The 72,089-nt window shown below is 45.1% G+C and overlaps 2 pseudogenes; one reads left to right on the forward strand and one right to left on the reverse strand.

The window, feature by feature from the left end:
- Positions 1-16,593: 16,593 nt before the first annotated feature.
- LOC136654542 (5S ribosomal RNA) lies at positions 16,594-16,710 on the reverse strand (annotated as a pseudogene).
- A 28,046-nt stretch (positions 16,711-44,756) lies between these two features.
- LOC136654555 (5S ribosomal RNA) lies at positions 44,757-44,873 on the forward strand (annotated as a pseudogene).
- Positions 44,874-72,089: the final 27,216 nt, after the last annotated feature.

Below are 72,089 nucleotides of genomic sequence, written 5' to 3' on the forward strand. Positions count from 1 at the left end.
CATGGGGTGATTTTTAAAGCCCCAATTTACCAAAAAGAAAAAAAAAAGTCTCAGCCCATTTCCATATTATAGCCCCAAATCTCTTTGTTAAATATTATATTAATTAAGTCCAATACATTTTCAAGGTTCTCACACCAAGCTACCACAGTAAACCTCACTGTAAGCTTGGTGTATGCTCTACTTTTCCATGCTCAAGGGTATTTTATTCTTGCTTTCTGGGCATAAGTAGCAAACATTTGCAAAGGTGCCTATTATTATTAAAATATCTATGCATTGCTTTTCAACAAGTACATGCATTCTTTTTTTCCACTTCCTGGTTCTCCAGTTACTTTTCTTTGCTGGATCTGTTCTGGTTTAACCTGCGCTATGCAGTCTGGTCCAGATACCCAAAATTTAGTTCCATGTGTCACTGCTCCTTCTCTCCTCTTCCTTGTTGTTTCAACCCATTTTGCACCCTGTATTGGAATTACAGAAGACCTGGTGAGGAGGTAGATGTGGTGTCAGCAGTGGCCCCTTTAAGGGTAAGGCCTGGGCATCCAGCAGAGTGTGCTGCACAGCTGCAGCCACTTGGAGGCAATAGGGCCCTCAGGGATATAACTAGCACCTGAGGCAGGAAGGGTTGGTGGGTTTTGAAGGAGTGCAGGTTGGAGAGGAGACTGACTTGGTTTATGGAATTTGGAATCTGACTGTGGATTATGACTGGACTTTGGCCTTGGCCTTGGACACCCTGATGGATTTGACTGACCTACCTGGAACCTGACCTTGGACTGTAACTTGGCTTATTGGCTCTGGACTCTGATTTGGCAACTCTAATTGATTGGACTGGTTTACTTGGCATCTGTGGACTGGAACTGGACCTGTGGACTGGAACCTTTGCTTGCTGCACTGGTGAGTTGCACAAGGGGGACTGATCAGCCTTAAGTGAGCACGAGGCCCAGTGGATTGGGATTTGGCAGAACACACCCCCAACCCCACACAATTTTGAAAAGCAAAGGAAAAACATATGCATTCATGGTAATGTGTAGCTTGATCCTCCCACAGAACATAAACCCAGGTTATCCAGCAGTCAATCTATCCACTGGCTGCGCAATCTTAAGTACTGGGTCAGTTGGTGTAGTGACCTCTGTGTCAGCTCAGGGTATCGCAAATGTGCCATAAAGCACTGGCAGGAAGGCCTGTGCAACTCTGCAGATACTGAATCCAGTGGCATCACCGGTGGAGGTGAGTGATGCACTAGTTGGCAGAAGGACAGCAGAAGGAAGGTAGAAAAGAGGCGGGGAGGGAGCATTTCTGGGCTGGAAAGGGCCCAGATGGGACAGAGCAGGCCCCAGGAGAGAGAGGGATTGACAGAGCAGGCCTCTGCTGTACCCTATCATCCCTCCTGGGACTGAACACCACACATAGGGCTTACTTAACTGGTGCAGACCCTGCACATGCCCGATCTTGTCTGATCTCGGAAGCTAAGCAGGGTCAGGCCTGGTTAGTACTTGGATGGGAGACCACCTGGGAATACCGGGTGCTGTAGGCTTATACCATAGTCTTTCGAGACTGAAGGTTGCCAACCATTCATTCAGACCCAAGTACGGTAGGCTGGAGCATTACTAATGGTAAGGGGGAAAGTATCCCCTTACTTCAAGGAGACCTCCAGCCTACTCCCAATGAGCACTGGATGCAGCAAAGGTTGTGCAGCCCCACTGCGCCTGCTCTAGTTAGAATTGGGCTGTGGGTCACTCAGGTCCTAATTCAAGGGGTACTTTTGTGAGAAGAAAGGAAGTAAAGACTTCCGCATTCTGACTATACTGCAACAATTTGGCATGAAAATATCTTACAAAGTGATCCATGCCAACGCCAACAGGGAAACCCAATTACTTTGGTGTGTATCTACCAAACTACAAGTTGCGCCACTGGGAGCATTTGCGCACTTCCTCAGAAGCTAATTAGAACTATAGTGCAGTTGCATTTGTTGTACATGCAGCAAAGCGGAAGCCAAATTTTAATATATCAGTGACATATTATACCAACAAGGCCTTATAGGACAGGCCTTGCTAGGGATTACAGATTGTTTTGGCAAGTCATATGCTTTTGGCTCACTCACAGCCCTATTCCTCGCCAGACAGATCTGAAATCCTCATTAATGGCTCTTCTCTGGACTCTATCTGCTTCTGGGATTCACTGGGAAGCATTACTTGTCTCATCCACAAGGCAGTTAAACTAAAGTACTTGGATACAAACCAGTTCTGATGCTTTGAAATCAATGGTGTTGGATGATCTTAATCCAAGCACTTTGGTTGAACTGTGGTGTAACCTGGAGTGCCCCAAAGGTGAGGTGACGAGTTGTCAGATAAAAATAGAAATAACCTAGATCACTGTTTCTCAACCAGTGGTATGGGTACCACCAGTGGTGAGATGGTGTCTGGTGGTACTCTCAGGACCCACGGACACCTGCCACCAGGCAGCAAGACCAGGAACACAACACAGCAAACAGTGGTAGGAGGCTCCAAAACATGCTTTTCCGCGCTCGAAAAGGTCCTCCTGTCCATCCTGAGCCTCTTACTAGTGTTTGTCACATCGCATCTGGTCTCCCAACAATGATGTCATTGCCATTTACTTCCAAAGGTACTTCAAATAGGTGGACCATGTGAAGTGGTACAACAGAGGACATACCTTGAGAAGCATTGGCCTAGATATTTTTAAAGGACTAAGGGCCCAATCCTATCCAACTTTCCAACACCAGTGCTGCCGTAATGCAACCCCAACAAATTTTCCCTTACCTTGCGGAGGATTCTGTGACTGTCCCTCTACCACTGGATACAGTGCATGCCCCATTGGCACGGCTGCACCGACACTGGAAAACTAGTTAGGATTGGGCTCCAAATCCTTTGTTAAGGTGTCATTTTAAGGCTCCTTTTCAGTGTTCTGTCAACCTCCACACTTAATTGTGGTGCTGTTCCAGTTTCCATGACTGAAATTCTGTAGTCTCTTTAAAATAGCCATTTCCTATCTTCTTGAAAAATTGCTTTGAGGATGTATTTGATGAGGCAAAAAACCTAATTTTTGTGTGCAAATTTCCAAAATAACGCAGAAGAGAAAACGGATCCTTGCCCCGAGGAGCAAACAATCTAGAAATAGACACAAGGAAGATGAGATGGGAAAGAATATGCTGTTGTGTCATATCTCCATATTCGGGGCTTAGCAGGGTAAAGGAAAGGGCCTGCAGGAATGCCAACAGCTTCATAGAAAATGTGGTTTTAAGGAGGGATTTGAAGGTGGTAAGAGAAGAGAAGAAGCAGGGCTGGCTTTAGCACAATTTGGGCAATTTCCCCAACTGGGCCCTTCACCTGGGGGGCCCCTTACAATGGTAGAGAGTGGGTCGCTTGCATCTGTAGCTAGCACCTCACATGGAGGTAAGCCCAGTTGCATGCCTACCATAGACTTCCCTGGGGCAAATGCCCCAGGTGCTAGCCACTAGGACCCCGTGGGAGCCTCTCTGAAGTTCCTGACGGGGGCAGAAACTGTGCTTCTGGTTTGCCAGAAGCACAGTTTATAGCGCCGGGGAACCTCACAGAGGTTTCTCCGGTGTGGGCTGCAGTCGTGCGAGGCTCCATGAACCTCTGGTGAGTCTGCTTCCAGTCTGCTTCCAGTCCGGAAGCAGTAAACAGTGGCGTGCAGACATCAGCATGTCAACACAGACCTATTTCTGAGTCACATGGGACACCCGGTGCTGCACCTGGACCATACAGAATTGGGCCCAGCTAACACTGGCCCTGAGAAGAGGCATTCCTCAGGTGACCTGGGATAAATTTTCAGGCACAAAGGGCAACAAGAAAGATAGAGCAGAACCCTTTGGATGACTGAGGGTGGCAGAGTTAGAGGATTGAAGGTCACAGGCAGATGTGTAGTGGAATATGAGCACAGGGAGGTACAGATGGGCAAGGCCAGGTAAGGACCAGAAGTTTTTGCTGGATTTATCCTTGCAGTGCAAGGATTTAAGGAGTGACCTGTTATTTTCCAAGTAATGAGAGACATGAATGATTTTGGCAGCAAAATCTGGATGGAGGTGGGGGGGAGGCTAAGTTGAGACAACAGAAGACAGAGAGACATTGGCAGCAGTCAAGGTGAGAAATGACCAGGTGAAGTCAAAAACTGGGAGATGATGAGAGCTATTTTATGGTTCAGTTGAATGTAGCCCAGTGGTTCTCAAACTGGAGTGTCGTGATGCACCAGCCAAAGAATCCTGGCCTCTGCCCCCTTAAGGGGTGGGGGAAGGCAGCGACATGATTGCCAGGACCGCATCACTTTGGAGGGGCACAGGAGCTTGTCTGGACTTAGCATAGCCTGCAGCAGCCTCCCAGGGGTACGGAGAGTCCTGCACCAGCCTCCGGAGGGTTCCCCAACATGCAGAGAATGTACAAATAATGATCACAATGCACTTCCAGTATGCAAACGCAAAAACAGATGTGGGTGACAATGTCGTTATTATGCCTATCTCCGCATGTTGGGGAGCCTTGCGGAGGCAGGTTCAGGGTGCCCCACACCCCTGGGAGGCTGCTGCAGGCTGTGCTAACCCCATACAAGCCCCTGTGACCCTCCAAAGTGACACGTTCCTGGCGATCGCGTCACTGCCTGCCCTCCCCCTCAAGAATATTACAGTGGGACTCAGACTCCCTGCAATCAGATGATCTGCACAAACTGTCCAACATAAGGGTATATATGTCAAATAATTGTGGCAACTCTTTTATTTTATTGCAAAGGGAGAAGCTGTGCAGAAATGCTGACACTTTCTAGAAAGCAGTTTTTCGTTTCTTTTTCCCCCCTGTTTGTGCCATTTTTTTCCCTTGCCCTTTTTAAAAGAGCAGTTTTCTCTAAAGCCTCATCCCAGGGTTTAGTGAATTGCATCCTTCGTAATTTGCTGAGGTGATCATATTTGGTGGGTGACATTTTATAATGTGTTGATGAAACCAGGCATGATATGTTATATTGATAGTGCATGAAACTCAAGAACTCTGAGATGAAATGGCTTACTAGAAATAAGTCCATGCACAGGTTTAAAAAAAAAAGTAATATTGCTTTTTCTTTGCTATGGATCATTCACGCATGTTTATAACTGGGTAAGTACAGACAATCCCATGAACTATGATCTAAGTGGTATTTCTTCTCACTCATGCCCCGCCGTTTTAAACATACAGAGTTCAATGTATCTATTCAAGCTGTTTTCTTTAATGGGCAGCCCAATCCTAATCTGGGCTGGAACAGGCAGGTCAAGTGGCCTGTTCTGTATCCAGTGCAGGTTAGGAGGTGGCTGGAGGGCAACTTGGGGTAGGGGGATATTTTTCCCATTAGGAAATTAGAGTCCCCTCTGTTGATTCTTGGCCTCCCTTTTTACCCTGGGCCCAGATACAATGTACCCCTGCACCCACAGACTCCCATGGCCTTTGCATGTTCCATTATTTCTTTCTCTAGAATAAAGATTGTAGAACAGCCTGAGAATATGGCTACTGCATCAAGATGACTCAGCAGCTGAGGAAACTCAGAATCTTGATGGGTGGGGGTTAGTATCAGTAATAGGCCAAAGTACAGGGTAAATCAGGGATTTTCTCTACATACTTGGTTTAGGTTTGCCTGTGAAAACTACCTTTGTCATAACTCTGTGAAATTGACTTGATAAATCTCTTCAATACTGGTGCAGGTTGTTTCTCCATCTTCTTGAAATCAACCTCTTTTTATTAGTAGCTATGCTTGAGGATATAAAAGAAGCCAGTGGATTAATTCCCCCTCTTCTTTCATGTGTTTGTCCACATTGTTCTCCTTGGAAAAGCCATAGTCATATTTATCTTAATTTTTAATAACTCTTCTGGATTCTGCTAGTGATTCAGATACATGAGTGTGTAATACTATTTCTGATGATGCTCAGCTGGCCTCACTTCCTTATTTGACAGCAGTTTAGCAGGGGACCTCCGAGCTCACTCTCATCTCTTTTTTACGGTCCTATTCCATCCAACTTTCCAGCGCCGATGCAGCCACAGTGCAGCCCCGAAGTATGGGGAAAAATGTTCCCTTGCCTTGAGGAGGCTTATGTGAGTGCCCACCACAGGATTGGCACAGCTGCATCAACACTGGGAAGCTGGATAGGATTGGGCCCTAGTTTCACTGAAGGCTTTCGCCCAACAAACAGAGGTTAGACATTTCCTTGGCCCAAAAGAATTTTTACAACAGGATATTCCCTTTGTGCAGCTCTGGTACCCTGATCTGACTCCAAGTACACTCTATAGGTCAACTAAAGAGATTATCAAGAGGCTACACTAGGTCAGCTGATTATCTCAGCAACGTAGTAGGTCAGCAGACCACAACAGATGTTATGCTAATATATGGGTCTAATTTCTTAGCTAATGACAGAATGATCATCCTCATGCCCTACCGTCCAAGAACACTACTAGGTGAGGGAAGAGTAGGAACACTCTCCAGGCATGCTCTTGCCCCCTTGTCTGCCCCACAGTGGCTCACATGGCTGAAATTCCCACCCACCCCCAGCCATTGCAGTGTCTTGTCATTTTGAATGAAGCCCTAATCAGTGCATTTCTGTATGTCAAACATGACCAACAGAGAGCACCGCAGAATATGGGGGTCCAATACTCCCATGTGAGCTTACCTAATAGTTTGAAATCATCATTGGAATGGGGATAAGTGATAAATCATCACTAGAATAAGGACCTTTTTATGAATGCACTTAAGTTGTGAAACTCCCTCCCAGGAGAAATTCATTTGGTGGCTTTTTTTATTCTCCTTTGGGAACCAGGATAAAATCTGTGCTGCTCTTTTAGTAGTTAATTCAGGTGTTTTAATTTAATTCGTTGTAAAGTTCAATTGGTTTCACTATGCTTGCCTTCCTTGGGTGTGCTGTCAGTGGTTTCCCAGCAGCTGAATTAGTTAATTGCTGCTTTTCCCTATTAGCTTTATACTACGGCAATGCCTTTTTTATTTGGTTTTGCTGTTGCTGGGATTTTGTTACGCTGTCTTGCATGCAGTGTGACAGAAAGGTGGCATACAAATCTAATACATAAGAAAACTGCAATTACATCTGGGCCAATTAGTCAAGACAACCACTTTTCATCAAGCTCCAAAAGCACAAAGCCATTTCTTTATTTGACCTGATCAAACTGTCCTCTCCAACCACAGATGCACATGACTTACAATCTACTTGCCATATTTTTCCCCAGTCAAAATGAAGTGTGAATGACAGCCACAGCTTTGATGGCTAAGTTAAACCAAATATTCCTCTAAAGCAGCAGTGAGCAAGCTTTCAACTTCAGGGATCCTGGACCTTTAACAATTGTATAGAAGAGGGAATTTCAGCAGGTGCAGCTTGTCATCTCACAGATGATAAGCTGTACCTGCTGAAATTCTCTCTCCTACACCATTAAAGGTCCAGGATCTCTAAAGTTTGCCCATTCCTGCTCTAAAGCACTGGAGAGCACTAACAGATTGTTGTCTTTGTTGTAGGCACAGGGCAATGCTGGAACGATGCAGGAACTTAAATTCCAGCACAAGGGATGGCAACCAACTGTGATTGAATGTCATTCCAGATGATTATCATGTCTGGCATTGGTGAAGCTTTGGAAACAGTGAGCTTGTAATCAAGGCAAAGATAGATATTGGAAGAGCTAGAATGATCTGGACATAATGTCCATGTAGTGTATCCATTTTCAGAAAGTAGAGCACTGCTATATTGCCATAACTCTGCTAGTGTCTCCTTTTCATCTTTGCTATTTAGGTTAGTGAAGTAGTTCCCCCCCTATACTTTCTAGGTGAAACCAACCTATTAAATTCTTTCCAGAAGCTGCCTGAGTACTCATCCACAAATTTAATTAAAATACAAATGTCCTTTAAAAAAAAAAGGCAGGCAGGAATCAAGACGCCAGGTAAGCTTGGTGAAGGTTTTGTTCAATTAACCCTGTGTGTCTGGGATAAAAAGGATATTTGAGGTTAATTGTCACATTTATATCTAACAATAAAGGGTTTCTCTCCCTGCCTCCCTCTTTCCTCTGTATCGGTTTGCCAAATCAATATTTAGAAAGCAACATTTTGAGCATGATGGGATCAGCAGTGCCATGTCAGTTTACTTTGTGCAAATTCTAGCTCCGATCTGCATCCATTAATTAATGAATGTTTAACCAAGGCTGAGTTATAGTGGCACCCTCAACACAAGTCAACATGACAGTTGCATTGCTACCAAATGAATTCATTATGGGCACAGAATGAATAGCTAATGAGTTTGCATTGCCTTTGAGAAGCACTGACATGAAGATGTAACCTGGAGGGAAATACCCAGGTACAAACCTTCCTGTGGTTTGATTCAGAACACTAATCAGATGTTTAAAAGGCTGTACTGGAGATACGCAATACGTACCGGGGATAGGCAACCCCCTCATAGAATGTTAGAGTTGGAAGGGGTCTTGGAGGTCATCTAGTCCAACCCCTTGGAGCCAATACAACACCCCTGACCAATGGCCGTCCAGGTTCTGCTTGTAAACATCAACCAAGGGAGATCGCACTAGTGCACTAGGTATAGCAAAAGTCACAGCACAATCCTGTGCACGTCTACTCAAAGGTAAGTCTCATGTTGTTCAATAGGACTCTCTCCTACAAGAGTGTGCATAGGATTGCAACTAGATGACTGTGTTCAGTTACAAATTTCTTCCTAATATCTAGTCTAAATCTATTTCCTTGCAATTGCAACTCATGCTTCTGGTCTTGCCCTCAGGAAACTCAGAGTAAATCCACCCCTTCTGTGTGACAGCCCTTCAGTTACTTGAAGACTACTCTCATATCTCCCATTAGTCTTCTCTTCTCTAGGCTAAACATACCAATCTCTTTTCAGCATTTCTCATGGGGACTCTGAGCATTTCCAACTTGTCAATGTCCTTCTTCAAATGTCATGCCCAGAGCTGGAGATTCATCCAACCAAATCCATGGCCCAGACGAGCACTGTAAGAGATAAAGGTTAACATCCAGAAACTCACTTTCATCTCCAAAGACTTGTGCATGCTTCTTCCATACACAAGTCTCTATGACTAGATAGAAATGAAAAGCCACTATGGTAAAAGATGACATGATCTCTTGTGGTGTGAGCAACTCAGAATTTTATTGGTAATTACCTAATTTGTTAGGTACATGCATGGTACTGAGAAGCTGGTCAGCATAATGGCATAATGGCTCAGCATAGCGTTTGTATTTTATTATGCATTACTTTTCTAGAGGTTAACTTTTCATCCACACAATTCTAGGAGTGCTGAGTGAATAACAGTCCAATCCTGATGGGCAGCCCAATTCTGAGCTGCCCAGAGTATGGGGCTGCTGTGGCTCCAGAAACAGCTGCTATGGTATTTTGCGTGCCCCAAGCAGTTGCCGTCATCTCCTCAGGGAAGGGGAATTTCATTCCCTTCCCCCCAAGTAAGGGAAGTAGCCCTGCCATGGGGCTACTAGATTCTGCAGCAGCTCTGGAACGGGTGCAGAATAGAAGAGCCCCATGTTGGGCTGCATGGCTTAGGATCAAACACGGGACACAGGGCTCAGGATCAAATGGAGCAATCACAAAGCACTTCCAGGAGGTGCTTGGTGATCACTCCATTTGAAGATTCCAAGCCTCCGGGAGCCCAGCAGTGGGCTGCGCAGGGCTCCCTGAACCTCCTGGAGACTGCTGCAGCCCTAACTCCATAGAAAGTAAGTGAAAGCATCCCCCCTGCCCCCCTTAGAGGCATGATTCTGGGGATCACATTGCTGCCCTTGCTCCTCCCCTGCAAAGACTTACTTTGGGACTAAATCTCCCCAAAAGTTTGAGGATCACTTTTGGCGATGGGGTAAAAGACAGGCAATGTCTGGTCTGGATGCCTTTAAAAGGGGATTGGACCAATTTCTGGAGGAAAAGTCCATCACAGCTTACAAGCCACGATAGGTATGTGCAACCTCTGATTTTAGAAGTTGGTTACCTCAGATTAAAGGGACAGCACCAGGATGCAGGTCTCTTGTTGTCTTGTATGCTCTCTGAGGCATCTGGTGGACCAGATACAGGAAGCTGGACTAGATGGGCCTTTGGCCTGTTCCAGTAGGGCTCTTCTTATGTTCTTATTACATCTTCTCTGTTCCCTGCCCATTCTCCTGACCATTTCCCTTTATAGCCTCACCTGCAGGTTGCTGAAGGTTTGCCTCACCTCAGCTGGAACCAGGCCCGCCGTGCTCCACCAGTTGCTGCTCAGTCCGGGTACCTATGGGAGCTGGTGGGCCGGTCAGCACAGCGGTACACGTGTACGCTGCTCAGAACCCTTTTAAGGATGAATGGGATACAGATGTGATAAACCACGTCTGAAAGTAGGAAATAATATTGGATGTCCAAAATATGAAAGACAGTAATAGAAAAGTGATACCATTCACTGATAAAATGATGTAGGTCAAAGCAGGAGCCTACTATCTGATGTAAGGGAAATTGCTTAATGATGATGCATTTCCTCAAGCAATTTGCCACCTTTGTATACATGGCAATTTTCCTAGACAGCGATTAATCTGTGTGTCCAGTGCTCTGCTATTAGTGCCACCATATTTGTTTGTAACAGGGTCATCTTAACAGCTGCATACCCCATGTGTATGCAGTGGTATATTTAACTTCAGTGTATTTCTGCTTACTCCATACCTGAGAGCTTTCATTCTTGCACTGAAACTGCATCATTTGAGGAAGAATCCTCATGTCCTTTTGCTTTTCATCTCAGTTTCTGTTGCTCAGGCTGGAGCTTGTGCTACATCCATCTTGTGGCATTAGCGTTGGTTGCACGAAGATCTTTTTTGACATCACAAACAGCAATTATGTGATTGCAAATCAGATAAAACTGTGTAATAATTGCATTCTAATTATGTGATTAAATGTATTTACAACAAACAGGCAATTTGGGGAAATTATACTGATGATCTAAAGGTGTGAGAATTAACTAAAACCCTTTTGTATAATGACAAATGAGCTGTATTTTTGGGGGCAGTTAAAATGGAAAATCTCACTGCACCAAGGCTGGGGCCATTCAGGAAGGGCTACATTTGGCCTTGCACTGTGTCCATAAAATGAACTCTGCCTGGAATCCCCATGCATTGCCAGGCTTTACTATAATATATACTATTGTTGTTAAAGTATAATACAAAAATGTATGAAAGAACATTTCAGGAATGCAGTGGATTGTGTCTTACAGAGCATTGGCTGTCACTAATCCAACAGGGCAACTGATGTTCACACAAAGTTCTTTAATACACTGGGGCTGCAATCCTAACCACGCTTTCCTGAGAGTAAGCCCCATTGAGCAAAATAGGACTTACTTCTGAGTAGACTGGGTTAGGATTGTGCCCTGGAGGCCACATCTGCAGGACTAAAACACGTGTAACTCATAACAGAATCCTAGGCATGTCTACTCAGAAGTAAGTCTCATTGGCCGTCATGGGTCTTGGGTCAGCACCCAAGATTAGGAACACCCTGCAACCCCCTTTCCTTTCCAGCCTTCTCTGTGTCTTTCTCCTCCAGTGTTACTGTAGCTGCCGGCTTGGGCTGGTCAGCTTACCTTGTGAGTTGCTTCTCTGTCTATGCACCTTTCCTTCCAAGTAAGCTGCTTGGCTCCCTTGCCCTGCCCCCTTCAAGGCTGTTGTCTTCAAGGCTACTGTCTACTTCTGCATGCAAGTCTTTCCTAGCCCTCTTTCTTCCTATGAGATCCCTGCTTTAACCAGGAAGGCTTGTGTAGCCAGCTCCTTTGTCACTGTACCCCTGAAACCATTCCTTATTCAAGCCTCATGTTTACTATGTTTACTATGGTCAGTGGTGCAGCCTTGCCAAAGACCCCTGTTTGTCTTTGTCTTGTGCGAGTCACATTGACTGCATGCTTGATGTTTATTACCTTTTCTTCTCTGTTCCTGATATTGTGGTTCTGTGTGTATATGTGCATGTGAAGCTGTTTTCTGTTTTTGTACATTTTTTTTTTTTTTGCTGGAGGCCCAAGAGGACCTTGAGCCTCCATCCCAAATAAATGTCTGTAACTGATTCTTTATCCACTGGGTAACATCTATAAACAAAGCCTTCCCCTCTGGAGACTTGGGCTATCAGGCGCATGTACTTGTTTGGTGGGAGAGACTACCACCCCACTGCAAGTGGGTAAACTGTTTTCATAGCTTGTTTTAGGGTGCAGTCCTAACCCTTTCCAGCACTGACATAAGGGCAATGCAGCTCTGAAGTAAGGGAACAAACATTCCCTTACTTTGAGGAGGCCTCCATGAGAGACACCCAACTGCAGGATGCAGCACCTGTCCCATTGGCACCGCTGTGCCAGTGCTGGAAAGCACTGACATAAGGGGTTAGGACTGCGCCTTTAGCCTCTCCTAGGTTCTGGGAAGCCCATCTAATCGTCATGTCCCTTCTCCCCCTGTTTCCTTCCTCTGCTCCTTCTCTTTCTAAGGAGTTCCTCTCTCCTCCCCTCTCTTTGTTTCTTCTCTCTGTCTGTTTTCCCCAAGTCTCCATAATATGTATTACAGCCCAATCCAAATGAGAATTGGGTTGTTGTATGGAGACTCTTGCAAAAGTGGAAACGACACCTCCACCAGATGGAGAAAGTAAGGCAGTGGTGGGGTGGTAGGCAGGATCACTGATGGAGGAGGTAAGGCAGCAGGGGGGGGCAGGCAGGCATCACCACTGATGGAGAAGGTAAGGCAGGGGGTGAGCAGGGAGGGGGGGAGGAATAGGGCAGGGAGGCTGTGGGAGGGGATGGATCCAACAGTGATGGTGCACACCAGATCCTATTCCATTTTGCAAGCCTACCTGCCCCCTTTGTCTCTGCGGACGTGCACCATCTGCAGAGCTGGCGCAGGTTGGAGGAGACCCATTGCGGAGCAGGAAGCTTACAGGGGTAAAGGAGTTAGACCCCTAGATCCACCCCTCTCCACTGGATACAAAGCACTAGTTTTTGGTGCAGCTGCATCATCAAAGGAAAGATAGGATTGGACTCAGCAACAGAGTTCAACCTGTTTGGAATAAGCAGGGGTAAGAGAGTTAGGCCATAGTTTTGATCTCCCCTTTGGGTTTGGTTTTGAGCGCTAAAATAAAGAGCACCTTTCAGCTTTGTCCCCATTTTCCTTTCCCTGCTGAATTATACAGTTTTGACACTGGCCATACACAGGATCTCTCTCAGGATATCTGTTTTCTTCCATTGTAGCATGTTACATGCATTTAAAAAAAACAACTGCCCGTAACATTTGCACTTTTTGCAAATTGCTATTGTGTCTTTCAGCTAAACACATCAAAACTTGGTCAACTTTAGCTAGTCTTTCAGCAGCAACTTATAAGCTATCTGCCGAATCGGAGAAAAGAGATGTCAAAGTAGCTTGGATCAATGTTATAGTATGATAGTATGGACTTCATTGCATTTCTAAAACAACTCCAAAGAAAGCAAGATTAAATGGACTCAATTTAAATACAGATCTCTGTTTTGAAGATGGTGAAAAAAGTTTTCTTTGTCTTTTTTTTCTGTCTCTCCCTCTTGGATCATATTTGTTATTGTATTACTGGATGCATTCTTTCAATTTGTCAAAGTGAGATGTGTTGTATGACTTCTGTTGTACAAATTTTGTTGTACGTGACATTTACAAAATTACAACCCTAAAGCTAAGGAGCCATTGCAAAATTGCAACCATAAAACTAAGTAGCAATAAAACATTATACCCATGTAAAATGACAAACTTCTAACCAAAACACAGAATTAGACATAAAATTCTAGGCAAAGGTAGATTTCTTAAATATGATAACAAATACATTTTTTTAAAATTCAGGCTATCAAAGGATGTTATGATCTGTGCATCTTTCCTTTTTGTATTTGCAGTGGTAACTTGGAGAGGAAAATCACAAATTTTGTCTGTCAAGCTCTGGAAACAAAGTTGTGTGATGAGTGTTGTGTACCCAGCTGAATGCCAAACTGCTTTTGAAATTGAAGGGAATTTTTAAAAAGCAGCTTCTAATTCATAGAAGTCCTGGGGGGGGAGGGAGTTTGTTTTAAAAAATCACAATTTAGATTCACCTTGAAGGTGCGTTGCACCATAATCCTATACATGCTTACTCAGGAGTAAGTCCCATTTTGTTCCATGGAGCTTACTCCAAGGTAAGAGTGTTTAGGATTGCAGTCTCCTGACCCTTTGAATCCTGATCTTTGCCTTCACTTTCACCAAGAAGATGAATTATTGTACATTTTAGTGTGGTATTTGTAAGCCATTTTGGGCATTTGCTTCAGCATGGGAAAGGTGGGATATAAATCTTATAAATAAATAAAATAATTTTAAAAATTCATATTATTCACTCAGCAAACTATTGTGTAGTCACAAGAACAATTGTAACAGGGCAGTCTTGTGCATGTTTACTCAGAAGTAAGCCCCATTGAGTTTAATGGAACTTACTTCTAGGTATGTGTGTATAAGATTGCAAGTGTAGTACAGGTATGAACCACTTAATGACCTTCCACTTAACAACGGACCGCATATATGACAGTGGTCAAAGCATAACAAAGAGGCTCTTAATGAGGCAGTCAGGTCTCCCATATTTGCAGCAGAGTGTGTGTTAACACACCAAAGAGGCTCTTAACCCATTTCTGCCCTGCCCATAGGCGCACGCATTTGATCCCTGTTGTGTATATGCAACAGCGGGCAGAAATGGCTTTAAATGCAAAGAAGAGATAATCTATCTCCAGTAACCTGTGCAGCCATCTAGTGTTGGGCAGGGAGTGTCTGTTTACACAACAAAAGCACTATATTGGGCTGAATGTTTGCTTAACAACATAATCACATAACAGCACGGATCAAAGAACATATCTCCATCATGCACTCCTGTATTTGTATATGATTAGCATTCACGTACATTATTTCATTGGTTTGGACTTGGAAATCTCTTTTAAGCAACCAAAAGAGTATTCTGGAATAGTGTTTTGCTGAGATTTTTTCCCCCCTACATATTTGACCCCATAATCTAGAAAAGACAATGAATGATAACAAGACACTTAATGCCAAGACAATGGCTATCTAAGCACAAGTAGGTGTGATTGTTTTCAAGGCCAACCACCCTCTTACTTTAAGTCTGAAAATGTTCTCGTTGAAAGATTTTATTTTTGGAATAAGATTCAACAAGATTAGGAAAAGGAATATTTGATGGAAAAATCAGTAGTGCATGCAAGAGGAACAATTGCGGAGTCCTCTGTGTTGCTACCCACACCATTTCTCTGCGGAGCTAGTGATGCTGAAAGAAATTGACAAGTCTGAAACTGAGACCTAAATGAAACAGACTAGACAGACAACCATTATTCATCCCAGAGTCACCTTTATTTATTTATATCAAAGTCGGAGTAGACTTGGGGTGGTGACACCAGCTGACAAGAAAAGTATACAATTAAACATTAAAGTTCATAGTCCTTTGCTTTTTACCCTGCTGTACTGAGCACTGAGCGTTTGGTGTCTGAAATGGGAAACTTTTAAATGAAGCATTCAGTAAATCAAAGTGTGCATGGCAAACATGACATTTCCGGCCCAGTTCCTGAGGCCTGGTTTGGGTGATTAAGGGCACAATCCTAACCAGGTCTACTCAGAAGGAAGTCCTATTGTGTTCAATGGGACTTACTCCCAGGAAAGTGAGGTTAGGATTGCAGCCTGAGGGCCCAGTCCTATCCTTTCACCCTTGTCACTGGTGAAGCCACACCAATATCCATATTGTGTGCCATATACAGTGAGAGTGGGGGTGGATTGGGCAGCTTCAGAGGTGTAAATGGATTTAAATGCATCCCATGCATCCCATGAAGAGAGCCAGGGTGGTGTAGTGGTTTGGCAGGTGGACTTAGGCCTGGAAGATCCAGGTTCAAATCCTGCTTCAGCCATGAAGATTCTTGGGTGACCTTGGGCCAGTCACTTTCTCTCAGCCTCACCTACCTCACGGGGTTGTTGTGAGGACAAAAGGAGGGGGAGAACTGTGTACACTGCCCTGAGCCCTTTGAAGGAAGGGCGGTATAAAAATGTGAAAAATAAATAAATAAATCTTCCCTATCCTGTCACACCCCTCCTCTGCCACACACTGTCAGCAGCCATTTTGTGGCAGCAGAAGTACCTTCAGCTGTCGTAAAGGCCTTCTCCCATTGGCCCAATCCTCAATAGGATTGAGCTGTGAGAATATTTTTCCTCATCTAGTGTGTTTCTTGTTCCTGAACTAATGCTCTGGCACCGTGGAGGAGTCTTTCATTTGACAATGAAATTTGCTTGGGGCATCTGACTGTCTTCTTCTGTTTCATGAGATTAGGTAAATATAAAGAAGAACAGAAACACCACTTTATGTAGAACTGAACCAATGCAGCAAGATGAAACAGTCAAGGAGGGGCTGCCTCTACTGACAGCAAGCTCAGCCAGTACGTCACAAGAGCTGTACCCTGATGCCATCTTTTCTGCTGGGGTCCGTGTCCCAGAATGACCATCACAGAATCCCAAGCAGTGGTGCTCTTTGCATTATTTTCTGCCTCCAATGGTTGGCAACCTTCAGTCTCGAAAGACTATAGTATAAGCCTACAGCACCCGGTATTCCTAGGCGGTCTCCCATCCAAGTACTAACCAGCCCTGACCCTGCTTAGCTTCCGAGATCAGACAAGATCGGGCATGTGCAGGGTAACAGTTGCTGGCTCTGCCTCCAAGCTCCATCTACTCTATGGAGCAGGGCGGTGGGAGGGAAGGTGGTGGGTAGGCTGTGGGCAGACTAGGCCCAGAAGGGGTTGGGTGGGACCAGCCTCCAGCTCTTAGGCTGAATCCTAACCCCACTCCTGAGCAGACCAGTGTTACACTAGGCTGCTTGAATTTGTGCCAGCGGTTTCGCTGGTGCAGATCCAAGTAGTCCAATTGAGGTGGCTGGGGCATTACTCAAGATAAAGGTAAGGGAACATAAGTCCCTTTACTCTAAGTTTTGCTCCCTCCACCTTCAAACCTGTGCTAGATTCAGCATCGGCCATCTGGCCAGCCGGCTTGTTCCAGTGCAGGTTAGGATTGGGCTGTAAGCCTGAAATTCTATCCCCACTAATTTAGGAGGGGGCCCTACTGTTTACAATGGACCTGACTTCTTAGTAGGCATGCGTAGGATTGGGCTACAAGACGATCTGCCTGTATTGAGATAAACATTTTCTAACCTACATCAAGGCAAAGTGATAGTGAATGTTTGCAGAAAGGGGTGTGGGGGCATTTATTTGAAAACCTTAGGAGCCTTTCCTCTGCAATACAAGAGAAGGAGTTGCCCAGCATTTCACCAGTTCCTGAATAAATGGAACTTTGCATACCAGGATTTGTATATGTAACCGAAAGCTGTGACGAGAAAGTGATAGATGTGATGATTTGTAGAGGACTACATTTACATGAAACGTGATAGCCACAAATCGGGATGCATGCGGGATGCTGCATTCCATGTGACACTGGCTAAAGAAATGAGGTTACAAGCGCTAGTGACAACATAGGCCAAGACTGCTAGTTGTGGTCAAATGATTCACTCATCATCATTAGATTCCATATGCAGAGCTTTTGGCCATTGTGCTCCCAGCTGGCAGCTCCCAGCAACATCTGGGTGATTACCATTAGAATTGGCAATCTAGAGAATTGTTGTTTCTTACATCACTTTCAGCTAATCCTGGACTGAAATTAGAGCTCTTTGGAGTCCACCTGCAATAAACCCTAACCGCTTCAAACATTTTTAAATGGAGCAGGCTGGATAAGGTTGCATGAATAGGAAAGAAAAAGCGAGGCGGCTTTTGAGCATTCGGGAAGCATCCGGAGCTGGTATTCTCCCGACAGGCACCTTATAATGCATTACTACATTCTGAGACAGTGAATGTGAAGACACTCTGTAAAGAAACCCAGCAAAAGCGAGCGCACGATCGCATTATCAAATGCCAAAGTGGTAGCTGTTGAAAGGCGCAGGGTTTTCTTTGCTTAGAGGATCTCTTCGTCTAGGAGTCAAGAAATGGGTGACGATGCTTTGTGTCACAGAGTTTCATGTACACTCATGTAAGATGCATTAAAAAAATGGATCTTTCTGGGGATTCAGGAGTGTAAGTTCTGGTAGGTTCAGAACTAGGGAGCTGGCACTCTGCTTTCTAATCTCTTTCAAAGGAAGAAGCAGTGTGATTTCCAATCCCAGTAGGAGTTCTCTTCCCATTTCTCTTCATCAACAGATGGGGGCTGAGTTCCTACCTTAGGAGAAAGTAATAAGTGCTCAGTAGTATAGTTGGGGGGGACGGTAAGTACTGCAGGAACCGCACTGCACCACGTAAGCAGCTCTTCCTACTCACAGTTGGAGCAGTGGTGTCACTAGGCTTTGTGTTACCCCATGCAGGAGGCTGGCATGTCACCCCCATGATGGACCTCCTTCCATCCAGTGAGCAACGGTCCAGACAGTGGGTGTGCTGATGCGCCATTACCCCACCCTGGCTGGGTTTTTGGCTATAACTTTTGGTAGAATAGAGATATGTTGATGCAGTTTGTTGCATGGCATTCTGCATGAAAGTACACATTGAATGATATATAACATGATGGTATTCTTTGAAAATACCAAGATTTTAAAAATTTTGGCCAGTAGTGGTGTCACTCCCCTCCGTCCGCTTCACCCAGCGTGGCTGGCAACTGCATAGTGACACCACTGCATTGGAGCCATTATGGGCAGTAACAGCAATGCCAAGGTGTTCACCAAACCAAATGGCATCTCCTGTACGTTGCTGAAACAAAGCGAGCAAAAATCAGTTTCCTGCCTTCGTGTGCAAAACCACATCATTTCCAAAGCCTCACAGGGCTAAAAACAGCTCTAAAGACCCAGGTCTCCCAGCATTGGTAGATACTGCTTTCAGCCACTAGAGGTGCTGAAAGTAATGCAATGTAGCGGAATGAAATTATTCAATTATATTGTATTACATTCAGCATTTTTAGTGGTTGAATGCGGTATATACCAATGCTGGGATACCCGGAAGTGAGTCTTGAGCAATTTTTAGCCCCAAGAGGCTTGGAAATGGCACAATACTAGAACAAAGAACCCATGCTTCTGCGCACCACAGCCCTGGGCAAATAGCCAGCAGAGCAGTGCTATAGATGGGAGCATCACCCTAGGAATAGGAACATATGGAGCTGCTTTCTAATGGATAAGATCATCAGTCCACATGTCTCAGTACTGTCTATACTTAATGGCTGTGGCTCAAGGTTTCAGACAGGGAACTTTTCCAGTCCTACCTTAAGATGCCAGGCATGACATTCTTACATTTACCAGTAACGACAGATGCAAGAGCAGCGATTTTCAACCAGTGTGCCGTGGCACATTGGTGTGCTGCAAATGATCAGCAGGTGTGGCGTGGGAGTTTGGGGGAGAGTCATTTATTAGTGGAGCCATTGGGAGAAGTGAGCCCTCCACCAGCAATGTGGTGTGCCTTGTCAATTGTAAAAAAAAAAAAAAAAAAAAGTGATGGTGTGCTTTCACAATTTTAGCACCTTGTCAGCATGCCATGAAATGAAAAAGGTTGAAAATCGTGGTGCTAGAATCTTTAATGTAGCAAGATTTATTTGCAATCATTAAATGAGTGTCAGTCTTGTGACTATTTTGAGCTTATATGTGCGCTCTCTCTCTCTCTCTCTCTCTCTCTCTCTCTCTCTCTCTCTCTCTCTCTCTCTCTCTCCCCTTTTCTTGCTGTTTCTTATAATGGGGGTTTTCTTTCCAAATCTAGCAATGCTTTGCAAACAGATATCAACCCACCAGGGATTGAAATTGGGAAAGACAGTAGTAAAAGGTTTCCAATTGCAAGAATGATCCACCTACCCAAGCTAACCATTGGCTGTTTAAGGAAGAGGCTATAAAGCAGTGGTGGCCAAACTGTAGCTCAAGAGCCACATGCAGCACTTTGACATATAACATGTGACTTTCAAAAGCATGTTGGCTGAGCTCCTTTTTGTGCCACAATTAATGTCAAAGGTAAATAAGAAATTTCAAGTTTTATAATTATTTACCAGATATAAACTGCGAGTCCACGGGATTAAAATGTAAGTTTAATGTTCACGGTGAGTAAATACATTTAAGAATGTAAATGCTTCTTAAATAGTGCAGCTCTCAAACATCTCTCCTGCAGCTCACGAAAACATGAGAGGTCTATCTTATCTAACACCTGCAGTTTATCTTATGTTAAGCAAGTTTGACCATTTCTGTTATAAAGTCTTCCAGTCGAGACTGAGACTTCTCTGCTTCTGGTTTCTTCTGACTCTTGAATTGGTCCTGGTTCTGACTTTTAACTTCCCCCAACCTCAGGACTGACCCTCCCCTGAATTTTTCTTGGTTTCCACCTTCTAGCTCCCACTGAGTGATTGCTCACAGCTCAGCCCTGACAAAGTCAAGAGAAAGAGGGTTAGGTCCATAACAGGTCAGGATAGGACTCATTTTCCTCCCACCCACCCACCCTTCTCTTGGAAGAAGACAAATTTTCTCTAAAGCACTCTGGGTCTATATTTGTGCGGGTGTGTACATTTTTTTTAAGCCTTTGCTGTGACAGAAATACCTGCTTTCATCTCTGACAGCCTGGTGCTGAGCAATTTGAATTTAGATCCTTAGATTTCATAACAGGAAAAAAAGAATTTCTTTGCAAAGGAAAGAACATGGCAATCAATGATCATTAAACGCATGTGGGTTTGTTTTGATTGCCAAGATAAAACTGTTATGATTATATTATTCCCATGCAGAGTGGAGACATTCAGTTGCACTGGCAGCTCAAAACAAAACAAAACAGCTCTGCAAACCATCTTCTGTATTTGAAGTTGTGACTCTGGCTCTCTGGAAGCTGCCAAATGATGGCATATAAGCACATTTTGTTGCAGCAACAAATACTGTTCACAGGAAAGATTATCTCCTTGTCACTACAGACAAATGCTGTTCACAGAGAAAGTAAGGGGGAGCCTAGCGTTGCATGCATGTCATTGATTGGAGCAGGACCTCACGTTCATGTCCTCCTGTGGCATGGGGCTTGCCAAGGAAGTCAACTTGCCCTCTCTCACACCTACCTCTCCATGCATACAGGAATACCTGGAAGAATAATATATGAGGAGGATTTACATTACTAAGAAAAGAAGATAGCAGCAACCTCCAGTATGTGGCACAATGGCATTCAAAAGATACTATCAACTTGATAGTTTGGAAAGTCTGATTCAATTAATCCATTTGTCAAGCAAAGTGTTCAGCAGGATTAAATGGCTTGATTAATGGCCCAATCCTATCCGGAACTCTCATTCCACTGATTGAAAGCCACAACTTATGGGCTGGGGCCGACAGCATGAATGGCTGGCAACCCCAGGTGTGCACCTACAGATCACCCAGCTTCTACCGGAGCCAGTATGTCAGTACTGAGGGTGTTCCAGGGAAGGATCAGCAGGGCTGGCCAAGGGTTGTGCCGAGGGCAGGCTGGGGGCAGATATAGGTGGCAGTAGCTCTGCTGATCTCCTATCCCTCCTTACCAGCCTCAACATGCACACATATACACACTCTGTGTGTGTGTGAGTGAGCCCAATCCTATGCATGTCTACTCAGAAGTAAATCCCATTATAGTCAGTGGAGCTTACTCCCAGGTAGGTGTGGCTAGGATCGCAGCCTGTGTGTGTTAAGACACTTATTGTAGCCCTGCTCCCCATTGCATTTAGAAACTGAGCCCTTGTATGTCATATGCAAAAATTCCTAATGCTTTCTATAATCTCAGAAAGCACTAGTTGGTTGTTCTGTTAGTAATCCATGATGCTGTATAGGTATTTAACAAGAGTTACATAGGCCCTTAGAGGGGAAAAAAATAACCTTTTTTTTTTTTTCTTTTTCTGCCATGGGCCTTCTTCACTTGAATAATCTAATTGATATTCTGTAGTGACAAGTATCATCTGTTCATCTGTTTGAAAAGAGTGAAACAAAAGCAAGTTTCTGTTAATTAGTGTTTTCTAATTTTTTTTCTTGTTTGCTTGAGAGAAGAAAAATGATTTATGCAGTTGAAAGGTGAAATTATATTCTCCTTGGGAGCAGTGATGGAATGAAAAAGTAACAAGGTAAGATGTTTTCTATATTCCTTTTTCTCTCCAGAAGTGACAAGCAAAACCAAGTTTGAAGTCAGGAAGGGCACTGGAAAGCCCTCTGGCTAATATCAACTTATTTCCCATTTGTTAATAGCCATACTTGAGCTGAAGCCTGCTAGCTTATCTAGGGTACAATCCTATGCATGCCTACTCAGAAGTCCTATTGTGTTTAATGGGGCTTACTCCCAGGAAACTTTGGATAGGAGTGCAACCCTAGTCCCTTAACCACCCTTGAGGAAAAGAGAATCATACTGATTCCATGATTAGAATGGAAGTGATTGTGAGGAGCTCCAGAAGGATCTCCAAACTGGCAGAATGGGCAGCAAAATGGCAGATGCGTTTCAATGTAAGCAAGTGTAAAGTCATGCACAATGGGGCAAAAAATCAAAACTTTACATATAGGTTAATGGGTTCTGAGCTGTCTGTGACAAATCAGGAGAGAGATCTTGGGGTGGTGGTGGACAGGTTGATGAAAGTGTCAACCCAATGTGTGGCGGCAGTGAAGAAGGCCAATTCTATGCTTGGGATCATTAGAAAAGGTATTGAGAACAAAACGGCTAATATTATAACGCCATTGTACAAATCGATGGTAAGGCCACACCTGGAGTATTGTGTCCATTTCTGGTCACCACATCTCAAAAAGGACATAGTAGTAGTTGGCAACCTTCAGTCTCGAAAGACTATGGTATCGCACTCTGAATGGTGGTTCTGGAACAGCGTCTAGTGTGGCTGAAAAGGCCGATTCGGGAGTGACAATCCCTTCCACACTGGGAGCAAGTGCAGTCTGTCCCTGGTCTCTCTCTCTTCAATAACCTTTATTGGCATATCAGGAATTTACAAGGAATAAATATAACATGATAAAATAAATAAAACTTACAGAGAAGTATTAACTTCTGACTTTATCCTTAAAAACTGCCACTAAAAATTCCGCCACCAAGTTGGTAATGGGAGGGGAATAATCACTGAGGAGAATTGGGAAAGGATCAACAAGGGAAACAGGAAGGGAACTGTCCCTGGTCTGTCTCCCTGACTATGGGCCTTCCTTCTTTGCCTCTTTGCCTCAGTCTGTTGGCCAAGTTTCTCTTCAAACTGGGAGAAGCCATGCTGCACAGCCTGCCTTCAAGCGGGCTGCTCAGAGGCCAGGGTTTTCCACATGTTGAGGTCCACTCCTAAGGCCTTCAGATCCCTCTTGCAGATATCCTTGTATCTCAGCTGTGGTCTACCTGTAGGGTGCTTTCCTTGCACAAGTTCTCCATAGAGGAGATCCTTTGGGATCCAGCCATCATCCATTCTCACAACATGACCGAGCCAACGAAGGTGTCTCTGTTTCAACAGTGCATACATGCTAGGGATTCCAGCTCGTTCCAGGACTGTGTTGTTTGGAACTTTGTCCTGCCAGGTGTTGCCGAGGATGCGTCGGAGGCAGCACATGTGGAAAGCGTTCAGTTTCCTCTCCTGTTGTGAGCAAAGAGTCCATGACTTGCTGCAGTACAGAAGTGTACTCAGGATGCAAGCTCTGTAGACCTGGATCTTCGTATGTTCCATCAGCTGCTTGTTGGACCAGACTCTCTTTGTGAGTCTGGAAAACGTGGTAGCTGCTTTACCGATGCATTTCTTTAGTTTGGTATCGAGAGAAAGAGTGTCGGAGATCGTTGAGCCAAGGTACACAAAGTCATGGACAAGGACATAGTGGAGATGGAAAAGGTGCAAAAGAGAGCGACTAAGATGATTTATGGGCTGGGGCACCTTCCGTATGAGGAAAGGGTATGGCGTTTGGGCCTCTTCAACCTAGAAAAGAGATGCCTGAGGGGGGACATGATTGAGACATACAAAATTATGCATGGGAACGATAAAGTGGATAGAGAGATGCTCTTTACACTCTCACATAACACCAGAACCAGGGGACATCCACTAAAATTGAGGGTTGGGAGGGTTAGGGCAGACAAAAGAAAATATTTCTTAACTCAACGTGTGGTCAGTCTGTGGAACTCCTTGCCGCAGGATGTGGTGACGGCATCTGACCTGGATGCCTTTAAAAGGGGATTGGACAAGTTTCTGGAGGAAAAATCCATTACGGGTTGCAAGCCATGATGTGTATGTGAAACCTCCTGATTTTAGAAATGAGCTATGTCAGATGCAAGGGAGGGCACCAGGATGCAGGTCTCTTGTTATCTTGTGAGCTCCCTGGGGCATTTGGTGGGCCGCTGTGGAAGCTGGACTAGATGGGCCCATGGCCTGATCCAGTGGGGCTGTTCTTATGTTCTTATGAAAACGCAAGGACAACTCAGTGTAAACAACACATCTCAACTTCACACTGTATCTGGTGGTTGGGCAAGTTTCCAGAACAGGTTGAGGCTACTGGGTGTGAGGTTGGCTACTGATGTTAAAATGTCAACAAATATACTGGTTAGGAAACTAAGTGACAGTGGTGTGAACAGCTTTTCTTTCGCTATTTCTTGTCTTCTTGCTTTAAAAGAGATTTCCCCCTCCCACAAGAAGCTGCCGGCATCCAGCAAGGTTGCTCATTAGCAACTCATTGACGGTGTTATTTCAGAAACGGCCAGCATAAATTAGACTTCTGGTATTCATTTGCAAATGGTGTTATTTCAAAAACATGTGCATAAAGACGGCGTTAATTGAGAGGTGCCTGTTCTGACATATGTCTGTCAAAGGATGCTAATGAAAGAGGAACATCAATTCCATTATAATATTAGGTGGATGCTACCATACTGGGCAATTGCTTTTCCTGATAGTATAGCCAGGACTTAGTCCCCATAACTGCTTCTTCTTCATGAGCACAAACAGAGCCTTTTAGAATAGTAACTGAAAAAGATGGTTAAAATGGTACTTCAGGGACCCGTTGGTCATAATGGGAGGAGGAGTCCCTCTCATTACATTGATTTACATGGGCTAATATAACCATCATTAATTTCTAGAGGCAAAGTACAATGTTGATATACGTCCCCATGGAGAGGTATATAATTGATGAATTATTGATTTTCATTCCCATTATATTTCCAACCTACTTCCTGTCCGTCTTCTGTTAGCAGCCTACAGATCTTTAAATATGTGCCTGAGGGAAGGGCTTCTCCATATGTCAGTTTGTAATTAACAGCAGAAAGGAGCTTAAGTAGCAATGGAAAGACACCGTTGACCTAAATTCCCAAAATCCTGTGATATGAAAACCTGGAGTGTGTGAGATATAAATGTTGTATGCAACGTAGGCAAATTGTGCTTGATTTCTTGTTGACTCCTCAGGTGGATGGTATACCAAAGACTATTCTGAAAAAGGACTGTAAGGAAATAGCCATTGTGTGGTAAGACATGGGAGCTTTTAGTACCATGCTCTGCAATGATACCTGAGACATCACTTTAACCCCTGCATTTTTCCTCATTCAGTTGTATATATGAATCTTTTTACACTGAGTCATATCATTGTCCATCTAACTTAGAGAGAAATCCAAAATGGCCATTCAGCTGGTGCAAGTCTCTTGCGCTGGCCTGGGAGTGTCACAAACATGCCATAAGGCATGTCTGTGATGACTCACAAGTTGATGGGCCAACGTGCAGACATGTGCTGGCCCCTGGAAGCCATATTCAGCCTCCACTGCACCGAGACAAGATAAGTTTGGGCTGGCCTGGGGAGGCCTGCACTCGGGTTTGGGGAGGGTGGGAGGGAGAGTGTTCTGGACTGGGGGAGGATGGGCAAAAGGCAGAATGGTGGGCGGTTGGGCTAGGGAGAGGGATGGGACCAGCCTTCAGCACTTAGATCAAATTCTAAGCCCTCTCCCAAACAGCCTGGCCTAACTCTGGGCTGTTTGGATCTACATCAGCAATTTAGCTGGTGCAGATCCAAGTAGTCCCATTGTGGTGGCTGCGGCATTGCTTAGGGTAATGGGAAAAATATCACCTTGCTGAGAGTTGCACCATAGCCACCTCCAACCCTGTGCTGGATACAGCACAGGCCAGTCAACCTGCCTGTTCCAGCACAGGTTAGAATGAGCAACAATGTTTCTGTATCATTTTTCAGAGCAACAAATATTTCTCTAACAATTAAGCAAAAATATATATTTATTTCATATCTAAGCTGGAATATTCTAGCAAAAGGACCAAGTTTTCTTGTTTAAAACTTGGTTTTGGTGGGTTAAGATAGCCAAAAAACAAAACCCACCTGAATCCTGGAAACTGAAATTTTCCATGGTCATGGAGTTTAATGCACAGCATATGCTTTTCTAAGTTTTGGGAAATTTTAGCATGAAATTATGAAGTTCTGTTAGTTTTATAAAATCTCCTTCAACTTAGAGTGGAAATTAATGTTAATTTTGATGCTGTGATGTGAATCCCTCTGAAAAAATCCTCATGCGAGGAAAGAGAAGTGAATTTACCTCTAAGTGCCTCTTCTTTCAGTGAGGTCTCCTGTTCATGTTTCTAGCCGTTAGATTTTATTATTATATACCTAGGGCTAGTTTTAGAGGTATAAGCTTAAACTATAGTAAGCACTTTACAAAGAGATAAATGCAGGTCCTTACTTAAGCCGTTTCTGACCAACGTTGCATATACACAACAGGGATCAAGTGTGTACACCTGTGGGCTGGGCAGAAATGGGTTAAAGCAAATGGGTCAATGGATGAAATTAATTCTGTTTTCTATGAGAAAGAAATCCATTTTTGTTCACCCAAGTTAAATTTTGTTACAGAATGATTCACATAAGCCTTGATATAAACCCTGCTTTGGTCTAGGATCTGCCTCCATGATGGATGGAGATAAAAATACTACTAATAATACAGGTATTTATATACTGCCTTTCTTGGTCTTTATTCAAGACTTTATTCAAGGCAGTTTACATAGGCAGGCTTATTTAAATCCCTGTAGGGATTTTTACAATTGAAAGAAGGTTCTATCTTTCAAGAACCACAACATTCAGATGTTTCATTCTGATCTGGTTTCAAATTCTGGCCTCCATCCTCCCACGCTCAGAGCAGATGGAATAGCTCGGCTTCAGCTTGTCAGCTGCTTCAAGGTCACACGGTGCCAGTGGCCTCGAACTGGTGACCTTGTGGATGTTATCTTCAGGCAAATGGAGGCTCTACCCTCTAGACCAAACCTCCTGCCCAAGGTCCCCATGATAATGGGGCCAGTATAGGTCAGGTCCTGCAATTCCATGCAGATATAACGGCACTGCAGTAGGGTTCCATTTAGACAGAAGGTATGGAATTCAAAGTTTCGCCCAAAACCTACACTGAGAAGGATTTTGTTCCTTAATCTATTGTGAGTAATCTTGGATGGTCATTCACATGGCTTGGATACAATAATCAAGTTTAAATGCCATCTCTGTCTCTAGTGTCACACAGGAACTGTCCAGCAGCCAAACTGCTGAAAAGTATCATCTGCATCAAGCACCAATTTGCATAGATAAGTGATGCTATTAAGCAGTCATCTGTTGGGCTTACTAATTGTGCTGAGATCCGAGACCTCTGTCCAAGGTTCAGGACAGTGTTATCCAGAAACTGCTGCCGCATCTGATGGTGTGTCTAACTCAGAATTGTCTGCACCAGGGGTGTCAAACATATGGCCCCTGGGCAGGATACAGCCCATGGAAGCTCTTTATCTGGTCCCTGTGATAATTGAGCTCTTCCAGCACCAGTTGCTTTTGGCTGCTGAGCTGTGAAGTGACACATTGGCAGAAGCGGCCCTGATGAAAGGGTGGCGCTGGGAGACCCCAATTCTCATGCAGATCACCCTTTCAGCAGTGCTGCTTCTGCTGTCACCGTTGAAAGGGGCGGTCCATGCGATCATTGGGCTCTCCCAGTGCCACCCTTTCAGCAGAGCAGCTTCTGCTGAGGTCCTGAGAGGGAGAGACAGAAGGATGCCTCAGAAGGCAAGGAGTGGTAGAGGGGCAGATTCAGAGGGGTGAGAAAGGAGGTGCTACCTAGGCATGGGAGAGCCCTATTATCACACATGCCACCTTTTCAGTGGCACTGCTTCTCCCAATGTGTCACTCACAAACTACCTCTCAGTTGCTGAGCTGCAAAATGACACCTTGGGAGAAGCAGCCCTCTCATAATTGGAAAATTTGATCAAGGTTTGCATATTTTCTCTTCTGTCATTTGCAGCTAACAAGATCATAAGTGAGAAAAGAGTGTTTATTTTTGATCATCGCCTGCTTAATAATGTCAGTTCCTGCATAGTGACATCACTTCCAGCCCTCAGCAGATGCCATGAATGCTATTGGCAGGAGGACAGGAGGGCAGGAGGTCTGGTCTAGAGGGTAGAGCCTCCATTTGCCTGAAGATAACATCCACAAGGTCACCAGTTTGAGGCCACCGGCACCGTGCGACCTTGAAGCAGCTGACAAGCTGAAGCCGAGCTATTCCATCTGCTCTGAGCGTGGGAGGATGGAGGCCAGAATGTGAAACCAGATCAGAGTGAAACATCTGGACTGTTGTGGTTCTTGAAAGATAGAACCTTCTTTCAATTGTAAAAATCCCTACAGGGATTTAATCAGCCTGCCTATGTAAACCACCTTGAATAAAGTCTTGAATAAAGACCAAGAAGGCGGTATATAAATACCTGTATTATTATTATTATTATTATTATTATTATTATTATTATTATTATTATTCGGCTCGCTGTATAAGATGGCTTTGACACCCCTGGTCTGCACTGACTGGTAATGCCTCTCCAGAGTTTCAAGCATAGGTCTTTCCCTCCTTGCCTGGAGATGTGGTAATTAAACCTGGAAAGTCTCATTCTGTTACACAGCTGTCCACACAATGGGAACTCTCCTTTGCATGTAATATGACTCTCATTCCAAAACAATGAGGCAGGGCTTGCAGCTGACATAAAGCACATGATCCAACCGAACCGGGTCACCAGGATTTACAAAGAAATGTTTTCTGAATTACAAAATAGACCCCAAAAGTGGCTAATAATAGAAGACCAAATTCCATTTGTGTTGTTCCCCTTAATAATCATTAGGAACACAACAGCATACAATACTTCAGTCTGTGTGGGTCTATTAACCATCTTTGATCAATGGTTTCAGTTACGAGCCTGCCGACAGGCTGCCATGGACCATTTCTTTATGATTCAGTGGCATCCTCCTATTAGGAGCAGGATAGATGTCACCCCTTCTAAGAACTGGCAAAATTGCAATGAAACGCTGACACTTCCTTGCAATCGCATCCCGTTGAATTTGACTGGTGTCAAAGTTGAACAGCAGTAATGAACCGCACCAGTGATTAATATATCACTTTTCCCAAGCCGTCCTCATTCTGCCTTTCTCTTCCAAAATAATTAACAAACAAACAGTCCTTTAAACATGACCATCAATTGCAGATGGAAAGGCAAAAAAATATTTTGGAAGATGTTTCATTTCTCAACTATCTCTTTAGGAGTGTCATAATGAGTAACGCTTCTCTCAGTCACCACTCATTAGTGGAGTGTTTCAGTTGCCTCAACCATTTGAGGCTGACTGGACTTTTTGTACTCTTACATTTCTACCATTGTATTAATTGTGGTCTAGGGCAGTGTTATGCAAACTGTGCGGCGCAGCTCTTTAGGGAGGCGCCAGGAACTCAAAGGAGAGGCGTGGGATGTCCTCTCGCAGCGATACAGTCACACCCCTGGGCAGAATACGAGCCCGTCTTCTGCACTTTTTTTAAACCAGAAGAAACGGGAGTTGCTCAGCTGCGAGAGTGGCTGCTGCCACCCCATGCTCTTCTCTCTCCACTCTGAGGCTGCCGCCTTCTGCATTCGCTGCATGTGGTTTCCAAAGCTCTTCAACACCCATCTGGTAAGTACCGAGCATGCTCAGCTTGCAGTCCTTAACCCTCGTTGATCCTTGTCTGGTTGGTTCCTAGTTTCCAGACTTGGATCGCTTCTCATCAAAGTGAAATCTCTCTTTTCAACCCCCTCCCTCTTCCACTCCCCCCTTTCGATCTCCAAACCTTCCTGCTTTCCTCCCCCTCCCCAAATAAAACACTTCCCAGGGGTCTTAAAGTTCTTTCCATGCAGTTGGCAAAGGGGGGGGGGAGAGAGAGAGAGAGAAGCACACACTTTACTTGGCCAGGAGCAGAAAAAGGGTACTGTTTTTAAAGTGATTTATTAATCTTGTTGTTTAGTCAAAGAGGAAAAGCTGTATTTTTAAAGTGATGAATCTTGGAATTTGAAGGGAATACTTATCAGTCATTGATGAAGTGATTGCCAGACCAATCCTATCCACACTTTCCTGGGAGTAAGCCCCATTGGCTCTAATGGGACTTACTTCTGAGTAGACATGCATAGGCTTGAGCTGTGCATCTCCTAGTATAGGAGACAAATCAGCTTCCTAACCAAACCCTTATCGGCTCTGGTATATTTTCATGGTCTATTTTTGTTTTCCCCACCAGCTGCTGGAAAAATTTAATTTCATTAAATTAATAAAGGGTTCAGTCCTATCCAAGGAGAATGGGAGAAATGACTAGTTGGATTGGGGTCCACAGCTGTGTGTGTGTGTAATGTTGGTCAGACTGGTTGTTCACAAAGTTTATTTGATAAAATAATTCTATTGGTATGCTTACAAAGTTTTAAAAAATGAGTCTTCCTGGACCAGACAAAATCTACCTACTCCAGCATCCTGTCTCCAACAGTGATCAGCAGCTGATCATTTATGAAGCATGTATATTGCTGTGTATTAATAATATATTTTTAAGATCTGCATTTAACTAATGATATGATTAATATAATTAATATTTATATAGTTTATATATATATATATATATATATATATATATATATATATATATATATATATATATATATATATATATATATATATTATATTTAATATAGTTAATATTTCTGGCCACTTCCTGTTTAATGATGTCACTTCCAGCCCTCAGGAACATGATGGGGAGTCATGGCCAACAGCCACGGGGGTCAAGGGAGCCACTGGCCAGAAAGGTTTGAGTACCACTGGTCTAGGGGGGAAAATAAACTCTACAGGTGGGGCCTCAATATCCACAAGGGATTCATTCTCTGACCCTCCATGGATACCAAAAACCACAGAAAATGAAATCTGTCATTTTTGACCCCTTAAACCAGCCATTTTCAACCTTTTTCAGCTCATGGCACACTGACAAGGCACTAAAATTTTCATGGCACACTACCAGTTTTTTACATACATTAAATTACTACATTACAGTTAATCTTGAATTAATAAAATTAAGACAATTAAATCATTACATGACAAATAAAAATTGACAAGAAGCATGGAGAGGGAAGTATATGTGGTTTCTGAAAAGGAGGAAAAATCCTATGTTCAGATTCTTATCAAAAGTGCCAGAAAGTGTAGGCAAGGACAGGGCAGGTTGATCACTTAGTGGATGAGAGAGAGAGAGAGAGAGAGAGAGAGAGAGAGAGAGAGAGAATGTGAGGCAGTGATTCTGAATCTTTGGAAGGTGTGGACAAGAGAGGGGAGGGACAGTAAAAGAGTTGCTAACTGTGATTGTGAGATTTGGAGGAGGGGGAAAATATGCCTGGGGAAGGGTATGGGGAAGAAGAGGAGAGAAATGCCAATTGCCTGCTTATGAATTTGAGAAAAAAGAGTGCAACCAAAAGCCCAATCCTATGCATGCCTGCTCAGAAGTAAGCCCCATTATAGTCAATGGGGCTTACTCGCAGGTAAGTGTGGATGGGACAGCACCCCCAGAGCCCAATCCTATGCATGCCTGCTCAGAAGAAAGCCCCATTATAGTCAATGGGGCTTACTCCCAGGTAAGTGTGGATGGGACAGCACCCCCAGAGCCCAATCCTATGCATGCCTGCTCAGAAGAAAGTCCCATTATAGTCAATGAGGCTTACTCCCAAGTGTGGATAGGATTGTGGCCCAGTGCCATTCTTCTAAAAGCCCCAAAGTGCAGGGAGGGTCACTTTGGGGAATTGCAGGCAAACTGGCAAGGAGAAGGGACTTTCAGAAACCCTTTTCAGCCAGCCAGTCCTTAGGTTGGGGGCCTCAGCAGACTCGCTCTCTGTGTACCTGCTTACCCACTTCTGGCTCCCTCTTCTCACTCACTCCGCAGCTCCCACCTCCTGACTCCTCTGGGTTTCTCTGCTTGGGCAATCAGCACGCAGGCAGGCAACAATCGCCTTCGTGCCCAACCCTTTGCATGTCTACTCAGAAGTAAGCCCCATAGTAGCCAATGGGGCTTACTCCCCGGAAAGTGAGGATAAGGTTGCAGCCTGAGTCGTGCTCAGTAGCAGGAGCAAGCTTCAAGCGGACTCTTCAGCTGCTGCGTGCAAACCAGCCATGACCAGCTCCTTCCCTGGCTGCTCCCTTGCTTGTTCTCCCTGCCGTGGGAGGCTCAAAGCAGCCACTTCTCCTGCACGCGGGCGCGCAGCTGCTGCCTGTCTCCTCTGATCCCGCAGCACACCTGAGGCAGCCTTGCGGCACACCAGTGTGCCGCATCACAGCAGTTGAAAACCGCTGCCTTAAACCCTCTGAAGGCGACCGGAGCTTTCTAAAGCTTCAGAATGGTCCATAATGCCGGAAAAGCATGGCTTCCAGTTTCCCAAAGTGACTTTTTAATGCCTTTTGAGACCTGGATTCAGGTGGAGCCAAATCTGGCTTAGTGCAGGTCCAGGGAACCTGCTTGGAGCCAGATCCGTGGATGTGAAATCCGCAGATAAACAGGCTCCACCTGTATTTCATACTGATTTATACTCAGGGACACATGGCAGGTATAGAGATAGCACTGGCTGCAAGCCTTGTTGTAGAAATGGCAACAGTAAAAAACAGTACTACCAAGTGTATTTTTGCATTTGAAAATTGTGGCCAACATATCTTTACTTTTTCCAAAAACATCTAACAGTGGGATGCCATGCATTACAAAAGGGCACAACAAAGTGGGATGTAACCTCATTTACATCCCCGTTTAGATAAGATGAGACATAATACTTCTTTGGTAGCTTCTGTCTACCACTTCTCACAGCATGATTCCCAACTTCAGAGCAATACCCCTACAATAAAGTACAGTCAATTTGCATCATATGCACATTTTACTGGAGCGCACTGAAGTATACACACTCAGCAAAAGAAACAACCGTTTAAATAGTGCTGGCCATTCCACCATTTCAGTGAGTATTTGCCCAGTGGGTATTTCAGTGAGTATTTGCATACAATAATAATAATAATAATAATAATAATAATAATAATAATAATAATATATTTACAGCTTTTCAATGGAAAGTTCACAAAGCAGTTTACAGAGAAAAACAAACAACTAATGGCTCCCTGTCCCAAAAGGGCTCACAATCTCAAAGGATGCAAGGTTCCCACATGTCTCTCATAGTGTGATTTTAGTAATTTTTAAGATAGTACTTTTTCAGGTTTAAGGGTAATTTTTGCCTTATGCACTGAACTCTCGCCTGACTGTATATACATTTGACCTACTGGAACACACACTGTGCTTTCTGCAAGTATCTTAGGAAAGCTGCTACAATGACCTAATAGCCCTTTAAAAGCATGGGGAGCTTCCAAGCAACTTCCTGACAGCCCCTAGATACTGTGGTAGCAGCTTTGATGCCACTGCTCCAGTGGGTACCAGAAAGCATACTATTGGGCTGCCCGGGTCCAATCCTATAGTGCTGGCACATTTATGGCACTGTGAAAGGAAGGAGCACCAGTGCTGAGCCCAGCACTGGGTGGAGGATTCCATCCAGCTGCCAGAGACAAGGAAGAGTGCCAGCCGGCAGTGCAGCTTTTCAGGGTGGGCGGGAGGTGTTCTGGGGTGGGGGAAGGCAGAACAGGGGGAGGGGCTGGGGTGGGAGGAGATGGGATTGGTGGAGGCCTCCTCTGCCAGATCCTATCCTCCGTACTGGGCTGCAAGGAGGTTCTCAAGTCTGCATTGTCAAAATAACCAGCACAGACATGAGAAGCCCCATTGCAGGGCCTGGGGCTCCCCTTAGGGAAAGGGGACAAAAGTCCCCTTCCCCCGAGGAGAGCTCCAGCGGCTTCCCAGCACACACAGGATACAGTGGCCGCCATTTTAGGCACCACTGTTCCTTTGGGTGCTGGGAACCATAGGATTGGGTTGCCCATTCTCTGCTATGGTGAAAATATGAAAACTGTTATTTACATGAATCGTTTGATGGTTTTAAACGGACAATGTTCTCAAATCTGGTCTGGGCAGGAGGTCTGGTCTAGAGGGCAGGAGGTCTGGTCTAGAGGGTAGAGCCTCCGGTAGCCCGAAGATAACATCAGAAGGTCGCCAGTTTGAGGACACCGGCAGCTCCCTGAACGGCTGAGAATGGCGAGAACTTGAAGCAACTGACAAGCCCAGCTGAGTGATTCCACCTGCTCTTGGTGTGAGCAAGAAGCGTCTTGGCTGCCCTCCATGTGAGAGATGGAGCTGCTTGCCAGCCTGCGTGGGAGAACTGGAGGCCAGAAGTGAGACCAAACCAGGAAGATCCATTCTGAAAAGTTGTTGGTTCTTGAAAGAGAGCCTTTATGATTGTAAAAATCCCCTTGAGGGATTTAGAAACACCTGCCGATGTAAACCGCCTTGAATAAAGTCAGAGGAGTAATCCGATGACCAGAAAGGCAGTATATAAATACGTAGTTATTTATCATTTATTAAATCTGATTAGTTTTAAGTCATCAAAATTATCTGGTTTGTAGAAAACAAAAACAAGAAAATGTTTGTTCATTACAAACAAAATGTAGTTCCCAACAATGACGAATAATCGTACTGAAGTTGATGTTACTCTTTTTTTTTCTATTTTTACAATGGGAAACATATTAATAGACTTTGACTATTGTTTTCTTTCCCACCATTTTGCAACAGGAGTAAATATGTAGTAAACATCTTTCATTATTGTGTTGGAGCTTTGAAATATGCCTTCCTTATAATTAACTGAAAAGAATTCAGATCTAATAAACAAAATAAATAATCCCAGTTCTAACACTTGAGAACACTGTGCTTGGAGAAATGTTATTTTAGATATTTATTTCCTGATTCCATTGGCTTTGTACAGCTTTACCCATTTTCAGATGTTCCTAATGTCGAATTAGTGTTTTACAAAGGGCCCCCCACCCCACATACTTGCCTTTGCTTTAGTTCACTGGACTGTTTTAACAGTATAACTCAATACCCTTTCCCCCATGGTATTAACGCCCATTATTTGTTCTGAAGGTAAACTTCACCCTGCCTTGAAAAGTAGTGTGCAAGGCCCCTCATATTCCTGGTGCATGCCAAAGGCAAGCTTTTCTGTTTGCTTATTTTGTTTATGTGTCTCAGAGGTAAACTGTTTACATGAGGTTTTGCTCGGGGGGGGGGGGGTGGATTGGAGGTGTTGTTAGCATAGAACCCATTAGGATGGCCAATTATAGTCCATTACTCATTTTTAGCGCATGCATTTCCTGACTTTGGAGCACAGAGGGTTTGTAAAAAGAGAATAAAAGCCCTTTGAATAGGTTCCTTGGTGTTACATTGTAAATTTCAATTACTTGTTCTCAGAAACTTTTTTTTTTTTTTGGTATTTTTTCATGCAAGAGAAAGGAAGCAAAATCTCTCTTAAATGGAATATGATTCAGAAACCCCTATTAAAAAGGTCTTAAACATTCCTCATTAATAACAGTAATCTGGGGTCCTAGAGTGCACTGTCACTTTAAAATGTACATTTCTTTTGCCCATAGTCCTTTATTAAGCTGAAGTTATTTCAGAGCTGCAACATGCTATCAGCCACCTCTTCCTGAGAAAGGAGGAGGACATCACGCTGCTAATGCGGAGCTGTCGCTCACAAAACCTGGCTGAAAGGCAAGGCAGCATTAGGTTGTAATTCTCCAAACCTACATCCTTGTAATTTTCACTGGGATCTTTGCTCTTTTGGCTTTCAAAATAGACCACCTGATCACTGCCCGTTCTTGACACAGTCCTAGAACAATGCCTGCCTAGACAGATCTTGGTGTTTCTCTGAAGAACTAAAACTATGTTGCCTTCCATACTTTAACCGCAGTGGTTCCCAAACTTTTTTGACTGGTGGATCCCTTGAGCTACTGGGCCGTTGGCCATGGCTCCAGACCTTCCATTAGGGGCAATGGGGCAAATGCCCCAGGCATGAGACTTTAGGGCACTGCAGAAGCCTCTCTGAGGCGCCTGATGGGGTTAGAAACTGTGCTTCTGTTTTTCTGGAAGCACAGTTTAAAGCCCTGGGGATGCCTCAAGAAGCTTCTCCAAGGCAGCCTGCAGTCGTGCAAGGCTCTGTGAGCCTCAGGTGAGTGAGGGGGCAGATTTGCCCGCAGGGGATGCCAGCATCCCACGGGGGGGTGCCATCTCAGACCTTTGACCTGGGGTGTGAGGCTGGGGAGGTCCGCCTCTGCATGGCTCCCCATTAGGTCTATAATTTTTTACAAGGTTTTTTACACAGATTCCGCTGGCTGGTGTCCATAGCTCCTAGGGAGCACAGTTCACAGTTTGAGAACCACTCCTTTAACAGTGAAGGGCTGTGCTCTTCACACACGACCATGAGGCAGAAGTGGCATCAGAGATAGCGAAGGTCAGATACTGGTTAAGTCTCCATGCCCATCAGTGGACCCACCTGGCAAGGTTGATCTCCTGAACCCACAACACTGGTGGTAGTAGTAGGGCCCAATATGCTGTCAGTAGAGGTGTTTGTTTCCAGTGAGTAAGATAGAATTATAGCTTAAGTCTTAGTGAACATAATGGGCTTATTTTTGAGTAACGTAAATAACACCATTTTCAAACACCTCTAAAAATTGGAAAAGTGGATGTGCTATGGGCGACTGAGTGCAGGAACTGGCCCTAGGGATCCAAGCAATCAGGCGTATCCCTTGGGGTAAGCATATTTTCGCTTACCCATATATATGTGGTGGGGGGGTCAGCCCAGAATGCCACTGAATCACAGCCAGAATGGCCACAACTCACAGCCACTCTGGGTGTGATTTCATGCCACCCTCCTTCTTCATCAGGAGGATGGGGATAAACAGGCAGCGGGAGGGCGAGGCTGGCAGCACTGCCCCCCAGGCACAGCAGCTGGAACATTTGCTCCCCATTGCCCCTCCCCGGTATGCCACTGCTGCAGAACTGCTGGTGCAAATGGCTGGATGCTCCACATGTGCACAAAAGGCTCAACCAGGTTACACCAGAGAAGGTAAGGTCGTGGCAGGGGCTGATTGTGGGTGGTTCAATCAGGTGGGCAGAGACAGTTTGAGGTTGCAAGAGGTAGGTAGCTCCGTCAGTTGAGGTAGCTCAGTCAGTTCTGCACACTGGGATCCTATTCCTCTTTTCCTAGCCTGACATATCCCTTCAGGCTTTTTGGACTTATGCCAGCTAAATAGCTGGTGCAGGTCCAAGGAGACCCATTGTAGGCCAAGCACTTTATGAGGAGTGACCTTTTGTTCCCTTATCCCGCGGCAAGTCATGAGTTTCCTTGAAGCCGCACCAGCAATTTGCTGATGAAAGTCCAAGGAGAGTAAGAGGGGGAGCAGCAGCGGAGCTCCCTAGCCCTGCACCCAGGACAAAGGTCTGTGATGGTGCCCTCCAGTGGGCTACTGCCACCCTCCCACGCAGAAATCCACCTCCCCTACTCACCTGAGGCTCACGGAGCCTCACGCGACCTCCACCTGCGTCAGAGAAACCTCTGTGAGGTTCCCCGACACTTTAAACTGTGCTTCGGGAAAACCAGAAGAACAGTTTCCACCCCCGTCAGGAGCCTCAGAGAGGCTTCTGCAGGGTCCTGGTGCCTTGTGCCTGGGGCTTCTGCCCCATTGGACCTAATGGTAGGTCTGCAACTGAGGGGGAGGGAGACAGGGAACCAGGTTAGGATTTGGTACATAGTGAGGCCACCAAGATCCATTCCTCACCTGCAATCCTGGCCCCTGTGCTGCCCAGGGCCAGGACCGCAGAATGCCTCTCTGCCCAGGAGAATGCTGCTGTCACTTCCAGCCCCCACTGTTGCATCTTGGGGAACTTCTGAGGGCTGGAAGAGACCTCATGTGGCCTCCTCCAGCCGTCAGAAGGTCTAAAACACCAGTCCAGGCTTTTGGGCAAAAAAAATAAGTGACCTTTTAGGCCCTTAGAAGGTTAAAGATGTCCTTAAAAGTGGTGTTTGAAGGACCTCCAAAAGACTCTGTACAAAGCCAAAGCATGAGCCGAAGTGGGGGGGAGTGGAAACCAGTGCAGTCGCGCCTCCTCCAGCATGCCACCTAAGTCTTTTGCAATCCTTGCCTCCCAGATGTGTCAGTGCGACCCCTCCCTCTCCCATTCTATCTCTCACCTGTCCCCTCCCAGAAACACTCCCATTCCTCCCCCTCTGTGCCTTTTTCCACCCACCCCTGCCCCTACTTACCTTTACTACCAGAAGTAGCCAGTAGTGGCAGTGGGCCTCCTGCACCATGCCATTTGTGGTGGCACAACCCAAATGGCCACCAGCAGCATACTGCCCTATAGCCATTTATGACAGTGGAGCTATATTCCTCTATTGTAAAAGGCAACCTTTTCCTAGTTAGGATTGGGCTGTAACTTTCTTAGGATACAACCCATATATTCATAAGAATTCATCTGCTACAGAAGAATTCAATCCCATGATTTTTACTCTTCTTAAACCACCATCGTTTCATTGGCTAAGGTTCTTCAATGCCAGTTGACCAGTCCCTTTATCTTAGGCTGCAAAGCATAATAAGATACTGCTTTGAGTCTAGGCTAGAAGGCTCTGAAGATAGCCACTGTTTGGAAATGTAGGCCTTGTTTTTCGATCAAATTTTGTATATATTTTCACAACTGGCTGAGCATATATTTTCTACTCACAGAAACTGCAGAAGGCGTCGTAGACGAAAAGCCATCAGCTGCAAGGCTGACCTTTTCTTATATGCCTGCAATGAAACTATTCATGGTTGAATGTCATTCGAGATCATCACTGACTTTCTTAAATAAAAGAGGGTGTCATGGATACACATTCGTGTCCTGACACGCAAGTGTTCCCAAAATTAACTCCTACCCAAACCGTACGAAAAGCCCATTTGGCTTTGTCCCGTTCTCTCTCCGTCACGTGTGCTTCAATTTATAGCTTCAGTGAAGACTGGGAGAAAAGTGGACCGGGGGGGGGGGCAGGCAAAGCGGGGCTGGGAGGATGGGGGGGGGGCTTTCATTTAAAATGCAGACAAATCTGCCTTTTCTGCTTGATGGCCTGTAACATTTCCATGTAGTGCACTTTGCATGGCAGAATAGCTACTCGTAATAGAATTCTCTCACAGTGGAGGTTAATTACTTCTCAGCTACAGCAAAATAAATTTCCTGTCAAGATCAGTGACAGGAATATGCCAGTGTCACTATTTTTGTCTGTGATTTTAATTCACTGTTAATATCTGGCACTAGGGGTTGGTCTCCTAAACAGTCGGCCTCCTCTCTACCCCCCTTCTTCCCCCCCCCAAGAAATAGGTCAGATAAGCTGCAATGTAGAATCAAGGGAGGTGTTAAAAGTGTGTCGGTCTCTCTTCTCGTAAAGGGGATTAACTAACCTGTCTCTCCCTTTAAGGGACAAAGGAGACGAGAGATAATACAAAAATTGCATAGCGAAGAATAATTTAAACATACAGGAGGAGGGTGGATGAGGCTTATCGGTTGTAACCTTCTGCTAAATCAGTGTTCTTCAACCTTGGGGTCAAGACCCCATGGGGTTGTGGCAACTTACAGGAGTGAAAAAGGTTGAAGAACACTGGACTAGAGCACCACCAGGTAAAAAGAGAGGCATTTGGTATACCTTTTCAGGTGCCAGGAGATTGTGTTCCAGTCCTGCTCAGATTCTTAGCAATTGTGCGAAAATAGTTTTCACTAGTGCTTTACAGCATGTTTATGGCACCCAGTGCCAACACTAGGGCTCTGCACCAGCACTGGGCCACTTTAGGATTGGGCTCTAACCTAGTGGAGATGGCAAACAACCATTATGGGTGTTCCCACCCTGACTCAGAGCTGTGGTCCATCAACATATGACCCAAGCTCCTCCATGCCAATGCCAAAAGGTCAAGCTGCACAGTACCACCTCCCTCAAGCCAGAAAACCTTTGAGGTTGACTTTGCAATCCAAGCCAGAGGGTTCAACAGCCAGCCATCCTGAGCCAGACTTTAGGGCTTGGTACTGGCTCACCCAGTGACTTTGTTTACCTCAGGGTACATGCTAAAATCCCACTTCCTGCGTCCTTGGCACACACAAAACCTACCAATAGTGACAAACAGCTAAAAAAACAAACCACTAAACCCAAATGAACAGTCTGAGAAGGCAAAAAAAAAAAAAAAAAATACCCACTAAGGCCAACCAAGTGGACAGCAAAAACTAAATAAAAAAATTCCTACCTAATGTCAGAGGTAGCCAGTTAATCTCAGACTGCATGAAGGTGGGCAGAGGTCAACAACCATAGCAGACTAAGGTAAGTATCCAGAAAACATCAGTGGTCAGTGAAGTCATCCCCCCCCCCTGAACAGCACCAATTGTGTGCCTAGAATTACCTGCTTCCATCTCACATTCCAGAAGAGCCTGGGCAAGATGCCCCATGAAGATGGCATGGACCAGCCAAATGAGTTCTACCCCAAACAGGTAAACCCAGCCAGTGGCATAGCTTGGAATTTGGCACCAGGGGCCCATAAATTTTTAACACCCACCCATATCCCCATACACTGCCTGCCTGGGAGCCTTAGGAAGGCACTTCCAGTTTTCACAGAAGGCCTCTCTAAGGCCTCCAGGAGGCTTTTTGAGGCTTGAGAAGGTCATGCATGGGCTCCCTGTGCCTCAGACAGCCTCTGAAAGGCACCCCCAAAAGGCATAGTACTCTGAAAGGTATCCCTTACCCGGTATCCCTTACCTGGTACCCTTACCTGGTACCCGAGCAGGCCCTGCATCCAGAGCATGGTTGGGGCCCAAAGCGCCTCAGCCCAGGGCAAGGTGAATCATTTCCGTTTACCCCAGGTAAAGCTGCAGCAGCCCCAATGGGGCTACTTGGATCTGCACCACCTAAAGAAATGGCATGGATCCTAGTATCTCAGAGCTACTCCAGGCTGCCCTGGAATGGGGATAGGATCCGGCATAAGTGCCGGATGCTGTCCCCGTCCATTCCACCTGCTGCCTGGCCATGGGCCTGCCCGCCGCCTGCCCTCCCCCACTCTGAAACACCTCCCTTCCACCTTCCACATGCCCACCCCAGACCCTCATGCTGGCCAAGCTTGGCCGACGCAGGTTTACCTTATGTGCTGACCAAGTGGGGCTTGCACAGGCCTTCTTCCTCTACTAGTAACGCAAAAGTGCATTAAGTCACTTTCACGACACCGGTGGGCTGGTGCAAGGGACTTGCACCAGCCCAACAGGAGGTTGGGATTGCGCTCTAAATCCATCTCACTATTATTGAATTCAGTGGGACTTAAGGTTGTCACAGCTCACTCAACTCATTGATTTCAAGGGTACTTTGTTGGGATTCCCTTTCTTTAGAATCAACCCAATTTATTACAATAACAACAATACTTTATATGGCACTTTTCTATAACAGCCGCACTCACAGGCATCCACAGCAACCGGTAACCCTTCAGATCCAAAGGGTAAGAGCAACCAAGTCCTTCCACATAGCCTAGTAGTTTCGTCACCCCCAATTCTTCTTCTTTTTCAGCTTCTTCTATATTTGCTTGGAGCCAGGAAAGGAATTGTTGAAGAACAGTGAAGGTGAGGCTTGTTTTTTCCCCAGTACTCACCAAGAAAACTTGAAATCACTGAGCTAATTCCAAAGCGAACCAAGGAGAACATGCCCATAACTAGAATAAACAAGAGTGACAGTCTTAGTTCTTTACAATGGACAAGCATCTTAACTATTATTGCATTGCCCTGCTCAGTTTTCTGTGCTTCTTGCATTACCAGTATTTCAGGAAATTAGATACATAGAACATTTATAACCTCTTTAGTTTAAGCCATTTTGGGCAATATCTCTATATCACTGTATCAATACCCCTAGATTACAACCTGGTATGTATTATTTTTAAATGCCCTGGAAATAGATGTATTCTTTGGCATGGGACAGAGGGCATCATGGGACAGGGGGCATGATTATTTCCAAAGTCAATTTTTCCAGATCCCAACTTTGTGCTGATTATCTACTTAACAAGTGAACCGAAAGGGGACTGAATTTCCCAAAGTGAGACCCAAAGTAGTTAACATCAAGTTGAACTTTTGACTTTGAAGGAAAGCTGACTCAGAAGGATGTTACTTGGCATGTGTTTCTGAATGGGTTCCTGAGCCATTTGGAAATGTTTTGTGCATCTTGGCTTGCGTTTGTTAATGTCAGAAGAAGAAGAAAAAAACCTGTGTTGCTGAAAATCCAGCTGCTTTCTCATACCCTATAGATTTTTATAGATGCCCTCTTAACACTGACACGTTGAAGCACAATACACTTCCCATTAAACCACACAAGGCAAAGTCTGGAGTTAAAACTGATGCAATGAAATTAATGCCAATTAGCAAGATACTGCCAGGTCTGCACTGGGTCCTAGCTCCATATAGTTTCCCCCTTTAGTGCAGGCACACTCCCATGGGGATATAGCATGCCATTGTCTCTTCCCATCCTTTCTAAGCTGCAGAACATCTACTGCCATTGGCAGCTTTTCTACATCAACTTCAACAGGGTTGAGGCACCTGAATTACACCATTCACCCCAAACTGGATAAACTTTGAGGGAGTCTTAGGAAACCAAGCCCAAAAGGGACAACAGCCAGAATCCCCAAGCCAAATAGCCCCAGAAGAAAGGTGAGTTTAGGGACTAACATCCCAATCCTATTATTTCCAATTTCCACCAATGCAGTGGTGGCAAAATGGCTACTACTGCATGCAGTTGCAGAGATCTCCTATGGCTAGAACAATTGTTCCCTTACCTGGGAGCTTCTGCAGCCTGGGGTGGGGTCTAAAGCTTGTGCTAACAAAATTGCTGGTGCAGGTGCACATGAATTGAGACCATCAACATGGCAACTGAACACACCCCTTTCCTGGACCTGATTTGCCCATCTTTTGTTGCCACCTCATTCCACCTTCCCTAGTCCCTCTCCAGACCCTGCCTCTCTTCCAGGCCATAATCTACCCTTCCCCCCACCCCTGTTGCCACCCTCCCCATGCACCGTTCAACCTCATTCCACCCCTTTGCCACCCCACTTTCCTGCTCCTGGCGGGCCCACTGGTGTGCCTGGGCCTTGTGCTGTTGCAGAGTGCTTTACGGTGCTTTTGTGATAGCACATGCTGGAGAAACACACACTCCGCCACACAAGCCCTCAGTAGGGTTGGGCCATCAGGCCACAGTGAACTAGTGAGTGTGATTCCTATTCCCTGCCTCCACTTGTTCATTCATTCTCAACTGTTATGTGAAAAGCTCGATAATCTCAGCCTTAATAAGGTCCTTTTGGGGTTCTGAATGAGCTAGAACAAATATGAGTAAGACTGTCCTCGTTTAGGAAGAGGGCTAGGCACATAGTAATTTACCTAAGTAGGTGATTGTAGCTCAAATAAGTGCTGCTTGTTTTGTATGAGCCAATCGTAGGACTCTTCATGAAAGGTTTGGGAAAGGACATAGGAAAAATATGTTAACTATTTCACAATGCTTGAAATTAAGTCTTTTCATCCAGTACTGGGCATTGAAAAATGAGAAAATCAGTTTTGGCCCATGAATGAATGTTGGCATCCTTCAGTCTCAGAAGACTATGGTGTCACGCTCTGAATGGTGGTTCTGGAACAGAGTGTCTTCTCCAGTGCGTGAAGCCTGGGTAAAGTAGGTATGGAGGATAGGCTGTTACCCATGCAGCAAATCCCCCCTCTCCACATCGCTGAAATGGTCCAATGGAAAGGCAGAGGCCAATACGGTTGGTTCCAGCGGCGTTGCAGGAGTTGCCAGAATGTGACTGTGTTCAGCCATGAACTGCCTCAGGGACTCCGGCTCCGGATTTTGCCTCGAGGTTGACTCCTGAAGCCTTTTCCATAACTGGATGTAGCCACAAGGCAGTGGAGGTTTGGGATCAGAGTTTTCCTTCTCTCAGATGAGCTGCCTTCCCAGGCTGATGAGTCCCATCTACCCGGTGGCTGTTTAGTCGCCTCTTACGACAAGTACAGCCAAACTGAGGGCCTATTCTTATCCCCAGCCCCCAGGGGTAAATTTTGTGGCCCATAAGTGGAGGTAAAGGAATGATGCTCCAAATCTAGTGATCATTGTATATGTGTGTCCCTGGAACTGAGTTGTACACCATATGTCAGAGGAGCAGCACAGCATGCATCATCTATGATCCACTTCCCAAGAAACTCTGACAGCAACTCCTGCAGGATTCCATCAGATCAGTGTAACAGCTGGTGTGGAGAGATGCGCCCTTTCCAAGAGTCTGTGGTGGATGCCACAGACAGCACATTGAGAGGGTGCCCATTCATCCACCCACCCACTGTTCTTCCTTCCTGGATCCAAAAGCAAACAGGAAAGCAGAGTAGAAAAGAAAGTACAGAGAAAAGCCAGCATGCTTTCTTCTCTCTTCTTGCTTGGAATATTGACTAGTGCTTCACCATTGAAAGCTCCCTCTGCAAACAAAAATTTCCTCCATCAATAAAAGGAATGACAGCAACTGTTACCCTGCACATGCCTGATCTTGTCTGATCTTGGAAGCTAAGCAGGGTTAGGCCTGGTTAGTACTTGGATGGGAGACCGCCTAGGAATACCAGGTGCTGTAGGCTTATACCATAGTCTTTCGAGACTGGGTTGCCAGCCACAATAAAAGGAATGGTCCAATAACAGAAGGAAGCTTCTGTAGAGGGGAAGAGCTCCTGGTGGCAGAAACCCTAGGGCCCAATCCTATCCGACTTTCAAGTGCCAATGTAGCCGCAATGCAAACTGGAAGAACAGCTTCCGACTGCGTCAGGGGCATGGTCCTAGAGCCCATGAGTTTCCGCACCTGGGGCATTTGCCCCTTTCAGATAATGCCAGGTCTCCGACTGCAGGGAGCCCTGCAGAAGGCTGTGTGGTGCTCTCTGCACATCCTGCTGCTCACAGAAGACCACAGTAAGTAAAGCACCTCCCTCAGCCCCCTTAATGACATGATCCTGGGGATTGCGTCATTGCCTCCTCCATTCCCCCGCCCCTTAAAGGGACGGGGGAAGCTTTACACAAACTGATGGGTCACGACCCACTAGTTTGAGAATCACTTCTTGAAGCAATGACAGTCAATGGGGCTTACTCCCAGATAAGTGTGGATAGGATTGCAGCCTTTGGGATGTTTGGGGAATGTTTTTTTTGGTTTGTTTTTTTTTGTGTTTTTTTTAAACAGAAGAGCAACTGCTTTGGAGAATTAGGAGGGTTCTTCTTTATTTTAAATAAAATTTTAAACGTATTGTGAACTTTTAATTTACTTACTTAGATTTAATTTTGTCATTAATTTTTTGTCATTTTTTTGTCATTTTTTAAAAATTTTGTCATGTTAAAAAATTTTTTCTTGTTAGATGATGTCACTTTTGGCCCTTTTGACATCACTTCTAAGTTAATGTCATCACTTCCGGTGGATCGCAACAGATTATCATTCAAAAAAGTGGGTCCTGGTGCTCAAAAGTTTGAGAACCACTGATGTACCATGTTACAAAATCATTCCACAGGAACTCTATCTTCTCATTGTAGCTGCCCTGAAAACATTAGCAGAGGTGACCGTTTGTCACCATATTATTTTGTATGAAAGCTGAGAAGAAACAGTACACAGCAGTGCACCTTGGAAATTGGAGTGACGAAGAAAAAGTCCTCTCTGCTATTTTCTCACTGATTGTAGCTAATGTTCACATAATTGCCAGTGGAAGTGCTCTGCTCTTTGACTGCCAAGTTCCCCAGCGTTGTCAGTTTCAGGTCCTTCCCTCTGCTCAAATGTCACTTGGCTTGGCTTTAGAGGGTCAACCGATCAAGCCTGGATTTCTTTGGCTTTTTAACATTCCACACAATGTCAAGCTTTCCTCGTGGCAATCTCGGCAAAATCATGCACCTAATGAAGATGCATGGGAGGGCAGGCTATGCTCTGTAGTGAAAATATGCCACAGTACAAGGCGGTTAGCTCCAGCTGACAACATAACAGAAACTGTTAAGTGCCTCTGTGGACCTTATTTATTGCTATTTCATTGCAATTATCCTCACTGCAGTAGCAATCCAAGGAACATCAAGCACTTCAGAGATGCAGCCAAGAGGCCCTTTATGGCAAATGCCTCTTTGCTAAAATGTTATTTTTTCCTCATAATGTTGTCCACCACAACTTGCTTGCTTGCAATCCCATAGAGCATCACTGCATCAGGCACCAAAATATTTTGTTCTGGGGATAATGATATGGAAACAGGTTCAGAGATCATGGTCTGAAAAGCATCCTTCAGTCCAATCCTGTGGGCTCCCCTACAACAGTGGGACAGAGTCCTGCTGTCACAAATGGCTTTGTGATGCTGCACACAGCCTGCCACTGACAGGCCATTCTGAGCTGCCATGGCCACAAAGCAGCAAACTGCTGCCACGGCCATTGGACTAGGCCATCACTGTTACATCAGCCTCGGTGTGTGTCCCAGAGCAATTTGCATAAAAGGATGGGAAATAATTACAACAGAAAAGAGTGGGGGGGGGGGGTGCAGATATGCTTTGCTTGCTTCTGACATCCTCCCTCCTTCTTACAGGGCAGTTGGTGTTTCTCTGGCCGCAGACTTTAAGAACATAAGAAGAGCCCTGCTGAATCAGGTCACAGGTCCATCTAGTTCAGCTTCCTGTATCTGGTCCACCAGATGCCTCAGAGAGCATACAAGACAACAAGAGACCTGCATCCTGGTGCCTTCCCTTGCATCTGACATTCTGAAGTAGCTGAGACTTTAAACTCTTCTGGGTCAGAGACCTTTCCTCTCATTCCGTGTAAAGCACCATGTGCACTGATGTTGCTATAATAATGTTATACCTTACAGTCTACGGCTAAAGCAGCAATGCAACCAGGAGTCAGTAACAGAGTCAACAACAATGGCCAAATTATAGCATGTAACAAGCAGAGAGGAAGCTAGGTAAAATGCCCCAATGCCAATAACTGCCGTATGTGCACAGAAATGATTAGTATGGCTAAAACTAGATAGTTCACAGACTGATGGATAAACAACACATGCCTGAGAACTAGTTCCCAAAGTGGTAGAAAATGCATGCAAAATGCATGCCTTATCCCTAGGAGTGCCAGTGGTTTTTGGATCATATGGAGGCCATGTTGCAGGGGTTCCCAAACTTACTGCAGACATGGCACCCTATTGCAGTAGCACCATGATCCAGTTCTTGAATTGTGCGAGTTCTCGTGAAATTCAAGATGGCGGCACCCAGCTCACCTGGCTGCCACCATCCTGAATTGTGCATGATCTCACGTGATTCAAAATGGTGGAACCCAGGAGATTCAGGAAAGCTGCTGGAGATATCCCACAGTGCCCCTGTGAGTTCACTCTGGTGCACAGTTTGGAAACCCCCGCCATATTGTATTAAATCAACCCCGGATGCAGTCACTGTACAAGTGAGTGTGGTCAATTTCCATGACCACAACACCCGACTTTTTCTGGGCACAACCAATCACCATCGCCAGCAAAAGTGATACCACATAACAGCTTGAAGAGCATCTTATGCCTCTGAAGAATATTGAACCGATACATGTCATACCTGATCACTCACATTTCCCACAGTCCAGTCTGAAACAAGACACATCTACCAAAATGTAACAATATTGCTTCTTATAGTAGCTCTATTGTCAACATAAAGCTGATGCTGGCTTGATTGTTTTGTGTCATCTCAGCAGCGTTCTTTACCGTTTGGTATCAGGGGTTGAAGACAATCATGGGACAACCATGTGTTTTCAATCTGCCAGGCATTTTCCAGTAAAATGCCAGCACCTGTAGAACATAATCAGGATTCTTGTTATAATGTAAAGTGGAAATATAAAGATGGGCTGATTACTTAGTGTTAGGGCCCACCATTTCATTCTATCAGCTGTCTTTTTTCATCACTTCTACTGTGATATTCCGGAATGGAGTTTCCTGACATGTAATAGAAAGCTATGGTGAGAACATTAATACGTTCTTTAGCTGCAGCAGTCCATGTTGTCTCAGGAGTAAATGAAAAGTCTCCCAGTCTTTTCATTTACTTTGGAGACAACATGCTCTGAGAGGAAGGATTTTGCCAGCTGCTTTAGTTTTAAATTACAGTGCCGTGATTGGTTTCATTTCTGGGTCACCCATAGCAACCATAACTTGAAAGCGCTAGATCAGGACTGCCTACATTCAGAATGCTTTTGAGTCTGCTTGAAATGCTATTGTTTGTGGTTTTTTCCCCCACTTTCCCCTCCCCAGATTCTCCTATACCACTGTTTTCAGTCTTCTACTTCCTTCTCTTCTCTTAGTAGCCTGTTAAATTATGAACAGTCCATAACCTGGAAAAGGATATCTGACATTAGCAATGTATAGCGGCAGGATATTTGCTTCCCACTCAGCAAGGCTAGTTAGGTTTGGGTTGGGCATCAATGATCTAAGGACATTATAGAACTTAATGGTCTGGTATCACAGTGTGTCCTAGGTTGGTGTAAGCAAAACCACAGCCTAATCCTATGTGTGTTTATTCAGAGGCAAGTCCTACTCAGGGCCTCCAAGAGGAATTTTAACAGGTGGTACAAAATTTCTTTTGGGCACTTTTCCAAAGGGGGAAGGGGGGGTAAAACAGGGTGAAGGAAGAGTAGTAACAGGGTTGGGGTGGGGGGAAACAGAGTTTGGGAAAGTTAGCAAGAGCTAGAAAGATCTCCAGAGCCCAGGTCTACTGGACTTCCCAATGCCAAGCCCAGGTCTACCCACCTGGTAGACCAGACTTCCCGGTCAGCCCAGCCTCCATCTTTTACTCTCCACAAAACCAGATGAGATCCCAAAAAATTGTTGGGCCCCCTCCTTTGACTCCTGGGTCTGGGTATGATGTACTTCCTGCACCCCAGCACTGGTGGGTAACCCGGGGGTACAGCACTGGTGCAGCCATACCAAGGGGGCATGCACTGCATCCTGCAGTTGGGGGGGAATCACAGCGGTCTCCTCAAGGTGTGGGAACAAATCCTTATCTCGGGGCTGCATTGCAGTTGCACAGTGCTGGAAAGATGGATAGGATTGGGCCCTTTGTCATTCAAAACCCTGGAGCATTTCTCAGTGGCCTCAGATGGAGGAGGAAAGGAGGCATATGATACATCACCTGTGTCCTCTTCTTCTCCTTCAGCCATATACTCTGCCAGGAGCAAGACTTTTGGCCACCAATCATCCCTGACCTTTTCCGACAGCTCACTGTATAGACCAACCACAAGCAGCACATGCACATAAGTGATCAAACAAGCTCTCAGTGCAGTTTCCCAGGCATCCTCATTACCAGCTGTCCTCTCTCTTGTCTCCTTCACTGAGTTAAGCATGTCTGGATCCATCCCATACGAACATGGCTGCATGTTTACTTTGGCATGGCTTTCTCTATCTTCATCCAGAGATGGGGTCAGCATAGTATATTGAAATAAGGCCTGGTTAGACCTCATTTGGAGTACTGTGTCCAATTCTGGGCACCTCACTTAAATAAAAATGCAGTCAAACTGGAGCGAGTTCAGAGGAGAGTGACAAGGATTATCAGAGTGCTGGAGAACAAGTCCTATGAAGAAAGGTTGAGGGAACTTAATGTGTTCAGCTTGAAGAAGGCTGACAGGGGATCTGATAGCACTCTTCAAATACAGTGATGCCTCGCAAGACAAATGCCTCGCGCAACAAAAATCTCGCAAGACGAAAGCGTCTTGTGATTTTTTTGGTGATTCGCAAGACGAATTTTTTTGCATATTTTTTTGTTGTTGTTTTGGTTTGTTTTAAATTGCACAACCGTTAATACCCAGGATGCATTGTGCATGTTTAAAAAGTTGAAGTTTTGTGCTTGAAATTTTTGAAATCCTCTGTACAGTATGTATGCCTTTAAAGAGCACTTAATAAACACTTTGTAAACCAAATTTCACTTTGTTCTGACTTTTTTTGCCCATAGGAACGCATTAATTAAATTTCAATGCATTCCTATGGGAAACCGCGCTTCGCAAGACGAAATTTTCGCAATACGAAACCACTCACGGAACGAATTAATTTCGTCTTGCGAGGCATCACTGTATCTAAATACTGTGTACACCTACCGCTGATCTAGGCCAGAGCCTTTTCTGATGAATCAGGTAATGGCACTATTTGGCGGGAGGGAGGGGGGCTTGTTACAGTTACTTTACCTATGTTTTTGTCACTTTGATTTTTAATGAAGTTGATTTGTATTTTAATTACCTTTTTGCCCTTGAGCATGGTTTTAAATTGAAAAGCAGTGCATACGTTTAACACAGCGGTCTCCAAAGTGGAGATTGCTGCGCGCCAGCAAAGGCTTTCCCGGTGCAGATGGCACTTACCATTCCATGGGGGAACCTTGACAAAGCGCCTCTGTTTGCCCCCAATTCTTCCTCGCATCCAGCTGCTTCTACCTGGAAATCCGGGCGCAAAGTCTTCTGGGGCATCATAGGTGGGAAGTGGCTGGATGCAAGGAAGAATGGGGCAAGTGGAGGTGCTTTGTCAAGGCTCCCCTGCGGAACGGTAAGCGCCATTCACACATGGGAGGGCTTTGGAAAGGTGCTGGATCTGACCCACAGGCTAGAGTCTGGACAGCCCTGGTTTAACAGAAAAAAACTAAAGAGATCAGGTAACCTAATGTACACATACTTCCAATATATTGAAATACTGAACTCTGTACACAGCTCAAACTATTAGCCAAATCAAAAAATCTTACCAAAAAACAGTTCTGTAAAAGCACTCAAGCTCTAAGGCTTGAAGCACTTATAATTTTTCACATTTTTATACCACTCTTCCTCCAAGGAGTTCAGGATGGTGTACATGGTTCTTCCCCTCCTTTTGTCCTACAACAACCCTGTGAAGTAGGTGAGGCTGAGGGATAGTGCCTGGCTGCAGGTCACCTGGAGGTCACCTGGCTCCAGGTAGCTTCATGGCTGAGTGGGGCTTTGAACCTGGATCTCTCAGGTCTAAGTCCAACTCCTGAACCATGACACAAACCTGTCTCTGTTTAAGATTTCTTTGCTCTCCCCACCCACAGAAAGTATCAAGAAGAACCCAAATCTCCAAACAGTTGAATCTCTTTATACATTGGAACCAGCTTCAGATTTCGTCCTGTTGGTATTTGTCTTATTTCCAGCACCCTGTACTAAATTCTGGGGCCATTTTCACTTTCTTTGCAAAAGTTCTCTCGGTGCCTTGGGAATGCGACCAACTATGAATTGGCGCAGTGAACACATCAAGGTCAGTGTCTGTCAAGTGTAATTTCTTTCTTTATTGGAAACCTGAAAGTGTGCTTCACCTTAATTGAGGATGTGCATTTCATGCAGCCTCCCCATGATAGGATGTAATGCTGCTGTCATTTGGAGCCCAAGTGAAGAAAGGTCTTCGCAATAACATGAAAGAACAGCTGATCAACAGGCTTTGACATAATATTTACCAGCACATCAGCCACCGTATATACTTGCCCCGTAAAAATCTCTTGGAAAAGTCCATCTTGGCAGGTACTGCTCCAGTATTTATAGCCGTCCTATTAGAGCTATGTGAACACAGGAGACCAGAAGTCTTTAATATCAGATATAATATGAAAATGTGGCATAGGACTAGATCCACAGATGCTAGTTTTGTTTCTCAGGATTACTGCTTTCAATATTAACCCTATTTTCTGAGAGCTTATTATAACGCTCTGCCATGAGAACCAACCACACCCTCATGAACATCCACTTCCAACAGGTGGGCATTGCTATCAACAAAGCCAAAAACAGCTGCTCAATAGAACACAAAGTGCAGCATGTATGTTTTCCAGAATGACATTATGATATCACTGGCAACCAGAGATTAACTGTTGCTTTCCAAAAATAGTGGGCACTTCATATCCACTGGAGTTTGGTTCCAGTCCCCATGGATCCCAAAATCCATGGATGCTGGAGCCCAAGGTGGGAGCAGAGTCATGGCACTGCAATTGCTCATCTGGTGGTTGTGCCAGGCCCTCTGGAGGTCAAGCAGGCCTCTGACCCATTGCATTGGACTCCTGTACCTCAGAACAGCTTGTGGACGCAACTTCTAGTTAACGTCCATGACTTCTGGTCTCATAAGGGAACTGTTCTGAGGCATGGGGAGGCCAATGCAGGGGACTGTGGGCCTCCCAGTACCTCCGAACACCTTCCAGACATGAACTTAAAGTTGCTTTCAGTCACATCCAGGAGCTGTTCTGAGGAATCGGGAGCATCTGTGGTTGCTGGAATCCATGGATTCCAAGACCGCAGGTGCCGAGTACCCAGTTTACAATGATGGTCAGTCCTGGATATGACATAAGGGATAAGTAGTTCTGCTGTGAAAAGAAGGCCTTCTAGAAGACTCCTCGTCTTGAGCCATATCTCACGTCCCAAAAAGTGATTTCTCTCTGTCACCGTTCCTTGTAAGTTCAGCTAGGGGCCATTCATTCGGTAAGGAAGATTGAAATATGCACCTCAGACAAGATATTCTAATTAAAGCAATGGGAAGATCAAAACGAAGCCTGTAGCTTCTGTGCCTCTTTAATATTTAGTAGTCATGGCTGAACATTTTCCTATTTTTCTCATTATAATAATCAGCGGAGAGAAAGGAAACACTAAGCTTATAAATACCACATGAATATTTGCACAAAAATGGCCAAATCGACAACATTTGGAGATGACGCTGACACAGCGTTTCTCGTTCATATGAAGTCTCCCTCACACACACACACTTTTCTTGTCTTTTTGAAAAATAAAATGACTTCTGAATAGAAAACGGGCACTACCTTTAATTCATTGCCGGTTGCCACTTTGTGTCACAACGTTCAAGTCGTTCCACTGCAGTTTTTCATCCACACAATGATTTGCCTACAACTTTGCATACCAAAAAGTATAACAGACCTGACAGGGTATTTTGAAGACAAATGGTTGCTTTGAACATTTAAAAGAAAGTGAAAGAGCCTGGCGCAGGAAAGTTATTCACAGCAAGGGAAGTCGTAGAATTTAAACTACTACAGGCTATTGAAATCTTTATAATGATGGATTGTCTTTCCTGTCTACCAATAATATAACAATCTTCTAGGCAAAATAGTGCGTTTGCTATATTTAATCTAGAGCTTGGAACGACGCCAATTATGACCTCAGATGAAATTAAGACTAATGATGGACTACTCTCCCTTAAATTTGCTAACAGGAAAATGGAACAGAAGGTGATCTGAAAAGTTTACCCATGAGTCTTTTACACATGATCAAATGTCTACAGACTGAGCAAATGGAAGGGACTGGGATTCTGTTGGCCGTCCTCATCCTTGATCTCTATGCACTTACTGGCTAAATGTGAACAGAGTCTGTCTGTGTATAAGTCGTACGCATCTTCAGAGCCTTGACACCAACGAGTAAAGAAGTGAAGGAAACAAAATCAATATTTTGACAAGCCATTCAATTACTAACATCCCATTCAAGTAACAGAGTAAACATTTCGAGAAGAATTTTAGATGTCTAAAAGCCCAATCCTAAACAACCTTCCAGCGCAAGTGCAACTGAAATACAGCCCCAAGGTGAAGGACCAAATGTTTCCTTACCTTGAGGAGACCTCTGTGACCTCCCCCACATCATAATATACAGCATGTGCCCTGTTATGGCTATATCCATGCTGGGCTGGGCTGGGCTGCAACAGCTCATTTGTAACCTGAGTTGGAAGAGGCAGGCCCAGTGCTATATCTAGCACAGGATAGGAGGTATCTGGAGCACAACTTGGAGTAAGGAATTTATTTCCCCTTACCCTAAGGAATGCCCCAGCCACCCCATGGGGCTACTCAGATCTGTGCCCAATGAAATCACTGGCGCAGATCCAAACAGCCCAGTGTAACACTGGGCTGACCGGGAGAGGGGGTAAAGATATGGTCTAGGTCATCCAAGCTGGTCCCACCCCCTCCTTGGCCCAATCCTCCCACCAGCCTGCCATCACCCGAAACACCCCCATTCCATCCTCCTGCCATCCACTTCAACCCCCAACGCCAGCCTCCCTAGGCTGGCAAAACTTTATCTTTCAACGGTCTGGATCTAGCACCAGGAGGCCAATATGCATTCTTGTGCTAGCCTACCGTTCTCACAGGTTGTTGCAAATGTGCTTTCTGGCACATTCGCGACGTTTGTAGGCCAGTGTAGGGGACTTGCACTGGCCAATCTCCACATTAGGATTGTGCTCTAGCTCACCTATTTCAAGGCTTCAGGATGAGTACTATTACAGCGATGATATAAACAAGCATATTATCCACTATGAAAAGATGCAGAACTTGTCTTTAAGGCTTGATAAAAATGGGGTGAAATGTTTATTTGTAAAATATTAGAACTTTATTCCTTAATAGGCAGTGTGCAGTGCTGATGGTCACCCAGGGGCATAAGAGGGTATGGGCACAATCCTAACCAGGTCTACTCAGAAGTAAGTCCTATTTTGTTTAATGGGGCCTACTCTCAGGCAAGTGTGGGTAGGATTGCAGCCTAAATATCCAGCCTCCTCCTAACTTGAGCTAGATACAGTGCAGGCCAAGCGCTTTGGCTGCACCAGAACAGGTTAGGATTGGGCTGCCTGGCTATGAAATAGGAACCTCTGTTAACTAGGCAAAAATGTGCTCCTCTTCTATTTGGTTGGTGGCGGGGAGTAAATGTCCATCTTCCCCCAGCAAAGAATCTTTTCCAGTGGCTCTTTGCTGCTCTTTCTTCTGCATCTTTTAAGACTTTGATCCCTTTTGGAACAAGAAATGATTTGCTATAATTGTTTAGCTATATACACCACTTTCAGCCCAATCGACTCAGAAGTAAGTCCCACTATGGTCAATCGCTAGGATTGCAGCCTTTGTGAGTTTTTAGTTGAAAAGCCAGTGTATAAAACACTCTTCTTAATAATAACAGCAATAGTAATAACTTGAAAGCGTTAATAAACCAGACAGGGACTGGCTTTACAGTCTTAGCAGTCAGTCCAGATCCAGTCCACATGGCTTATCGAGATTTCTGAACCAAAATAAACATGTTACAAGCATAAGGTTGGGCCTCCATTTGCCTGAAGGTAACATCTGAAGGTCGCCAGTTTGAAGCCACCGGCACCGTGCGACCTTGAAGCAGCTGACAAGCTGAGCTGAGTTATTCCATCTGCTCTGAGCATGGGAGGATGGAGGCCAGAATGTGCGGCCAGATCAAGACAGAAACATCTGATTGTTGTGGTTTCTTGAAAGATAGAACCTTTCAAACTGTAAAAATCCCTACGGGGATTTAAATTGCCTGCCCATGTAAACCACCTTGAATAAAGTCCGAGGAGAAATCTGAAGACATAGAAAGGCGGTATATAAATACCTGTATTGTATTGTATTGTATATAAGGTTGTTTATAAAAATAAAAATCCTTCTCATCTTCCCATGCACTGAGCAAATGCTTCCTTTGTCTCTGAAACTACTGAGATCAGTAGATGATATGCTCCTTATCTTGTAATGAATTCTAAGGCAGAGCAGCCTTGAGCAACCTAAGGCAGCCTTACTACTGTCAACATAGGCTGCTGCTTTTGACAAGAACAAAATGACAAGATCTTAAATAACAGATATACTCTCTCTCTCTCTCTCTCTCTCTCTCTCTCTCTCTCTCTCTCTCTCTCTCTCTCTCTCTCTCTCTCTCTGAAGAATCTTTATGCATCTTGGAGAACCTCCAAGGGGGGAAAAAGAATGAAAAGCATATACCACAGTTAACCAGCTATACTGACATCTGCCTTTCACAAAGAGCGGAGGGAATCTTGAAGAAAAGGTCACAGTGGTAAGAGTAACTGATTAAGATAAGTCTGCAAATTATATTGCACGGTGTGTCAGTTTTCCTAAGTTCTACATTACACACCATGCACTTGTTCTAAAGAATTAATATAGCAGGGGAAAGAAGATAAGTGGTGGCTAACTGCCTTGCAGACGCAGGGCCCCACAGGTCTAGAATGACAGAAGAGATGCTTGATCAAAACTAAATAGTTTTGTCAATGATTCTGGTTTCATAGGCCCTAAACTGCTTACCTGTGTTAGCAACGAAAGCACTTGCTTTTGTACTACTTTCTACTATAAGGTTTCTCCCACAACTGAGGCCTAAGATTTGGAGGGGAGGGGGTTCAACAACACCCAGGTCACCCCTTCCTAGTGCTTCAGGCAGTTGGAGTCTCCATTGGGGCCAAGTCATAATAATAATAATAATAATAATAATAATAATAATAATAATAATAATAATAATAAGGTATTTATATATCACCTTTCTTGGTCTTTATTCAAGACTTTATTCAAGGCGGTTTACATAGACAGGCTTTATTAAATCCCTATTAAATAGGGATTTTTACAATTTCAAAGAAGGTTCTTTCTTTCAAGAACGACTACATTCAAGGTGTTTCATTCCAATCTGGCTTCACATTCCGGCCTCCATCCTCCCACGCTCAGAGCAGATGGAATAACTCAGCTCAGCTTGTCAGCTGCTCCAAGGTCGCACGGTGCTGGTGGCCTCGAACTGGCGACCTTGTGGATGTTATCTTCAGGCAGAAGTCATCAGCTGCTGTCCTCCTCCCTGATCTATCTCCAGGCAAATAAAACATATATGCAACAGGCACACAACCTCTCACAACAAGCTGTTTCCCACATTGGCTGAGCCAGCACTGATAGGAAGGAGGGACAGTGCCTCAGCCACCAAAATAACTCAGGGCCCAATCTTATCCAACTTTCCAGCACCAAGGCAGCCCTGAGGTAAGGGAACCAACTTTCCCTCATCTTGAGGAGGCCTCAGTGACTGCTTTCCACCCCCCCACCAGATGCAGCCCTGGGAATGAGTCTTTCAATATTCATAGCTGGGTGAGTATCTCAAACCTTTCACCAGCATCAAATGGATTGACAGCCCAACCCTCTATCTACTCAGTAAGTCCTGCCGAGTTCAATGGGACCTACTCCCAGGTAAGTGTGTATATTATTGTAGCCTTAGTATTTCCTTGAAAGTATGTCGTGAGAATGGATGATGGCCGGATCCCAAAGGATCTCCTCTATGGAGAACTCGTGCAAGGAAAGCGCCCTACAGGTAGACCACAGCTGCGATACAAGGACATCTGCAAGAGGGATCTGAAGGCCTTAGGGATGGACCTCAACAAGTGGGAAACCCTGGCCTCTGAGCGGCCCGCTTGGAGGCAGGCTGTGCAGCATGGCCTTTCCCAGTTTGAAGAGACACTTTGCCAACAGTCTGAGGCTAAGAGGCAAAGAAGGAAGGCCCATAGCCAGGGAGACAGACCAGGGACAGACTGCACTTGCTCCCGGTGTGGAAGGGATTGTCACTCCCGGATTGGCCTTTTCAGCCACACTAGACGCTGTGCCAGAACCACCTTTCAGAGCGCGATACCATAGTCTTTCGAGACTGAAGGTTGCCAATACAAAAAGTATTTCCTTTCTCTTATACAGTGGTCTTCAACTGTTTTCATGCCACAATCCAAATAAATAAAGAAATAAATAACATACGTTGATACATTGATGGTCCATCCTCATTGGCAATCTTTCCAATGTGGCCCACACTTGCTCCATGTTTTTTGGTCTAGTGCGACTGTTGTATGTCTAGTGGACTGTTGTCCAGTGTGGCAGTCCCTGTTGTTTAAATGACCTGGAGAAGGTATAGGCTGCGAGTTCTTTTGACATGGTATGGGATCCAGTGCGTGATTCTGGTGCTCCATCGGTTGTCTGTTCTGCAGATGACATGTCCTGCCCATTATTCATTCATTCATTTATTTTAAATAAATAAATAAATAAATAGAATGGAGACCCATAGTCAATCCCATCCCCCCTCCTAGAACTCAATCCGCCCATGTTGCTGCCCACCTCTACATGCCCCATTTCTCCCTAACTCTTGTGTCTTCACAACAACCCTGTGAGGTAGTAGCCTGAGCAGGGCTGGCCTTAGGTGTTGTGGGGCAAGACAGCAAGAAGAGACTGTGCAGGATCATATCACTAATTCCGTTTTGATCAGGCAGCACCGTTATTGGATTGGATCCAAGCCCTTCTCTTGCACAGAGCCCTCTTACTTTTGAAAGGTTGCCGCAATCCCCCAAATGAGGTTTTGCAACCCCATTGGGGTCCTGACCCACAAGTTGAAGAACACTGCACTAATATATTTAGGGCACCATCCGAACCTGGTCTACTCAGAAGTCCTATTTTGTTCAATGGAGCCACAAAAAGAAGTGTGGTTAGGATTGTAGCCATACTTTGATTGCTTTAAGCCAGGCATGGTTAGATCCCTCTGTAGTCCACCCATCCAAACACTGTACCGTTGCCTTTGATTCCCATTCTGCTCTCTCCTGCGAAAAGTCCCATAGTTTGTTTGCAGTATCTAGGCACTGCCAGAAGCAACTGTACTGGGGAAACAAATGCACACAATACATGAATGCCATTTCCAACAACATGCTGGGGGGCTCTGGGTGGCCCACTCCTACTACGCCAACATTGTTCTGCAGATACAGTTATGTTACTGTTGTTGTTTTAATTACACCTTCTGCTGAAAAATACAGGGCAAAGCTAGAGGTTGTGTGTGCAAACCTGTTTGTTCTCATAATTCTGCTTTCTTTAAAATCATAAAACAGTGATAACGGGTTTCTAACTATTAGTTTGCATGAATCGTCTGGGTGCATTGTGATTTCTGTAATAGCCTGCGCTACTTGTTGCAATTAATAAGTGTGGCAGCTCAACCAGCTGATAAATAAACAGTACAGCAAAGATATTTCAATTTGTTGTGACAAAAGGCACAGAAACTCCTTTTCTCTTTCCTTTAATGTTGATCGTCTTGGCTTTGGGAGGGGGACAGAATAACATAAAGGCTGTGAAAATTACAGATAAAAATATATGTATGTGTTCCTCACAATGCACTCACGTAGTTCTATTTTCCAAATCAAAGAAAAGGTAGATGCAAGTGTCAACCCTCCTCAAAAAAAAAATGGTAGCAAGAGGGATTAAAACATTTGCCAGAATGGCAGATCTATTGCCATTGCCTATCAACTATCCCATGACAGTTAAATATTTCTTATCCTAAAGATGAATGGCGTGATCTTGTCTGCATTGAAGTCAATATTGTTGATTTCCCTGGGCTGATCTCTGAGGCTGGTATTGAACAGAAGGACAAAAGATGATGAATGTTAACTCCGTCACAACATAATGTGAGATGATGCCTACTCAGAAGTAGTCCCACTGCAACCAGTCATTCAATGAGCCTGCTGGAGTCATGCCATGAATTTCTCCAGACTAGGAACCTGCCAGGAACTGCCTCGCCCCCGCCTTCTCCTCTCATTCATCCAGGGAAAAGACCTCCCTCCCCTCCCCTCCCCTCCCTGGGCTTCTCCAGCCAATTGTAAGGGAAGAACAACCTTGGCTCCTCCTTCTGCCCTCCCTCAGTCAAAGAAAATATCAAACGCCCATCCTTTGTCCAATGACCATTGGTTCTTCCAGTGGTGGGCAAGAAAGCCTGCTCCCACGTCCCTTGCCATCCCTGGGCTTCTGCAGCCAATCACAATGCAAGAACCCCTTTTGTAGTAGAGCAGAAGCGCTGGGCTTTGAAATGCTTTAGCATACTTGGCAACCTAGCAGGCATGCCTGCTTCTACGCAGAGCAAACTCTGCTGGCTTTGGTACTATGCTGAGTGTCTGAGCCCAGTGCTGTAAACAACAGGATGGGATAGGAAGCGGTCAGACCTAGGAATGTGTTGTTGCCAGCTAGCGTTATCTTTAACCGAAAGTAACATCAGCTTGCTCTGTATTGTTAGAGGAGGGTGAAAAAAAAGGCTGAGAGGAAGCTGGTCAGGGGGCTTCCCCCCTGCATTTACCTTTGAAGTCTGCCTGCTGTCTCTTCATTTCTGCCTCTCTGACTCCTTGCTGCTCCAGTTCCTTCCCTCAACACTCAGAGGCTTCCCTCCTTGCACTCCATCAAGCAACAAGGCTCTAAGCCTTGGGTGCTTCCCAAAGTCATTGCTAAACCTTTAGCTCCTCCTTCTGCCGTACCTCAGCCAAAGAAAATATCAGATGCCCATCTTTTGTCCAATGATCATTGGTTCCTTCCTTCCTATCAGAGACGGGCAAAAGAGGCTGCTCCTGCCTCCCCCCCTGCTGCTCGGATGCAAACACAAGCATTAACCCTTCCCTGCCTTTTGGCTGGAACTTTCCTGCTGCTTGCCCCGTCAGAATGCTGGCCTTACGAGGTGTTTCACGCCATGAAAAGAGTAAGCAAGTACACCCAGACACAGACAGACTCAAGTCAGCATGTGTGTGGGACGGGTGCCAAGTCAGGGGGCCCCTGGCTCAAGTGCTTTTCAGAATCTTCCACGCGTGTGACTCACAAATCCACGAGACATCCAGCGAGAAACACACATTTTTGCGCCTCAAGTTTGAGTCACCTGACTTGAGTTCCCATCCCTGCTAATAGCGCAGTGCGCAAAGCACAATACTCAGAAATAGTTCGCGGTAATGTAATGTCATCATTGTCAACTGCTTCAGGAGGTCCATTTCAGGCCAGATAGATGTGGGGGTAGGTAGGAGAGCCGAAACATGCTTCTCTCACCTTGCCTCTGTAAGGATGATTCCATGCCAGGGTGGCAGCATGGGTTCCCTCCAAACCAGAAGGCCCAATTCGGTCGAATTGGCCAAATTGCCTTAAGGCCAGCCCTGTTCTCCCCCATTCAGCTTCTCTTCTTTCCTCTCAGTAAGCTGAGGAACTTGGTTAAACTTCTGCCTCACCACCCTGACCCCAGCTTCCCAGGATGTTGGGAATGTGCATAGTTCCTCCTCCTCTCACACTGGAGAACAGGGGAGGAAGTGCCTATGCAAGTCTCCGCTCCAAGCCCCATATAGAGAGAAGAAAGCATAGAGTCACCATGCGAGTCTATCCTCCTATACACAGTTTTATGCTACTGAGGTTCACATCGCAACTGCAGGGTCTGGAACCACCACTGCGTGAGCATGGGCCATGTGCCCATCAAGGCCCATGGGTAGTGCTGACCCTGTACACTTCTCTGAAAAATACCCTATCCATTTAATCTGGTTGGACAGTCAAACAACTTGATGGGATTCTCGTCACCACTAAGCAACCACCTGAACAATTTCGAGTGGAGGTGCATGGAGAGAGGTATCATGGGGTTAAGCTTCTAGCAATGATCCGAGAAAAGAAAAGCAAAACATCTTTTGGAGAGATACTTTGCTGACGATGTGAAAACAATCAAGTAAACAATCAAGGCAAATTTGGGGTTTGATTCTAATGTGTACTCATAAAGGCTATGCTGTCATAGTCACCCAAACTTTAATCACATTTCTTCATTCTCCACTGTGTCACATGAATTGGCTAATTATTTGAATTTTTACGCTATTTAAAGCAGATACAGTTACTGCAAAAAACTGATGGAGCTGAAGAGTTCACTTAATACCAAGAAAAGAAAAAAAAAACAACTCCCTGAAAAAGATTGACCATTATTTGTTGGGGGTGGGGTGAGAACTGCAGACTCATTTGTATGCATTCCCAACATTCGGACTAATCACATTTTAAAGAGCATTTTCACATGTGCTACAAAAAAAACATGACTATCGCCTACGAAGAAGAAAGAGCAACAAGGAACAATTTCTCCACTACTGGCGATTCCAATCAGTGGCTTCTTTAATTCATCCTCTCGTATCACAAGTGATTTTAAATTACTGCTATTGTAACGCTGATGATTCTGCTCGGCAAAGACAGACACAGCTCTTTCAGTCTGAAGGTGAGAACCAGCACAGGGCAGGACAACATGAGATTGGTCAACAACTGAAATATGGTGTCAACATGGCAGGTCCTACCATGAAGCAAGCTAACTTGGCTTGTGAAAGCAGCAAATGGGGGGGAGCAGCAATGTGGCAGATTGGGGGTGCCCTCACCCAAAGTCTGCCACTACCTCCCTCCAGCCCACAGTGGAAGTGCGCCATGTTGATCCCCATGTAGCTCCCCAAGCACTAAATGCGAGCAAGAATCAGATCATCTGCTTCTCTACCCATGTTCAGTCCATGCACAGGGTTTAAATTTTAAAGGAACATGTTCTCATTAAACTTTAACCCTGCAAAACGAAGGTGCACTTTGCTACCCACTCCCTTCGCTCAATACTCATGTACCACTTAAAGGTGCTCATTCCCTTTAAAGCCTGTGCAAGGATGGAGCACAGTGCGGAGGAAAAGAGTTCTTTTTGGGAGGTGGGATGGGGGTACCACATGCACATACACCCAATAGCAAGGGCGGCAGCAGTGTGTAATAGGCAGTGGACCCAGTTGGGCTGGCCGTGGATGTCCAAGCCCTAGAAGCATCTGATTCTGCCACAGTGTTGCAGATGCATGTGGTCTGAGTTAGAAGCTGCACCACTGTGACTCTCCTTGATGGCCTGGTCTGCCTGGTCAGTTATTTACATGAGTAAACCAGAAGGACCTGAGCACCAGGCCTGCCATCCTTACTGCCTGACCCTTGCAGCAGAAGGAAAAAGCTTCACTCCATTGAAGGAGAGGATCAAGAGCCACATGAGCAGAGGGTAGCAGGTAGATCAGGGAAAGCCATTCAACCCACATTGCTCTGGACCAGCCATTTTCAATCTTTTTCATCTCACGGCACACTGACAAGGTACTAAAATTGTCAAGGCACACCATCAGTTTTTTGACAATTGATAAGGCACAACATGCTGCTGGTGGGGGGCTCCCATCCCCATTGGGTCTACTAATATATGACCGTCCCCCAAACTTCTGCGGCACACCTGCAGACTAGTCGCGACATACCAGTGTGCCATGGCACAGCGCTTGAAAATGGCTGCTCTGGACACTGCACTGAAGAAGCTGGGAGGAAAGAGGCAAAGAAGCCCTCTTTCCTATGTAAAACTGCAGAGGACAATGAAATTGTTCAGGATTACATGACCACACACACCGTTAGGGGGCAGTTCAAGGACTCAGTTACTGAAATGCCAGGGGAAACAAAGCTAATGATGAAGTGAGCTCCCATCTCCTGGAGCATCTCAGTGGGTGGGTGGCATAGGGCACAATCCTAACCAGACCTACTCAGGAGTACGTTCTATTTTTTCAATGGGGCTTACTCTCAGGAAAGTGTGGTTAGGATTGCAGCCTCAATCAGCTACCCAATCAACAGTGTTGGGAGAGTTAGAACAGACAAAAGAAAAAATTTCTTTACTCAGCGTGTGGTTGGTCTGTGGAACTCCTTGCCACAGGATGTGGTGATGGTGCCTGGCCTGGATGCCTTTAAAAGGGGATTGGACAAGTTTCTGGAGGAAAAATCCATTACGGGTTACAAGCCATGATGTGTATGTGCAACCTCCTGATTTTAGAAATGGGCTATGTCAGAATGCCAATGCAAGGGAGGGCACCAGAATGTGGTCTCATGTTATCTGGTGTGCTCCCTGGGGCATTTGGTGGGCCACTGTGAGATACAGGAAGCTGGACTAGATGGGCCTATGGCCTGATCCAGTGGGGCTGTTCTTATGTTCTTATGGTCATAATTTTTGGAAAGATAAGCAGAAACTTCCAAATATACATGATAAGAATCCCATCCCCCCCCCCCCGGCTTTGTCTTTGCCTCTTGGATGTTTGCTCAAGTCCCACACTCCTTCCTTCTGCTATATCAAGTTAGGCCCTAATAATTATAGTGAGCTTCCTAGCAATTATCACCCACATGAATACCAATCCACATGAAAGCTCAGGGGACCATTTGCATTAAGGCAAGCAAACATCCCTTTACTGTCTTTAATTCCAACACTGGATCTGAATGAAGAATCAGAGCTGGAGGTTTCAGCCATTTAGCCATCAAATGCTAAATGCAGCTACGTAAAAGAGGCTTTGGGATTTCCTCCCACCAAACAGATTTATAGTACACATTGAGGGAGTGGAAATCCTCCACAATCCTCTCCACACTTACCTGGAAGTACGTCCCATGACTACATTGGGACTTAGTTCTGAATAGACATGCATAGGATTGGACTCTAAGTGAAAGGATGCTATTTACACCATGGCGATCCCGTTGTAGTTAGGGCAAAACACTGAGTTGCTTGACTTCCACTTGCAAGGTTCCCTTGGGTACAGTGCAACAGCATCTGTGCCCTCTCATAGGTTTCTGCAATATACAGGCACTTTCTCTCCACCCCCTTACTTGAGATTTTCCCAACCTATGTTGTATTGTGCTTGTGGAGTTGAAATCACTGGTGCTAATTGGCTGAGCTACCACAGTGACATTTGTCAGAGGGTGACTATGAACATTACAAGTGCTCAGAGAACAAACCAATCAGAATGTTGGCAATTCTAGCCACACATAGCTGGGTATAAGTCCCATTGACTATAATGGTACTTACTTCTGAGTAGACGTGCATAGGCTTGGGCTTTGAATCACAAATATTATATATTTTAGAATTGTAAATTGCTTCGAGTAGTCTTTAGGAAAGGAAGGCAGGCTGCAATCCTGTCCACTTTTTCCTGGGAGTAAGCCCTACAGAATTGAATGGGACTTACTTCTAAGTAGACATGCATAGGCTTGTGTTGTAGATATATTGAATGAATAAATAAATAAAACAAAGCCTCACTGAATGAGACAATAGGTTTGATTTGTGGGGTAAATAAGGACCAAAAATAAATTCCAGGAGGCAGAGAGCTTTCCCATTGCTGTCCTTTCAGCAGCACTGCTTCTGCTGAGGTGCTGTGAGGGAGTGACTGAAGAAGGCCTCAGAAGGTGTAGAACCATACAGGGGAAGAGACAAAGCAAGAGGAGTGCGAAAGGAAGAAGGGAGATGCTGCTGAGGTGCTGGAAGAGTCCAATAATCAGATGGGCTTCCTTTCCAGCAGTAACACCTTTCAGCAGAAGCGGCACTGCTGAAAAGATGGCCTACATGATAATTGGGCTCTCTCTCTCTCTCTCTCTCTCTCTCTCTCTCTCTCTCTCTCTCTCACCCTTTCAGCAGCACAGCTTCTTGTGATGCATCACTTTGCAACTCAGCAACTGAGGGCACCTAAGGATGGTGCTGGGAGAGCCCAAGTATCATTTTGAAGAGCAGCTCTCAGCTTCTGAGCTGCCAAGTGACACCTTGATAGAAGATAAATGGGATCCAGTGGCGTCACTAGGATTTGCGTCACCCGGTGCGGGAGGCCTGCGCGTCACCCCATGCAGTAGGCGGGGCAATGCCCCAGGTGGTGGGCGTGGTGATGTACCATCACCCCGCCCCCACTGGGTTTTTGGCTGTACCTTTTGTTAGAACACAGATATTTCAATGTGGCTTGTTTCATTGAATTCTGCATGAAATTACGCATTGATTGATATATAACATGATGGTATTATTCCTCCAAACTCTGATTTTAATGATTTTGAAAACTTGTAGAGTCACACACACACACACACCCGTGTCAACTTACTAACACCTTATTAAGAACATAAGAACATAAGAACAGCCCCACTGGGTCAGGCCATAGGCCCATCTAGTCCAGCTTCCTGTATCTTACAGCGGCCCACCAAATGCCCCAGGGAGCACACCAGATAACAAGAGACCTCATCCTGGTGCCCTCCCTTGCATCTGGCATTCTGACATAACCCATTTCTAAAATCAGGAGGTTGCGCATACACATCATGGCTTGTACCCCATAATGGATTTTTCCTCCAGAAACTTGTCCAATCCCTTTTTAAAGATGTCTAGGCTAGACGCCAGCACCACATCCTGTGGCAAGGAGTTCCACAGACCGACCACACGCTGAGTAAAGAAATATTTTCTTTTGTCTGTCCTAACCCGCCCAACACTCAATTTTAGTGGATGTCCCCTGGTTCTGGTATTATGTGAGAGTGTAAAAAGCATCTCCCTATCCACTCTGTCCATCCCCTGCATAATTTTGTATGTCTCAATCATGTCCCCCCGCAGGTGCCTCTTTTCTAGGCTGAAGAGGCCCAAACGTCATAGCCTTTCCTCATAAGGAAGGTGCCCTAGCCCCGCAATCATTTTAGTCGCTTTCTTTTGCACCTTTTCCATTTCCACTATGTCTTTTTTGAGATGCGGCGACCAGAACTGGACACAATACTCCAGGTGTGGCCTTACCATCGATTTGTACAACAGCATTATAATATTAGCCATTTTGTTCTCAATACCTTTTCTAATGATCCCAAGCATAGAATTGGCCTTCTTCACTGCCGCCGCACATTGGGTCGACACTTTCATCGACCTGTCCACCACCACCCCAAGATCTCTCTCCTGATCTGTCACAGACAGCTCAGAACCCATCAGCCTATATCTAAAGTTTTGATTTTTTGCCCCAATGTGCATGACTTTACAATTACTGACATTGAAACACATCTGCCATTTTGCTGCCCATTCTGCCAGTCTGGAGAGATCCTTCTGGAGCTCCTCACAATCACTTCTGGTCTTCACCACTCAAACATTGCAGCAGTTCTCAAACTTTTAGCATGCTTTTTAGAATGACAGTCTGTCCAGGACCCATTGGAAGTGATGTCATGGCCAGAAGTGACATCATCAAGCAAATTAAAATAAATAATTATAAATAATTAAATTAAAGTAAAAGAAATAATTAAATAAGGGGGAGCCAGTCCTGTTCCACCAAGTGAATTTTCTCTGTAGTCTGCCTGCAATAACCCTCTCCCCGCAAAAAAGAATCAGTGAGATTTCCAGCCCTCCCAGTGCCCAGTTTAAAGTTCTTCTATTTCAGGCATATCAAGATAAAGAACCACCTGGCTTTACAAGTGCAAAATAGAAAACATTACCCTTACCAGTTCAAGCCTCTTTTTTTGTCCTTTTTAGTGGGGGGGGGGGAGCTGCATTCCAGAGCATTTGCTGAGCTCCAATGCCATAGGATCGGGACCATTCTGGTGTCCTCACATTCCCCTTTGCCTGGCCTGATCACCAGCCAAGGCATGTCTGCCTACTTGTGAGTAAATGCGACCGTGAGGCTGCTTTGCTTTCCATAGGGCTCAATAGACTCGCAGCTGGGAGGAGGACCTCCTTCTTGGGTGTTTTGGGGGGCTGCATTCATTGGATCAGGACTATTCTGACGTTGTTGGAGTCCTCTCAGCCTGCCCTTTCTGATGGACTAAGGCAAGTTTGCCTACTCACAAGTAAATGCGGCCACGTGGCTGCGTTTCGGGCTTAATAGATTCGCAGATGGGAGGGAGGAACCTCCTTCTTGGGTGTTTTTTGGGAGCTGTATTAATTGGATCGGGACCATTCTAGTGTTGTTGGATTCCTCTCAGCCTTCCCTTTCTGAAGGACTATGGTAAGTATGCCTACTCATGAGTAAACCCATGATACGGCTCACTTTCAATTTCCATAGGGCTCCATGCATTTTTTCTTTCCGGTTTTTTGGCCATAACATTTGAAGTAAAGAAGCTATGTCACTCTGGGTTTCTGCATTAGATTCCACTGGATATTCCACATCCAATGGTGTATGGCATGACAGGGTAGCTCCTAAAGCCATGATTTTAGTGCGTCATCCCCAGGGCGCATCACCCCCTCATTGCATCACCGGTACGGCCCGCACCCCTGCACCCCCTAGCGACACCACTGATGGGATCTCCCGTGCCTTGAAACTATGACTAGATTTGCATATTTTGTCTTCTGACATTCGCAGCGAATGAGTTCCTAGGTGAGAAAAAAATGTTTATTTCTGGTCATCACCTGCTTAATGCCATCACTTCCTGCTAAGTGACATCGCTTCCAGCCCTCAGCAGGTGCCATGAATGCTATTCTGTCCACTGTATGAAATGAGTTTGACACTCCTGTCCTAGAGTGTAAATTTCCTTTTCAATTTATCAAGTCATAAATCATCAAAATGTTTCTCCCTTCACTCCAGGCTGTTAAGTCACGTTAATTCCTGTTCCACAGTGAGAGGAGTGTCTCTTCCTGAGAAATGAGGACAGTCCTTGGATCACTAGCAATCTCTTCATTTCCCTCTTGCAGTGCCAGCAAAATGCCAGCTGCAAAGGCTATTTTGAATCTCGGTTGCAATTTTGGAATTAAATGCATTGTAATTGGTTCCTTTTACATGTCTGGTAATCCTGTTAAGACAACTCATTAGGTGCCATGGCAATTGGAAATTAGTGGGTTTCAGAACTTGTATGTTTCCTTTGTTTACACCAATTATTCTCAAATGAGGCAGTTGTTCTTTCAAGGGAAAAGTAACTTCTGAAAAGTTGTGTTCTTTTCCCCAAGACTCAAAATAACCTAAAGTTCTACATGTATGACTTCCATTTAGAAATAAGCAGATTAAAAAAAATATGATGGTAGGATGCTGATTTGTCCACAGGCCACCGATCTATCTATTCCAGCAGCGCCTAATCTCACAAGTTGAAGTTCTCCAAACTTGGAGGGGGGGAGGGGCTTTCCTAGCCTGGTACCAAAATTTTATTTACAGTGCAATTTCAATGCATGTCTACTCAGAAGTCAGTTCCATGAAGTCTAGTGTGCTAACTTGAATAGAAAAACCAGGGAAAGAGAAGTGATCTGTATACAGGTATAACTTAATTATCCATGGATAATTCACCTGCAGTTTTATCTCCTTTAATTTAAAGGTCCTTTAAAGTCGTTAAAGTTGTTTAACAATAGCCTCGTTAATGTGAGAGAGGGCAGCTGGCTGACAATCCATCAATCATTCTCTCTCCAGGCACTGAGAAAGCTTCACTCCAAGGCAAGCGACCCCTTCCTTCCCCCTGAACTTGTGAAAGAAAGATAATCACTTTGCATTCTTTCCCAGCGCTGTGCTCTGGGTGAAGGGAGGGGTCACTGCCTCAGAGTGAAGCCTTTCTAAGTGCCTGGAGAGAGACTGATTGATGGACTGTCTGCCTAATGACTCTGTCTTACATCGCAAAGGTCAGCAAGGCTGTTTTTAAATCGCCTGGCAAAGCGACATTGTTTTTTAAATGGATTTGCTTTAATGCGATTTTTGCCATCCACAGTGAGTTCTGGGAACACAACCCTCCTGAATAATGAGAGTCAAACCGTACTCCTGTCAGTGGCATTGCTAGAGGGGGGGTCGAAATGCAAAGTTTTTCAGGCACCTGAACACCCATGGAAAGCAGCCCCTCCCCCTCGCCTTCAGAGCCATTTGAGGCAGCACGATCAATGCGGAGGAGACACAGCCATATTGATCCTGCTGCCTGGTATGGCTCCAGAGGCAAGGGGGACGAGGCTACTTTACACGGGTGTCCAGGTGCCTGAAAAACTTTGCATTTCGACCCCCCTCTAGCTATGCCACTGACTCTTTGTTGCTCAGATCCTGAAACTATGCCAGAAAGGAGATGGTGCAACAATAGCATATATCCTGGCAAAAGGATTTGTGTGTAAAGGAGTTTTGCATCTGTGTTTCAAAGTCACAAGCCAGCATGGAAGCAGACCAGAGAAAACTCACTATGATCCTGGGACCACAAGACAACAATGGAACACCTGCGCATACCATTCTGCACAAATTCAGTTCTTGTTTGTGCAAATCAAAGGCATTCAGTTCACTCAGCACGCAGTCCAATAGATGCCACTGTGTTTTTAACTTCCTTAGATTGGGGTCCAATCCATGCGTAGCTTTAGGATGATAAAGTGGAAAAGGAACAGGGTGCTGATGCAACTGCTCTAGAAGGCGAATGCATGGAAGATATTGATTTCCTTACTGATTTATTTAGTTGACAGAATATAGAATGAGATTCATCTATCATTATCCCCAAATCATCCATCAGCTGTATCCTTCTCTAGGCGATATTATCATTTGCTTTGTAGGTGTTCAGATTGGTGAATGAGCTGGATTACAACCTATTGAGTTGCCACTTGCCTAAGAAACTTGAAATGTGTCTGGGAAACCGGCTCCTTTTCTAGTTTTTCCTTGATAAATCATGGCTTTCTTTGATCTAATTTTCCTTCCTGACACGAGTACTCAGGCACTCGTACCTAGTGAGCCTGACTGAAAGGATCACTTTGAGCGGCAAGTTACGCGGGGCGGAGAAGTGAACTGGTGAGAGGTGCCCTGTTGCCCCTTTCAGGCCTGCCAGTGACAGAGTCGCTTCAATTGTCTTCACAGTGGTCAATTTCCTGTTTGCTGGGAGTTCGCAGGAAGAGGACAGGAGCAGTGGCAGCCCACCTCTTCCTCTTCACCACTGGTCAAAGTGGAAGGAACTGCTGCTGCTGTTGCCACCGCCTCCCTGTTTTCCCCACCCATGTGGAGAACGCAACCAAGTGAGTAAGGAAAGGCAAATGTGGAGCCCACCCTGGTCCCTGATCCCTGCTCCTCCCAGCATGACCTATTCATCCAGTTTATTTTTAAATAGAATTGTGTGGAAGAACTAGGCAGTGATCCAGAGTGGAAAGTAAGGGAGTGGACTCTGGATTGCCGCACCCCACCTCTCCTTGTCCACCTGATGGTATGGCGGCAGCAGTGGGAGTGCATGTGTGAGATTTTTCTTTCAGAGTATTAGGCTGCCTCGCACAGTGTCCAAGCTTCAGTTGGGCCTGAAACCAAAATAATATGGGAAATTCAATTGTCCCCAGCCTTCACACACCCTCAGCCTGCAGGTCCATTGCCTCAATGCATGACTGTTCCTCTCCTTCTTTTCTCAGTCACTCTCTTAGTATCCTCATCCCTTTCTGCTTACCCACCCAATTCCTAGCCCCTTCAAGGACTCCCCACAATTAATAATAATAATAATACATGTATTTATATACCGCCGTTCTCGGTCGTCAGATTTCTCCTCAGACTTTATTCAAGGCAGTTTACATGGGCAGGCTGTTCTAAATCCCCATAGGGATTTTTACAATCAAAGAAAGGTTCTATCTTTCAAGAACCACAACATTTCAGATGGATCTTTTTGATCTGGTATCACATTCTGGCCTCCAATTTCCTCCCACGCAAGCTGACAAGCAGCTCCTTCATCTCTCACATGGAGGGCAGCCAAGACGCTTCTTCGCCCACACCAAAGAGCAGGTGGAATAACTTGGCTCAGCTTGTCAGCTGCTTCAAGGTCTCACCATTCACGGTGCCGGTGGCCTCAAACTGGCAACCTGCAGATGTTATCTTCAGGCAAAAGGAGGCTCTACCCTCTAGACCAGACCTCCTGCCCACCGGCAATTTCTATGCTTACCAAATGTGTCTATTCAGGCTTATTTATATATACCTTTCCTTTTCCAAATGCCATCCAAAATGGCTTACAACAAGGGTGGAATGCAAAATTCACACACATCAAACATTTTACAGTAGTAATATGCAGCATCTCTTACTGAAATGAAGGCCAACAGTCACCAAAATTAAGAACACGACCAGGAGTCCATCCAGTCCAGACTCCTGTTTCCAACAGTGGCAAAAACCCAGAAGTAGGGATTGACAGCAACAACTCTTTCTCCCCAGCCATTAGTACTCAGGGTTATGGAGGTTTTATGTTCTTTGAGCAAGTTGGTTAATTGAATTCCATGTCCAAACTAGTGGGCCATCTTAGCACATGGTTGCTGGCTGTTGAAAATGTGTGTCTGCTTCTCTGGTTTCTTCAGAAGTGTGGCTAGCTCACCACCTCAGGTGGTGAAGCTCAGACTTCCAGGTAGCATTTTGGAACCTTTCCACATATATATGCACACATTAACTCTTGTTAACTCTTGTTCCTTCAAAAAATTGAGCATCTGGACATCCACCACACATGTATGGATTATGCAGGTAATGCATGGATATCCCATAACAAGAACTTTCCATTAAGGGCTGCTTTAGACCCCTGACTTGAATGGCATAAGGAGCACTGTGAGCTGTGGGATTGGTCAGAGAGTGGGCATCTGATTGCCTATAGGA

Source organism: Tiliqua scincoides, chromosome 5 (assembly GCF_035046505.1).
Source record: "Tiliqua scincoides isolate rTilSci1 chromosome 5, rTilSci1.hap2, whole genome shotgun sequence".
Classification (NCBI taxonomy): domain Eukaryota; kingdom Metazoa; phylum Chordata; class Lepidosauria; order Squamata; family Scincidae; genus Tiliqua; species Tiliqua scincoides.